General features: G+C 42.9%; 2 protein-coding genes, 1 long non-coding RNA gene and 1 pseudogene across 10 annotated transcripts; 2 read left to right on the top strand and 2 right to left on the bottom strand.

The window, feature by feature from the left end:
• Positions 1 to 2,971: 2,971 nt before the first annotated feature.
• On the bottom strand, positions 2,972 to 39,000 carry LOC109024546 (uncharacterized). 5 transcript variants are annotated; one of them, XR_010133122.1, is made up of 5 exons: positions 38,768 to 39,000; positions 25,467 to 25,571; positions 25,083 to 25,139; positions 22,359 to 22,521; positions 2,972 to 3,000 (listed from the first exon to the last, which is right to left on the bottom strand). It is a non-coding gene; the product is annotated as an uncharacterized lncRNA (long non-coding RNA). The 5 variants fall into 5 exon arrangements; XR_008675143.2 differs by having other exon boundaries at positions 25,467 to 25,550; XR_010133123.1 differs by lacking the exon at positions 2,972 to 3,000 and adding an exon at positions 20,060 to 20,128.
• ZNF280A (zinc finger protein 280A) lies at positions 25,795 to 32,364 on the top strand. The gene is made up of 2 exons (XM_004063122.5): positions 25,795 to 25,988; positions 30,399 to 32,364. The coding sequence occupies exon 2, from the start codon at positions 30,470 to 30,472 to the stop codon at positions 32,096 to 32,098; it is 1,629 nt and encodes a 542-aa protein (XP_004063170.2). The 5' UTR covers positions 25,795 to 25,988; positions 30,399 to 30,469; the 3' UTR covers positions 32,099 to 32,364.
• Positions 28,222 to 28,317, bottom strand: LOC115932026 (uncharacterized; annotated as a pseudogene).
• ZNF280B (zinc finger protein 280B) lies at positions 37,213 to 62,004 on the top strand. 4 transcript variants are annotated; one of them, XR_008675139.2, is made up of 4 exons: positions 37,214 to 37,395; positions 51,848 to 51,965; positions 56,549 to 59,140; positions 60,025 to 62,004. XR_008675139.2 is itself a non-coding variant. In XM_055375076.2 (4 exons), exon 4 carries the CDS (start codon positions 56,617 to 56,619, stop codon positions 58,246 to 58,248), a length of 1,632 nt encoding a protein of 543 aa, XP_055231051.1. In that variant the 5' UTR covers positions 37,214 to 37,395; positions 38,185 to 38,245; positions 51,848 to 51,965; positions 56,549 to 56,616; the 3' UTR covers positions 58,249 to 62,004. The 4 variants fall into 4 exon arrangements, 3 of the variants coding, with proteins under 3 accessions (XP_055231052.1, XP_055231051.1, XP_018873600.3); XM_055375076.2 differs by adding an exon at positions 38,185 to 38,245 and having other exon boundaries at positions 56,549 to 62,004; XM_019018055.4 differs by having other exon boundaries at positions 56,549 to 62,004.
• Positions 62,005 to 62,470: the final 466 nt, after the last annotated feature.

The raw sequence follows: 62,470 nt of genomic DNA, 5'->3' as shown, positions 1-62,470 counted from the left end.
GGCTGGAGTGTAGTGGCATGATCATGGCTCACTGCAGCGTCAACCTCCCAGGCTCAAGTGATCCTCCTTTCTCAGCCTCCCAAGTAGCTGGGACCACAGGCACATGCCACCATGCATGGCTATGTTTTTATTTTTTCTAGAGATGGGGGTCTTCCTATGTTGCCCAGGCTAGTCTGGAAGTCCTGGGTTCAAGGGATCTTCCCAACTCAACCTCTCAACGTGCTGGGATTACAGGCATGAGCCATTGTACTCCAGCCTTGGTGACAAAGTGAGACCCCACCTCAAAAAAAAAAAAAAAAAAAGATTAATAATACGTACCGTGTAGTGTCACAGTGAGGGTCACTAGGGCTAATTTTTTATGTAAAGCACATGTTAGAATGCGTAGAACATGGATGGTCCAGCACAGGATAACAGTTATTAGCTGCCTGCTGCAAGTAAAGGAAGAAAAATGCTACATCTTGCTTCTAAAGCAGGATGCCTGACAGCAGGGACATTATTTGACCTGGAGATGAATCTGAAAAACTTTTTTCAGACTTTGGAATCAAAACATTCATAAAGTAGCTGGGCGTGGTGGCACACACCTGTAGTCCTAGCAACTTGGGAGACTGAAGCAGGAGGATCACTTAAACTCAGGAATTCAAGGCTGCAGTGAGCTATGATCACACCAATGCACTCCAGCCTCGGCAACAGAGCAAGACCCTGTCTAAAAATCAAAAGCCAGGCACAGTAGCTCACACCTGTAATCCTAGCATTCTGGGAAGCCAAGGCGAGAGGATCGCTTGAGTCCAGGAGTTCAAGACCAGGCTGGGCAGCATAGCAAGACCCCCCGCCCATCTCTTATGAAAACATTTTTGAATGAGCTGAGCATGTCAGTGTGCACCTATAGTCCCAGCTACTCAGGAGGCTGAGGCATGAGGATCACTTGAATCCAGGAGTTCAAGGTTGCAGTGAGTTGTGATCATGCTACTACACTCCAGCCTGGGTAACAGAGTGAGCTCCTGTCTCAAAAAAAGAAAAATAAATGGCTCATGCTTGTAATCCCAGCATTTTGGGAGGCTGAGGCAGCCAGAACACTTGAGGCCAGGAGTAAAAGTTTTATTAACTTTTTTTTTTTTTTTTGAGACGGAGTCTCACTCTGTCACCCAGGCTGGAGTGCAGTGCTGAGATCTCGGCTCACTGCAACCTCCGCCTCCCAGGTTCAAGCAATTCTCCTGCCTCAGCCTCCCAAGTAGCTGGGATTACATGCATGGGCCACCATGCCTGGCTAATTTTTGTATTTTCAGTAGAGATGGGGGTTTCACCACATTGGCCAGGCTGGTCTCAAACTCCTGACCTCAGGTGATCTCCCTGCCTCAGCCTCCCAAAGTACTGGGATTACAGGCATGAGCCACCAAACCTGGCCAGTTTATTAACATTTTATACGGTCAGATGCAGTGGCTTATGCCTGAAATTCCCAAATTTTGGGAGGCTGAGGCTGGAGGATCACTTGAGGCTAGGAGTTTGAGACCAGCCTATACTGCATAGCAAGAATCTGTCTCTACAAAAAAAATTAAAAATTTAACCAGTGCTCACCTATAGTCCTGGCTACTCAGAAGGCTGTGGTGGGAGGATTTCTTGGGCCCAGGAGTTCAAGGCTGCAGTGAGCTGATTGTGCCACTGCACTCCAGCCTAGCTGACAGAGCAAGACCCTATCTCTTAAAAAACAAACAAAACAGAAAACAAGGCCGGGCGCAGTGGCTCGTGCCTGTAATCCCAGCACTTTGGTAGGCTAAGGTGGGCGGATCACCTGAAGTCAAGAGTTTGAGACTAGCTTGGCCAACATGGCAAAACCACGTCTTCACTAAAAATACAAAAATTAGCTGGGTGTGGTGGCGGGCACCTGTAATCCTAGCTACTGTGGAGGCTGAGACAGGAGAATCACTTGAACCCGGGAGGCAGATGTTGCAGTGAGCCGAGATTGTACCATTGCACTCCAGCCTGGGCAACAGAGCGAGACCCTGTCTCAAAAAAAAAAGTCAGAAAACAGAAAACAGCTGGGTGCAGTGGCTCACGACTGTAATCCCAACACTTTGGGAGGCCAAGGTAGGTAAATTGCCTGAGCTCAGCAGTTCAAGACCAGCCTGGGCAACATGGCGAAACCCGGTCTCTACCAAAAATCCAGAAAACTAGCCAGGTGTGGTGGTGTGTGCCTGTGGTCCCAGCTACTCAGGAGGCTGAGACAGGAGAATCTCTTGAACCTGGGAGGCAGAGGTTGCAGTGAGTGTAGATCACGCCATTGAATTCCAGCGTGGGTGACAGAGCAACTCCGTCTCAAAAAAAAAAAAAAAAAAAAAAAAAAAAAGAATAGATTATAGCAAGGGTGGACCATGTTGTTGTATGATTATGATCCTCCATAGACTGACTCCCCGACATGAGGTTACCTCATATCCATTTCATTTCCTGAGAACTTCCTATGGGAACTTCTGGAAATACAATTCGTGCAGCAGAGCCTAGGGAATCAGAAGACAGCCTGATATTATACCTTCTTTAATTTGCTTTTGCTGCTATAACAAAATACTTGAGACTGGGTAATTTACAAAGAACAGAAACATCTCAGCTGGGAGCGGTGGCTTGTGCCTGCAATTCCAGCGCTTTGGGAGGCCGAGGTGGGCAGATCGCCTGAGGTCAGGAGTTTGAGACCAGCCTGGCCAACATGGTGAGGCCCCATCTCTGCTAAAAGTACAAAAATTGGCCAAGCGTGGTGGCACGTGCCTGTAATCCCAGCTACTCAGGAGGCTGAGGCAGGAGAGTCCCTTGAACCTGGGAGGCGGAGGTTGCAGTGAGCCAAGATCACACCATTGCACTCCAGCCTGGGCAACAAGAGCGAGACTTCGTCTCGGAAAAAACAACAACAAAACAGAAACATTTCTCACCGTTCTAGAGGCTAGGAAGTTCAATATCAAGGCACCAACAGATTCAGATTTGGTGAGGGCTGCTCTCTGCTTCCAAAATGGAGACTTGCTGCTTTGTCCTCACATGGCAGAAGGGTGGAAGAGCAAAAAGGATAAGTGCTGTGTGGAACCTCATTTGTGTTTGTTTGTTTGTTTGTTTTCTGCCCTCAGCATAGTGGAAATGGAATCTCTTTGATAAGGACATTAATTCATTCATCATAAGGGTGGGCCTCTAATAGCCTAGTCATCTCGTAAAAGCCCCGCCTCTTAATACTATCACATTGGGTCATAAGTTCCAACATGAACTTTGGAGGGATACGTTCAGATCATAGCACTCCCCTATTCCAGAACTTTTAATGTAAAATAACAGATACCATTTCTTCTCTCTCTCTCTCCCTCTCTCTCTTTGCAGTGGGGTCTTGCCCAGTCACCCAGGCTGGAGTGCAGTGGCACCATCGCAGCTCACTGCAGCCTCAAGCTCCCAGTCTCAAGCAATACTCCTCCTGCCCTAGCCTCCAGGGTAGCTAGGACAACGGCATGCACCCCTATGCCTGGCTAATATCATTTCTTGAGCATAAACTCATTTAATCACAAGAGTACATCTGTTAAGTACAAGTATATGAAGGCTCTATCAGATAATTTTGGCCATTCAAATTGAATATACCCTTGTGATGGTTAATTTTAGGTGTCATCTTGACTGGATTAAAGAATACCTAAAAACCTGGTAAAGTACTATCTTTGGGTGTGTCTGTGTTTCCAGAAGAGATTAACACATGAGTGTGAGTGGACTAGGTGGGGAAGATCTGCCCTCCATGTAGGTGGGTACCATCCAAAGGCCAGGACTGAAAATAACAAAAACAGAGGAAAGGTGAATGTGTTGATCTACCTCTTGGAGCTGAGATACACTCTTCCTCTCCTGTACTTAGATGTCACAACTCAAGGCTCTCTGGTCTTTGGACTCCACAACTTGCACTAGCAGCGCACCCTCACTCCCTAGCTTCTCAGGCCTTCAGCACTGGACTGAGAATTACACCACTAGTTCTGAGGCTTTTGGACTCAGAGTGAGCCATGCTGTCAGCATCCCAGGATCTCCAGCTTGCAGATGGCCTGCTGTGGAACTTCTCAGCCTTCATAATTGCATGAGACAGCTCCCCTAACAAATCCCCTCACATACTCACATATCTATCTATCAATCTATCTTTCTTTTTTTTCTCTTTTTCTTTTTTTTGAGACGGAGTCTCGCTCTGTCGCCCAGGCTGGAGTGCAGTGGTGCATTCTCGGCTCACTGCAAGCTCTGCCTCCCAGGTTCACACCATTCTCCCGCCTCAGCCTCCTGAGTAGCTGGGACTACAGGTGCCCGCCACCACGTCTGGTTAGTTTTTTGTATTTTTAGTAGAGACGGGGTTTCACCACATTAGCCAGGATGGTCTGGATCTCCTGACCTCGTGATCTGCCTGCCTTGGCCTCCCAAAGTGGTGGGATTACAGGTGTGAGCCACCGCGCCCGGCCCTATCAATCTATCTTTCTATCTATCTATCCATCTATCTATTCATCCATTCTATTGGTTCTGTCTTTCTGGAGAACCCTAATATACTCCTCCAGATAATTATTATACTTAGACTAAGTGCTCACTCAGATACCAAGGCAACAAGTATTATAGCACCACCCAGAATCTCAAATATTGAGTGTCCCACTTGGATGATAGTGATCCTGACTGGACAATAATGGTTTACCATCCATTCTTTAGCTGTATTCAGTATTAGAAAATATTTTCTTGACTGGGTGCAGTGGCTGGTGCCTATAATCCCAACACTTTGGGAGGCTGAGGCAGGAGGATTGCTTAAGCCCAGGAGTTTGATTCCAGCCTGGGCAACATAGCAAGACCCCATCTCTACTAAAAATACAATAAAATCATTGGCCTGGAGTGGCCGGATGTGGTGGCTCACGCCTGTAATCCCAGCACTTTGGGAGGCCGAGGAAGGTGGATCACGAGGTCAGGAGACTGAGACCATCCTGGCTAACATGGTGAAACCCCATCTCTATTAAAAAAAATACAAAAAAATACCAAAAAAATACAAAAAATTAGCCAGGTGTGGTGGTGGGCGCCTATAGTCCCAGCTACTTGGGAGGCTGAGGCAGGAGAATGGCATGAACGCGGGAGACGGAGCTTGCAGTGAGCAGAGATGGCGCCACTGCACTGTAGCCTGGGCAACAGAGCGAGACTCCGTCTCAAAAATAATAATAATAATAATTAACCTGGAGTGGTAGCACATGCCTATAGTCCCAGCTACTCAAGAGGCTGAGGTGGGAGGATTACTTGAACCCAAGAAATGGAAGCTACAGCGAGTTATGTCATGCCAGTGCACTCCAAAAACTGCAGCCTGAGCTACAGAGCAAGATCCTGTCTCAAAAAAAAAAGTACTTTTCTTATTCATTGTGACATGAAGATTTTGTATAGAATATACTCAATATTTCAACATTGATTTCATTCTCTGAGAATGAAAAAAATCAAGCATTTGAAGCAGCCAGACTCCTGTTGATCGAGCCAGATGCACATTCAGCCTTCTTAATAGAACTTGGTTTATTTTGATAAAAGAGATGTTTAGACCTTCAAATGAGAAATTAGGGCAGTTTCTCCAGTTGAATGCTCCACGTATGATGCTGGCAATGATGTGTTATGGGCTGATTTGCGTCCTCCCAAAATTCATTTGTTGCAATTCTATCCCCCAGTAACCTCAGAATGGGACTTTATTTCCAGATAGGGCTTTTAAAGAAGCAGTTAAGATTAAAATGAAGTCATATGAAAGAGCCCTAATCCAAAATGACTGGTGTCCTTATAAGAAGAAAAAATTAGGACACGAACACGCACAGAAGAATGATCATGTGAAGATATAGCAAGAAGGTGGCCATCTTGCAAGCCAAGGCCTCAGAAGAAACCAACCCTGCCAACACCTTGATCTTGGACTTCCAGCCTCCAGAATTGTGGGAAGATAAATTTCTGTTGGTTAAGCCACCCAATCTATGGTATTTTATTATGGTAGCTGGCAAACAAATACATGATGTTTACTGCAATCATTCAGATAATTTTGTGTATGTTCATTGCAGCACTAGTCACAGTAGCAAAGACATGCAATCAACCCAAATTTCCATCAATGATAGGCTGGTTAAAGAAAATGTGGTACTGACCAGGCGCAGTGACTCACGCCTGTAATCCCAACAGTTTGGGAGGCTGAGGCGGGCAGATCACCTGAGGTAAGGAGATTGAGACCATCCTGGCTAATACGGTGAAACCCTGTCTCTACTAAAAATACAAAAAACTAGCCAGGCGTGGTGGTATGCACCTGTAATCCCAGCTACTCGGGAGGCTGAGGCAGGGGAATCGCTTGAACCCAGGAGGAGGAGGTTGCAGTGAGCAGAGATCATGCCACTGTACTCCAGCTGGGCGACAGAGTGAGACTCCGTCTCAAAAAAAAAAAAAAAAGAAAAAAGAAAATCTAGTACATACACACCATGGAATACTATACATCCATAAGCTGGAAGCCATTATCCTCAGCAAACTAATGCAGGAACAGAAAACCAGACACCAGATGCTCTCGCTTATAAGTGGAGAGCTTAACAATGAGAACACATGGATACAGGGAGGGGAACAACACACACTGGGGCCTTTTGGGAGAGGGTAGGAGGGAGGTAGAGCATTAGGAAAAAGAGCTAATGCATATTGGGCTTAATACTTAGGTGATGAGTTGATAGTTGCAGCAAACCATCATGGCACATGTTTACTTACATAACAAACCTGCACATCCTGAACATGTACCCTGGAACTTAAAAAATAAAGTAGAATAGAATAAAATTTTAAAAACTTGATTACATAAAAAAGAAAAAAACTCTGGTGGGCACCTTTCCCCTTGTGAGCCCAGCTTAATCCAGAGGGGAAACAAAACAGTTTAATACATAGAATTTGTTTTCTACAATGCACTGATGTGGTGGTGCTTATTACGAGTACCAAACGTAATAAGCACAACTGTATTAGCTATCTATTACTACATAACAAATTATCCCAAAACTTAGTGGCTTAACAACAATAAATCATTATTACTTCAAAGTTACTGCAGCTTAGCTGTGTGGTTCTGGCTCAGAGACTCTCATGAGGTTATACTCAAAATGTTGGCTTGGCCAACTTGGGAGGCGGATCCTCTTCCAAGATGGCTCTTTCACTTGGCTGTTGGCAGGAAGCCTCAGTTCCTTACCACATGGACCTCTCCATAGGGCCGCTTGAATGCTATGACATAACAGTTGTCTGGTTTCCACCAGAGCAGGTGATTCAAGAGGGCAAGGCAAAATGTTTTGTGTGACCTAGTCTTGGAAATCACACGTCATTATTTCCCAGTATCCTGGCGGTGCCCTGCTCATTGTGACAGCACAAAATAAAAGTGTGGGGACACCAGGAGGAAGGGATCATTGGGGGCACAAAATGTTTTGCATGCTTTATTTTTACAACAATCCAGGGAGGTAGTTACCATTTGCCTTTGTGCCCTAGAAATTGGCATTATATCTGGCAAATACTAAGTGTGTAAGAATTTTTGTTGTTGTTGTACAGATGGGGTCTCTTTATGTTGCACAGGCTGGTCTTGAACTCCTGGCCTCAAGGGATCCTCCTGCCTTGCCCTCCCAAAGTGCTGGGATTACTGGGATGCAGTCACTGCACTGCTGCAGCTTTGGCCACCGGGCTCAAGCAATCCTCCCATCTCAGCCTGTCAAGTAGCTGAGTCCACAGGTGTGCACCGCTATTCCCCCCTCATTTTTTATGTATTTTTTGTACAGATGGGGTCTCACAATGTTGCCCAGGCTGGCCTCAAACTCCTGGCACTGTTCTAGGAGTTCTATATATTTTATTCCATTTAATCAAATCCTGAGAGGGTGTGCATTTATTATTATATTCCTAGTATAGATTTTTTAAAAATGGAGGTGTTAATAAACTTGCCCAAAGTCATACAGTTAATAACATCCAGGATTTGGACCCAGGCAGAGTGAATATAGATCCTAAACTCTTTTTTTTTTTTTTTTTTTTGAGACAGAGTTTTACTCTTGTTGCCTGTTGCCCGGGCTGGAGTGCAATGGCACGATCTTGGCTCACCGCAACCTCTCCCTTGCGGGTTCAAGTGATTCTCCTGCCTCAGACTTCCCAAGTAGCTGGGATTACAGGCATGCGCCACCACACCTGGCAAATTTTGTATTTTTAGTAGAGATGGGTTTTCTCCATGTTGTTCAGGCTGGTCTTGAACTCCTGACCTCAGGATCTGCCTGCCTTGGCCTCCCAAAGTGCTGGGATTATAGGCATGAGCCACCGTGCCCAGCCAATCCTAAACTCTTAATCACCCAGGTACATGTCTGAAAAAATTTTTGGTGGGCTGGGTGTGGTGGCTCACACCTGCAATGCCAGCATTTTGGGAGGCTGAGGCAAGAGGATCTTTTGAGGCCAGGAGTTTGAGACCAGCCTGGGCAACATTAAAAAAAAAAAAATAGTAGCCAGTCATGGTGGCGCACACCTGTAGTAGTCCCAGCTACTTGAAAAACTAAGGTGGGAGGATCGTTTGAGCCAGGGAGTTCGAGGCAGCAGTGAGCCATGAGAGCAGCACTGCACTCCAGTCTGGGTGACAGAGTGAGACTTTATGTCAAAAAAAATTTTTCTGACAAGAGGCTAAATAAATAAATAGTAAAACAAGAATCACATAATTAGATAACACAGTGTCTTAGTCCGTTGTCTGTTGCTTACAACAAAATATCCGAAACTGGGTAGTTTATAAAGAAAATGAATTTCTCACAGTTATGGAGGCTGGGAAGCCCAAAGTGGAGGGGGCATGTCTGGTAAAAGCCTTCTTACCTGGTTGGGGGTCTCTGCAGCATCCTGATGCCGCACAGGGCATCTCATGAAGGAGGCTGAGCATGTTGGCTCAGGTCTCTCTTCTCTTCTTATAAAGCCACCAGCTCCCCTTCCATGATGAGCCATTAACCCATCAACCCATTAATCCACGAATGGATTAATTCATTCATAAAGGCAGAGCCCTCATGATTCAATCACCTCTTAAAGGCCCCACCTTTCAATAGTCCCACATTGGAAATTAAGTTTCCCACACATGAGATTTGGAGTCTGCATTCAAACCATAGCACACAGATATGTCAGAATAGCATCCTTTGGCATTTATTGATAAGCTGCTTTGACTTTTGGGTTTGGAGCACTCAAGGCTTTGTGTTAATGAAACATCTCATGCTTGCCTTTGCAGTTTCAACCCACATCCTACTCAGAAGTTAAGATGCATTACTGTTTGCTTCCGAATATTTAAACATAAAATCTTAATCATCAATCCCCTTTATAAATTTATCTCCATTCAAATTAAAATAAGTCAGTAAAATTATGTTAATAAATCACAATTTTAATACAGAGTATGTGAATAATAAACACCCATTTACATAAAAAGGTAGGGGAAGGTAAGTGTATGTAGATGCAGAGAATATATATTGAAGGACACATCAGAAATTCTACACAGCCATTTATTTTGGGAATAGAGACAGGTAACTGTGATCTGGGGCAGAAGGGAAATTTACTTTACAATTAATGGATGAATTTTGGCTGGGTGCGGTGTCTCATACCTGTAATCACAGCACCTCGGGAGGCTGAGGCAGGGCATCACTTGAAGTCAGGAGTTCAAGACCAACCTGGCCAACATGGTGAAACCCTGTCTCTACTAAAAATACAAAAATGAGCTGAGTGTGCTGGCACGTGACTGTAGTCCCAGCTACTTGGGAGGCAGAGGTGAGAGAATTGCTTGAACCCGCGGGGTGAAGGCTGCAGTGAGCCGAGATGGCACCATTGCACTCCAGCCTGGGTGGGCAACAGAGCAAGACTTCATATAAAAAAAATTTTTAAATGGATAATTTTTTTGTGTGTTTGATTTTATTGTTAGCTCTATTTAAGTATTACTTTTAATTAAAAGGTAGTTTTTTGTTTGCTTGTTTATTGCAACCCAGAAAAAACACTTCCAAACTAAGTTTGGAGAGATGCTCCCAAAGGTAGTTTTTAAGAAACAATGGAATAACCCTGAATACATTGTAAAAATATGCTTTTAGACCACTAATCTCTCCTGAGTGTTTTAGTTTGTTTTGTTTTTATTATTATTATTATTATTTTGAGGCTGGGTCTCACTCTGTCACCCAGGTTGGAGCGCTATGGTGCGACCTTGGCTCACTGCAACCTCTGCCTCCCAGGCTGAAGCAATCCTCCTACCTCAGCCTCCTGAGTAGTTGGGACCACAGGCACATGCCACCACATCTGGCTAGTTTTTCTATTTTTTGTAGACATGGGATTTTTATCATGTCGCCCAGGCTGGTCTGGAACTCCTGAGCTCAGGCAATCCACCCGCCTCAGCCTCCCAAAGTGCTTGGATTGCAGGTGTGAGCCACCATGCCTGGCCTTGTTTATTATTATTATTATTATTATACTTTAGGTTCTGGGATACATGTGCAGAACGTGCAGGTTTGTTACATAGGTATACACGTGCCATGGTGGTTTGCTGCAGCCTTGTTTTTAAATTAATAAAAACTTGTACGAAATAAGGTATTTATTCATTAGCTGATAGTAATGCATTCCTGATCACTGAAGAGACACATGCAATTTCAGGATTTCAGTGTTAGATATAACTTGGAGTTTTTCTCCTCTACTCCGATGATTCATTACTGTTACTTGGAGTTTTTTCCTTAATCCACCTGGTAGTGACTGAGCATTTACCCAAAGCCTCAGTCTCCTCCAGCCTTGCAGCGGTAAAACTCAGCTAAATCACTTGACCCAGCAGAGTACATTTCTGTCACCGGTTCTCCAGTCTTCTTCCTTGCAGTACCCATTAAAGTTGGAGGCTGCCTCTGACCACCCCTTTTTTTTCTTGACAGAAGGAGCTAGGGATAACATGGGTCGCCATAATTTGTCATCTAAGAATGTCCTAGGCAGCCACAAAAAAGAATGAAGTCATGTCCTTCGCAGCAACATGGATAGAGCTTGAGGCCGCTATCCTAAGTGAACCAACTCAGCAACAGAAAATCAAATACTGCATGTTCTCACCTACAAGTTGGAGGTAAACAACGGGTACACATGGGACTCCCGGAGGAAGAAGGAAGAGAGCACGTAGCTTCCTGAGCCCAGCCTGCTGCCTGGGAGTATCCCCATATTGACTGGTAAGAGGTGGCTCCAAGACCCCAATCCCAATTTTGGCTTTCCTAAAGTCAGAACTAGACATTCCTCTCCCTGGCTTCAGGGAGCCCACATGTCCAAGGTTCATAGTGTAGACCTTCTAGAAGTGGAGAAAACTGAATAATAATAGACTCCCCTTTTTAAATTCTCCCTCTACTCACATTACTGGCTACAGGCCCAAAGCCTACCTGAAAAGTTTGTCTTCTCTCCACTCAGTCTGCAGAAAGCATCTTGTCCTTCTCCATGGAAACCACCTTGGGTAAGTAGCAATCTCGCCCCAGCAGACCTGCCCAGCATCTGTAGACCATGTTGAACTTACGCCCTCTGTTTTTTCATAACTTCACATTGTACGGTCTTTTTTTATATTAGGCCATTAGCTTTCAGACCATTCTAATATACAGTTATCATTTGTTTTTATTATTTTCTTACCTATACCAGACAGAACACAGATATTTCCCTAGCTTTTGAAACAGTGTGAAAATTGATCTCTCTCTGTCCTCAAGGTTTTGTCCCTCACAGTTTAGGAGAGAAATCAAGGGAGTTGGGGCCAGAAAGAAAATTGAGAGGGAGTCTCTACCAGCACTGGTCTCTAGGAAATACCCCAAAGTGGGAGAAAGCTGTTTCTTGGAAAACCAGAGTAGATTGGTACAATAAAAAAAAAAAAAAACCCTTGGACAAGTGTTGGGGCCTCACACCTATAATCCCAGTACTTTCAGAGGCAGAGACAGGAAAATCAACTGACGCCAGGAGTTTGGGAACAGCCAAGGCAAAAGAGTGAGACTCCCATCTCTGAAAAAAAAAAAAAAGAAAAAAAAATAAAAAAATCTTTGCCAGGCATAGTGGCACGTTCCTATAGTCCACCTACTTGGGAGGCTGAGGTGGGAGGATTGTTTGAGCTCAGAGATTGAGGCTGCAGTGAACTGTGATCACACCACGGCACTACAGCCTAGGCAACAGAGCAATACCCCAACTCTGAAAAAAAAAAAAAAGAAAGAAAGAAAAAGAAACCCCCACTAAGGGCATTTGTTTGTGTCCCGGAGTAACCTGAGAGCTGAGCTATCACTACACACCCCCTACCTATGCATGAGGTGGCTCTCATTTTGCAGAGTGTATTAGTTTGATATTGCTGCCATAACATACAGAATGGGCAGCTTAAACAACAGATGTCTATTTTCTCACCATTCTGGAGGCTGGAAGTCAGAGATCAAGGTGTTGGCAGGTTTGGTTTCTTGCAAGGCCTCCTCTCTGTTGCTTGCAACTGACCTTTCCTTTATGTGTTTGCATCCCTGGTGTCTGCCTGTGTCTCCATGTTTCCTCCTCTTATAAGGGTATCGTCAGATAGAATCAGAGCCAACCATAATGGCCTCATGACCTCTTTAAAGGCCTTATCTCCAAATATGGTTGCATTCTGAGGTACCAGGGGTTAGCATTTCAACATAGGAATTGAGGGGAGCACAATTCAGCCCATCATAGAGATTGATGGTGAGGGCTTCATTCACACCGGGTGCTTTATGTGGTGACAGCTGAGCAGGGGCCAGGGCCATCAAGAGCAGTGGTTTTCCAGCCAGGCTGCTCATTAGACATCTGGGATCTTTCATAATACATACTCCTGGGTCCCACCTCTGGAAATACCGATTTAATTTGTCTGGGTTAAGAATCAAATGAATAGCCAGGTGTGGTGGTCCACTTTTGTGGTTCCCACTACTTGGGACCCTGAGGTGGGAGGATCGCTTGAGTCCGGGAGGTTGAGGCTACAGTGAGCTGTCATTGCACCCTAGAGCCTGGCAGTAGAGCAAGAGCCTGTCTTAAAAGAACAAAACACGGCCGGGTGTGGTGGCTCACACCTGTAATCCCAGCACTTTGGGAGGCCGAGGCAGGCTGATCATGACGTCAGGAGATTGAGACCATCCTGGCTAACACCGCGAAACCCCGTCTCTACTAAAAATACCAAAAAAAAAAAAAAAAAAAATTAGCTGGGCATGGTGGCAGGCGCCTGTAGTCCCAGCTACTCGGGAGGCTGAGGCAGGAGAATATGGTGAACCCGGGAGGCGGAGCTTGCAGTCAGCCGAGATCTTGCCACTGCCCTCCAGTCTGGGGGACAGAGCAAGACTCCATCGCAAAACACACACACACACACACACACAGACACACACACACACACAGTTTGGGAGGCCAAGGCAGGAGGATTGCTTGAGCCCAGGAGTTGGAGATCAGCCCGGGTAACATGGTGAAATCCCATCTCTACAAAAGATACAAAAATTAGCCGGGCGTGGTGGCACATGCCTGCAGGTCCCAGCTACTGGGGAGCCCTGGAAGATTGAGGCTGCAGTGAGCTGTGATCATGCCACTGCATGGTGATAGAGTGAGACCCTGTCTCAAAAAATAAAATATAAATAAATAAAAATAATCTGAAAACAGTGAAAGAAAAGCCTTCTCCTGTGAAGAGGGAGGTGGAAAAAGGTACTTCCCCTCAACCCTCACCACTAGCCTTTTGTCAGGTGGAGGGCACATGGATCCATTCAGGATCTGAAAAGGGACTACTCTAAGTTTTAATCTAACTGACCTGGGGTAGGGTTGGGCAATTTGAATCTGTAGCACGATGAGAACCACAAGCTTAAAAGTCTTAGATTAGTTGACTTGCTAAACAATATACAGCCGGCCCTCCACACCTCATGAGTTCCTCATCTGAGGATTCAACCAACTGTGGATTGAAAATATTTCAAAAAATAATAATAACAATTCAACAATTAAAAATAATACAAATTTAAAAACAATACAATATGACAACTATTTACATAGCATTTACATTGTTGTAGGTATTGCCGGGCTCAGTGGCTAGCACCTGTAATCCCAGCACTTTGGGAGGCTGAGGCCAGAGGATTGCTTGAGCCTAGGAGTTCAAGACCAGCCTGGACAATACAGTGAGAACTCGTCTCTTCCAAAAAAGAGAGAAAAAAAAAAAAAAAAGGCTAGCCGGGCATGGTGGCTTATGCTTGTAGTCCTAGATACTCAGGAGGCTGAGGTGGGAGGATCACTTGAGCTCAAGAGGTCAAGGCTGGAATGAGCCATGATCGTGCCACTGCACTCCTGCCTAAGGGACAGAGTGAGTCTCTGTCTCAAAACAACAACTATAATACATTGTCCTAAGTATTATAAGTAATCTAGGGATGATCTAAAGTATATGGGAGGGTGGCAGGGCATGGTGGCTCATGATTATAGTCCCAGCTACTTGGGAGGTTGAGGTAGGAGAATTGCTTGAACTCAGGAGGTGGAGGTTGCATTGAGCTGAAATTATGCCATTGCACTCCAGCCTGGGTGACAGAGAGAGACTCCATCTCCAAAAATAAATAAATAAATAAATAAAAATAAAGTATATGGGAGGATGTGTGTTCGTTATATGCAAATCCTAGGCCATTTTATTTATTTATTTATTTACTTTGAGATGGAGTCTCACTCTGTCGCCCAGGCTGGAGTGCAGTGGCACAATCTCAGCTCACTGCAAGCTCTGCCTCCCAGGTTCACGCCATTCTCCTGCCTTAGCCTCCCGAGTAGCTAGGACTACAGGTGCCCGCCACCACATCCAGCTAATTTTTTCTATTTTTTAGTAGAGATGGGGTTTCACTATGTTAGCCAGGATGGTCTCGATCTCCTGACCTCGTGATCTGCCCGCCTCAGCCTCCCAAAGTGCTGGGATTACAGGCGTTTGAGCCACGGCACCTGGCCATCCTAGGCCATTTTATATAAGAGGTTCGAGTATCCGAGGATGCTGGTATTCAATCCCCTTCAGATAGTGAGGGATGTCTATACTAAAATACTATACTAAAATATTTGGGATGAAGATGACAGTTGGGATAACTCTTAGATTAAGCTGCTGCAATCACTAGAGACACTTCTGTGGGCAGTTAGGGACCACGTCATTCTGCCTGTGCCCCTCGCCTTAAGTTCTGCATGTGCCACTCACCTTAAGTTCAGAAACTAGTGAAGTGTAAAATACACATCTCATTAAGCCAGATTGGGGTACAGGCAATTCACAGTTCAAATCAACACACAGATGTGCTTTATTTGGCTTCATTATGCTTTAAAACTTAAAAAAATATACTTTTTGGCACTTTGAGAGACAACATAAAAATTTAAATTTCCAGTGTTGCTTGGAAAATAGATCAGCAACACCAGCATTGCCATCAGGCAGAAATCAGATAAAGTTGAGTAGTACCATTAACATCCTTGGAAGACTGTTGCATGCTTCTATTTTCCAAGGGCTCATTTCTCTTTTACCCTATGCTGCAAATGTGTTTGATGCTCGGCCCTTATAAACATTTGACTTTAAGAATTCTGTTCCTAGTTTTTTAAAATCCAGTATAAAAAGAAAAAAAAAAAAGCTGGGCCTGGTGGCTCACCCCTATAATTGCAGCACTTTAGGGGCCCAAGGCGAGTGGATCACCTGAGGTCAGGAGTTCCAGACCAGCCTGGACAACATGGCAAACCCTGTCTTTACTAAAAATACGAAAATTAGCCAGGCATGGGGGCGGGCGCCTGTAATCCCAGCTACTCGGCAGGCTGAGGCAGGAGAATCACTTGAACACGGGAGGTGGAGCTTGCAGTGAGCTGAGATCGTGCCACTGCACTCCAGCCTGGGTGACAGAGTGAGACTTCATCTCATAAAAAAAAAAAAAAAAAAAAGAAAGAAAGAAAAAAGAGAAATTAAAATACATTTTTAGGAAAAAAAAGTAAGAGTATTTTCTTTTCTTTTTTTTTTTTTTTTGAGACGGAGTCTCACTCTTTTGCCTAGGCTAGAGTGCAGTGGTGCGATCTCAGCTCACTGCAAGCTCCACCTCCCGGGTTCACGCCATTCTCCTGCCTCACCCTCCCAAGTAGCCGGGACTACAGGTGCCCACCATCATGCCCGGCTAATTTTTTTTTTGTATTTGTAGTAGAGACGGGGTTTCACCATGTTAGCCAGGATGGTCTTGATCTCCTGACCTCGTGATCCGCCTGCCTTGGCCTTTCAAAGTGCTGGGATTACAGGCGTGAGCCACCACGCCCGGCCAGTAACAGAATATTTTCTAAACTCTAACTTAGAAGTGTGAAAGTTGTCAGAGTCAAAATGGAGCCACTAATGTTAAAACAACAACAACAACAAAGCAAAACTTGACAAACAGAGCCTGGGAAGGCCATGAAGAGAGGGTTTTCACGCTTGCATACCTGATAACAAAAACAATGACAAAACACTCTACAGAAACAACCTTGTACAAAGGACATCGCAATCTTAAGCAAAAAATACTTCCATAAGGGCATCTGCCCAGCAACTGCCTATCCAACCTTGGACTAGCATCACCCTTGCTATTGATCTTTGTAGTCAAGGATAATTATCTCAAAACAATGATGTAATCCTTCTTATCCTTCCTTTAAAAACCTTTGTCTTCCTTTACCTCCCCAAATGCACACATAGGGGCATACATATTTTCATTGCAATGCTCTATTGCCAAACACACATAATTTTCTTTTAAAGAGCTTCTCTCTGTTATTAGGTTGACGTAAGAATGTGCACGCATTTTGGCTGGGCATAGTGGCTCACGCCTGTAAACCCAGCACTGTGGAAGGTGGGAGGATCTATTGAGCCCAGAAGTTCAAGCCTGCAGTGAGCCATGATTATGCCACTGCACTCCAGGGTGGAAGACAGAGGAAGACCCTCTCTCGAAAAACAAACAAACAAAATGTTAGCCTCACAAAGAACCTCTACTGGGGCAGTGTGGAGGGGAAATGTGGGGTTGGAGCTGCCACACAGAGTCCCCACTGGGGCACTACCTAGTGGAGCTGTAGTGGATCCACCCATAGCTTGCACCCTGTGCCTGGAAAAGCCTCAGGCACTCAATGCCAGCCCATGAGAGTAGTGGCAGGGGCTGAACCACGCATAGCCACAGGGGTGGGGCTGAACCCCGCAAAGCCACAGGGGTGGAGCTGCCTAGGGCCTTGGGAGCCCACCCTTTGCATCAGTGTGTCCTGGATGTGGGACATGGAGTCAAAGGAGATTATTATGGAGCTTTAAGATTTAACAACTGCCCTGCTGGGTTTCAGAATTGCATGGGGCCTGTAGCCCCTTTCTTTTAGCTGATTTCTCCCTTGGGAATGGGAATGTTTACCTAATGGTTGTATCCCCGTTGTATCTTGGAAGTAACTAACTTATTTTTTATTTTATAGGCTCATATGTGGAAGATTCTTGCCTTGTCTCAGATAAGGCTTTGAAATTTTGAGTTAATGCTAGAATAAGTTAAGACTTCGGGGGATTATTGGGAAGGCATGATTGTATTTTGACATATGAGAAGGACATGAGATTTGGGTGGGTCCAGGGGCAGAATAATATAGTTTGGATGTGTTTGCCCACGGAAATCTCATATTGAAATGTAATTCCCACTGTTGGAGGTGGGGCCTGGCGAGAGGCCATTGGATCATGGGTGTGATTTCTCATGAATGGTTTAGCACCATTCCCCTGGGTACTATCCTCCCGATAGTGAGTGAGTTCTCAGTGATCTGGTTTTTTAAAAGTGTGTAGCACCTCCCCTCTTGCTCTGTTGTTCCTGTTTTCACCATGTGACATGACTGCTCCCCTTCACCCTCTGTCATGATTGTAAGCCGCCTGCGGCCTCCCCACAAGTAGATGCCACTATGCTTCCTGTACAGCCCACAGAACCGTAAGCCAATTAAACATCTTGATAAATTACCCAGACTCAGGTATTTCTTTATAACAATGCAAGAATGGCCTAATACAGTTAGACTTAGGAGAGATTCTTGTACTTGTTTTAAAATAAGAAAGATGTGATTTAAAAATATAAATAGGCCAGGCACAGTGGCTCACGCCTGTAATCCAAGCACTTGGGAGGTCAAGGCAGGAGGATCACTTGAATCCAGGAACTGGTGACCAGCTTGGGCAATACAGTGAGACCCCATCTGTACAAAAAATTTAATTTAAAAAAATTAAAATAAGTGAGACACTGTGTATTTGTCTCTCTATGGCTGGCTTATTTCACTTAACATAATGCCAACTGGGTTTATCTACATTGTTGCAAATAACAGAATTTCCTTTGATTCTAAGGCTGAATAGTCACCAGGTATGGTGGCTCTTGCCTGTAAGCCTAGCAGTTTGGGAGGCTGTATTAGTCCATTTTCACACTGCTGATAAAGACATACCTGAGCCTGGGTAATTTATAAAGAAAAATAAATTTGATGGACTTGGAGTTCCACGTAGCTGGGGAGGCCTCACAATCATGGTGGAAGGCAAAAGACACATCTTATATGGCAGCAGGCAAGAGAGAATGAGAGCCAAGTGAAGGGGGGAAACCCCTTAGAAAACCATCAGATCTCATGAGACTTACTCACTGTCATGAGAACAGTATGGGGGAAACCTCCCTCATGATTCAGCTATCTCCCACTGGGTCCCTCCTACAACACGTGGGAATTACAGGAGCTACAATTCAAAATGAGCTTTGGGTGGGGACACAGCCAAACCATATCAGAGGCCAAGGCAGGAGGATCACTTGAGTATAGTATATATAAAAATATAAAATGAAAGAAGGGGCCGGGCACAAGGGCTCACACCTGTAATCCTAGCACTTTGGGTGGCCGAGATGGGCAGATCACCTGAGGTCAGGAGTTCAAGATCAGCCTGGCCAACATGGTGAAACCCCATCTCTACTAAAAATACAAAAAATTAGCCGAGCATGGTGGTATGCGCCTATAATTCCAGCTACTGGGGAGGTTGAGGCAGGAGAATCACTTGAACCTGGGAGGCAGAGGTTGCAGTGAGCCGAGATTGCACCACCGCACTCCAGCCTAGAAGACAGAGTGAGACCCTGTCTCAAAAAATAAAAATAAAAATAAAAATAAATAAAATTAAATGAAAGAAGAATCCCTGGCATGGCACTAAATTTAAATGGAAATATGAGTACACTGTATTTTCTAGGTCTGTCTACTGAAGCAATAACAATTGAGCATACTTAGTGCCCAGATCTTGAATTTTTTTTAAAATTTTGATTGACAGATGACAATTTGTATATATTTTATGATGTACATGATAAATATATGTGCACACATTGTGTAATGATTAAATCACGCCAATTAACATATCAATCAAGCCAATTAATATAGCAATCACCTCATATTTATAATTTTGTGATGAGAACATTCAAAATCTACTCACTCAGCAATTTTAAAATATACTATACATTATTATTAATTATAGTCACCATGCTGTAATACTATACATTAGGTCTCCAAAACTAATAATTCCTCCTGTTTAACCGAACCTTTGTACCTTTTAGCCTATTCTCCCCATCCTCTACCCGTCCTGACCCTAATAACTACCATTTTACTCTCTGCTTCTGTGAGTTTAACTTTTTTAGATTCCACCTATAAGTGAGACACTGTGTATTGGTCTCTCTATGTCTGACTTATTTCACTTAACATAATGTCATTCAGGTTTATCCATGTTGTTGCAAATAACAGAACTTCCTTTGATTTTAAGGCTGAATTTTAAGGCTGAATAATGGTAAGGCATGGTGGCTTTTGCCTGTCATCCTAGCACTTTGGGAGGCCAAGATGGGAGGATCACTTGAGTACAGGCATTTGTGACCAGCCTGGGCAACAAAGTGAGACCTTGTCCCTACAGAAATTCGTTTTTTAATTAGCCAGGTGTTGGTGGCATGCACTTGTGGTCCCAGTTACTTGGGAGGCTGAGGTGGGAGGATTGCTTGAATTCAGGAGTTCAAGGCGGCAGTGAGTTATGATCGTCGTGCCACTGCACTCCAGCCTGGGTGACAGAGGAAGATATTGTTTCAAAAAAAAAAAAAAGAAAGAAAGAAAGAAAGGCTGAATACCATTTTATTGTGTATACATACCACACTATCTTTATCCATTCATCATGAACACTTAGGTTGATTCCACATCTTGACTGTGGTGAATAGTCCTGCAATGTACATGAGAGTAAAGATACCTCTTTAACATATAGATTTCATTTCCTTCGGATATATACCCAGAAATGGAATTGCTGAATCATATGGTAGCTCTATTTTTAATATTTTGAGGAACCACCGTACTGCTTTCCATAATAGCTATATCATGGCCAGAGCAGGAGAGAGGCGGGAGGTGCCACACACTTTAAAACAATTAGGTCTCAGGAGAACCCACTCACTATCATGAGGACAGTACCAAGAGGATGGTACTAAACCATTCATGAGAAATCCACCTCCATGATCCAATCACCTCTCACCAGACTTCATGTCCAACATCAGGGGTTACATTTTGACATGAGATTTGGTTGATTACAACATCCAAACTATATCAGGGGGCATGTCAAAAAAGACATGGAGAGCAAGACTGCCAAAAGCAGAGAGCAGAAACACATTTCCACCTTCGGGCACCTTCTGACGCTCTTGGATTCCATTTGGGCAGAGTAAGTACTAGCTCTCTGCAGACCCTGGACTAGGGCCTGTGGCTGCAATGAAAAGAACCTTAGGAGGAAACTCAGGAATAAAAACAGAGAAAGTGGGACTTGCGACTGAAATTATGAAACCAAGGAACCAGAAAACCCTGAGAACAGTTGATTAAAACACGGAATGACCGGGAGATCCAGAGTTTCATCAAAGAACGGGAATTATTTTCCTTTTTTTTTTTGAGACAGTCTTACTCTGTTGTCGAGGCTGCAGTGCAGTGGTGTGATCTCGGCAAACTGCAACCTCTGCCTCCCAGGTTCCAGGTGATCCTCCTACCTCAGCCTCCCAAGTAGCTGGGACTATAGGCACCCACCACCACGCTCAGCTAATTTTTCTATTTTTTTGTAGAGACAGGGTTTCGCCATGTTGCCCAGGCTGGTCTCCAACTTCTGGCCTCCCAAAGTGCTGGGATTACAGGCATGAGCCACCATACCTGGCTAGGAATTTCTTTAATGTGAAGAGTTGAGGAAGAAGAATCATGAATAGTCTAAAGCAATCGACTAGCATCTCAAGCAGTGGGGCAAAAAGAAGAGTTGGCAGCACTGTCTCCAGATGGTGGTAAGTTTGCAGGACTCCTACTGGACTACTTATGAGGACAAACAGAGGCCAAGGAACCAACCCTGGCCCTGTCCTCATGGTTCTACATAGGATTCTGGGATACAGATGGAAGGACAGTGGTTTTTCAGTTTCTCCTTGTGCAAATATGGTTGTTTTTCCAATTCCCAAGTACCAGACCCAGGTTTGCCATCCCTATTTGCTTTGAGGAACTGCTGTCACACCCCTGTCCATGATCTCCGTGAAAGATCCTCAGGTACCAAGATCGGAGTTCTGGAGCATGAACCGTCCAGGATCAGCTCCATGCCTGTTTTCTGCTGTTCTCCCAGCAGCCCCCAGTCCCCAGCAGCAGCAGTCAACCTCTTTGGGCTCTGATTCAGATCCCTGAATTTAAAAATAACTAGAACCTAGATCCCAATACTGTCTGAAGGATAATAGAACAGCACAATTGTACGCGCTGGTGCGTGACTCCTTCCTCTCTCAGACTGATGTAATGAGAATCAGGTGTGAAATAAATGAATGATCATGACTCTCTCTCTCAAAAAAGGAAAAATAAAGATATGGGGAGCATAGTAAAGGGACTCCCACTTGACATTTGAAGCATCAAAAAAATAATGACAGTATCTGTTTATAACATTTTTAAATAACATAAATCTTCCTGGTGCCACACTGATAGACAAATCAACATTCTTCTTTACAAAAGAATTAATAAATATTGAAGGAATGATAGAATTTGAAAATGGCCATTCATAAAGTAGGAGATTAGACATACTGTCACTCATACGCATCTTTGCATCCTTCACGTCTATTTTTTTTTTGAGACGGAGTCTTGCTCTGTTGCCCAGGCTGGAGTGCAGTGGCGTGATCTCGGCTCACTGCAAGCTCCGCCTCCTGGGTTTGCACCATTCTCCTGCCTCAGCCTCCCAAGTAGCTGGGACAACAGGCGCCCGCCACCACGCCTGGCTAATTTTTTCGTATTTTTAGTAGAGACGGAGTTTCACTGTGTTAGCCAGGATGCTCTCGATCTCCTAACCTTGTGATTCACCCGCCTTGGCCTCCCAAAGTGCTGGGATTAACAGGCGTGAGCCACCACGCCCAGCCTTGACCAACAATATCTTAACTGCTATGTCCCCTACCCAAATCACTGACCTCATCTTTCATCTCCGCTGGTCCTTTAACTGGAGCCGCACTTGTCTCTGTGCTCTTCCTTTTTCAGGCCATGAAATGCCTGTGCCTCTGTGTCTTTCTTCTGGCTGGAAAATTCTCCTGATAGTCACCTTTCTTCTCTCCTTCTTTTCTTCCTTTGATGTAACTGTCTCACAAACAGCAATTCCAACTCTGAGTTCATCTGATTAGGCATCTCTTTGTGCATCCCCCAAATTTAACTTCTAGCACTCTGTTTCATAAACACAGCAAGGTGGCATGAGTGATGGTCTGTCCCTGACCTGCATCCATTCCCGACGCGCCATCCATTTCCTATTCTGTGCCTTAAAGCAATAAAGGATTCAAGATTTCAGCCATTTTTTCTTCTTCTTTTTTAATCTTAAGGTCTGCTTCTACCAGTCATTTGAAAAACATATTGTGACAAGCTTTAATCTCATCACTGGAATTCTTTGTTTGGAAAGTGGGGCTGGTCCGAAAGAGTCCTGGAGAGTGTTTCCCAGTGGAAACTTCCCAAAGGCAGACTGATAAAGAATCAGCTATGGCTGGGCGTGGTGGCTCACGCCTTTAATCCTAGCACTTTGGGAGGCCGAGGTGGGCAGATTACCTGAGATCAGGAGTTCAAGACCAGCCTGGCCAACATGGTGAAACCCTGTCTCTACTAAAAATACAAACATTAGCCGGGCGTGTTGGCTCATGCCTGTAATCCCAGCTACTTGGGAGGCTGAGGCACGAGAATTGCTTGAGCCTGGGAGACGGAGGTTGCAGTGAGCAGAGATCACGCCACTGTACTCCAGCCTGGCCAACAGAGTGAAGTCTGAAAAAAAAGAATCAGTTATGGAGGGCAGGGTGCGGGTAGTTCACGCCTGTAATCCCAGAACTTTGGGAGGCCGAGGTGGGAAGATGGCTTGAGCTCAGGAGCTTGAGACCAGTTCAGGCGACATAGTGAGACCTCATCTCTACTCAAAAATAAAAATAAATCAGTTAGACATGGTGGCATCTGCCTATTGTCCTGGCTACTTGGGAGGCTGAGGTGGGAGGATAGCTCGGGTCCAGGACATCAAGACTGCATGATCGTTCCACTGCACTCCAGCCTGGGCAACAGAGTGTGAGACCATGTCTCAAAAAACAAATAAATAAATAAATAAATAAATTTTTTAAAAATCAATGATGAGGATGTTTCACCACATTCTGTGACCTTTGGATACATTGCAGTTAGTTTTCTGCAGAAAAGGAGGATACATTTTATAAGGAAACATAAATGTTTCATAGGAAAGGCATGTATCCTGATGCAAATTTATATTCAGACCATGTGATTTTATTTTTACTAGATTAGTGGGTTAGAATAGCTTGGTTAGAACAGCTAGATGTGGTCTTATTTGGGACTTTTAAAACTGAGCAAAAGAAAATAAGATGCAACTCCGAGCTATTTCTAGACACTCCTCTCAATTTTCTCACCTCCCACAAGCATTGTTGCCACAACCTTCTGTCTCAGGGGAAGGGCCTGCTTTATACCTGAGCCAGCCCCTGACCACTGCCTAGGCTTCCTGGAATCTTCCTAGCAGGATTCTGCTTCTGGAAAAGAGGAAGGAGTGAATATCAGTTCTGCAGAATACACATTTCCTTTCCTTTCTTTCCTTCCTTTTTTTCTCTTTCTTTCCTTCTTTCTTTCTCTGTCTTCCTTTCTTTTTTCTTTTTTTATTTTTTTGAGACAGGGTTTCACTCTGTCACCCAGGCTAATTTTTTGTATTTTCTTGTGGAGACACGGTTTTGCCAGGTTGCCCAGGCTAGTCTCAAACTCCTGGGCTCAAGCCATCTGCCTGCCTCTGCCTAAGCGCTGGGATTACAGGTGTGAGCCACCATGCCCGGCCCCTGTTAGAACTTTACTGTCTAAGTCTTGCACTTCATTTCACTTTGCTTGCTTATTTATTTATGAATGAATGAATGAGACAAGGTCTCTCTCTTCCATCCAGGCTAAAGTATGTGATGCAATCATAGTTCACTGCAACCTCGATCTCCCTGGTTCAAGCAATCCTCCCACCTCAGCCTCCCGGGTAGCTGGGACTACAGGCACGTGCTACAATGCCTGGCTAATTAAAAAAATTTTTTTTTCTTTTGTAGAAACAGAGGTCTTGATATTTTGCCAAGGTTTGTCTGGATTTCCTGGGCTCAAAGATCTTTCACCTCAGCCTTTGATAGCTGGGACTACAGGTGTACCTCAGCAGCGGGCCTCATTTCACCTTCCTTTCCAGGGGCATGCTCTTGGCTACTTGCAATGCCCTCAAGCAGCCTTTCCCCAGTCCCTAGACAAGAATAAAGACCATGGGTCACACACTTTTATACCACCTTGGGCTCTGCCTACTGGGTTCAAGTGATTATTCTGCCTCAGCCTCTCGAGTACCTGGGATTACAGGCACGCACGGCCACGCCCAGGAAATTTTTGTATTTTACTTTATAAAGAATAGAGACAGGTTTTCACTATGTTGGCCAGGCTGGTCTCAAACTACTGGGCTCATGTGATCTGCTGCCTCAGCCTCCAAAAGTGCTGGGATTACAGATGTGAGTCACCACACCCGGCCTAGAAAGGTATTTTTAAAGTTTTATCAGGAGATGGTACTTTAGAACATTTTAATTTGCAAATGATTTTCGTTTTAATTTTGAGACTTGATTGCATTGCGTTGGAATGGGGGTGGAAATATAAATATTTCTTACCTGTCAAGGGACTCTTGAGGCTCCCCCTCCCCCGCTTTCTAATCTGTGTTGCAAAGCCTGTAAAGAGAGTGAAAGGGTGGGCCTGAAATTCAGCTGAGAAGGTTCCAGGGAGGGGGTAGTGAAGGAGGAGGGAGGAGGGAGAGACAGAGGGAAGGAAGTGAGAGGGGATGGGAGGGAACCAGGATAGACCTTTGACCCCTGGAAATGGATTAAGAAGGGAGTGGGCTGCTGCTTGGAGAAAGCTGTTGAAGACTCACAGTGAGAACTCTGTTTGGACACCTGGAAACTCCTACGGGAGCTCAGTCTTCAAGGGCTGTGAGAGTGAGACCCACCCTGTCCCCTGGGGCTCCTACTGGAAAGACATCTTTTTTTTAACTCGCTCACCTCTGAGCTCTGTTGGAACAGACATGTGGACTGCCTCCCACTCCGCATCCCTTCTCATCCCCAATAGCTGAGGGCCCAGGCACACTGCGGAGAAAGTGGTAGACTCTGAACAAGAGAGAGAGGAGGGAGGATGCCCATCACCAGCTGAATCAACCTGGAAGGCAGCCCTGAAGCCCCACCCTCATTCTTTCCTTTGAGTAGCAATTGGAGGAAAGCTTTTGGCAATCAAGCTGGACAACAACTGAAAATCCAATCAGGATAAACTGCTTCAGACACGTGACTGGAAAAATGATTGGGCTATAAGGGGCTTAAAAGGAGTGGGACCTTCTGATCTGGCCTCAGAAAGGACTTTGAAGAGCAAGCGGCGTTGTTCGCCCGCGGAAGCAGTGCTGCCGGTCTCTGGACAAATTTCTCCGGGAGGTGGAGACAAGGAAGCTCCAGCTTCGCTTTCCCTTGTGGCCCAGAGTGGAACATACTGAGCTGCACTGAATCATCTGGATGCATTCGCAACTTTAGGAACTGGTGAGCTGAGAAATTTGCTATCTTTCATTTTGCTCCTCTAAAACTAGAGCTGGCAAACTTGTTCTGTGAAAGACTAGATGGCAAATATTTTAGGCATTGCGATTCTCTGCTTCAACTACAGTAGTCTTCCCTTATCCAGGGTTTTCCTTTCTGTGCTTTCAGTCACCTGAGGTTCCAAAATATTAATTGGAAAATTCCAGAAATAGGCAATACATAAATTTTAAGTCGCCAGCCCTTCTGAGTAGTGTGATAAGCTCTTGAGTCAGCCCTGCCCTGGGATGGTAATCCTCCCTTTGTCCTGAGTCACCATGCCGTTGGCTGGCTGCGCTCTCTGTACCTTAGTCACTTAGGAGCGGTCGCAGTTATCAGAGTGACTGTCCTGGTGGTATCTCAGTGCTTGTGTTCGATTAACCCTTATGGTACTTAATAATGGCCCCAAAGTACAAGGGTAGCAATGCTGGCGATTCAAATATGCCAAAAAGAAGCTGTAAAGTGCTTGCTTCCTTTAAGTGAAAATGGGAAAGTTTTTAACATAATAAGGAAAGAAAACAAAATCATATGCTAAGGTTGCCAAGATCTACAGTACATAAAGATATTTTGTCAGCGAGAGATTGCATTCACATACCTTTAATTTAATGTATTAATTTATTTTTTTGAAACGGAGTTTCACTCTGGCCGCCCAGGCTGGAGTGCCACGGCGCGATCTCGGCTCACTGCAACCCATGCCTCCCGGGTTCAAGTGATTCTCCTGCCTCAGCCTCCCAAGTAGCTGAGATTACAGGTGCTCGCCACTATGCCCAGATAATTTTTGTATTTTTAGTAGAGATGGGTTTCACCATGTTGGCCAGGCTGGTCTCAAACTCCTGACCTCAGGTGATCCACCCGCCTCAGCCTCCCAAAGTGCTGAGGTTAGAGGCATGAGCCACCACGCCCTATCTCACATATCTTTTATTACAGTATACTGTTATAATTATTTTATTATTCTTAACCTCTTACTGTGCCTATTTATAAATTAAGCTTGATCATAGGTATGTACATATATGAAAAAATATAGTATATATTGAATTTGGTTCCATCTGCAGTTTCAAGCATCCACTTCGGGGGTCTTGGAACATATGCCCCAAAGATAAGGGGGTACTACTGTACTCAACTGTGTCATAGAAGTGTGAAAGCAGCCATGGACAACAGCACTAAAAAAATGATTATGGCTCTGTTCCACAACACTTTATGGTGAACACTGACATTTTGAATGTTATATAATTTTCACGGCACAAAATATTCCTTTTTCTTTTTTCTTTTTTTTTTTTTTGAGACAGTCTCGCTCTGTCACCCAGGCTGGAGTGCAGTGGTGCAATCTTCGTTCACTGCAACCTCCACCTCCCAGGTTCAAGAGATTCTCCTGCCTCAGCCTCCTGAGTAGCTGGGACTACAGGCATCTGCTACCATGCCTGGCTAATTTTTGTATTTTTAGTAGAGAAGGGGTTTCACCATGTTGGCCAGGCTGGTCTGGAACTCCTGAGCTCAAGTGATCCGCCCACCTCGGCCTCCCAAAAGTGCTGGGATTACAGGCGTGAGCCACCGCGCCCCACTTCCTTTTGTGTGTTTATTCCCCCAAATTTAAAAATGTACAAGTTTAAAAAAATCTTAATAATAAAAAAAAGGTAAGAAAACAATACCTTAAAAATGTAACACACATTCTTGGCTTCCTGACTGTACAAAAACAGGGGAAGGGCCAATTTTCCAATTTCTGTCTTAAACCATTGTTTGCCCAAATGTAGCTGATATCCATTAGAGAACTACAAAACAAGTTTAGTGGGCTGTCAGCTTACAAAAAGAAATAGGATTTTTCACTGACTATAAGATGCCATCAATTGGCCGGGCACAGTGGCTCATGCCTGTAATCCCAGCACTTTGGGAGGCCGAGGCAGGCGGATCACGAGGTCAGGAGATCGAGACCATCCTGGCTAACACGGTGAAACCCCGTCTCTACTAAAAATACAAAAAATTAGCCAGGCGAGGTGGCGGGCGCCTGTAATCCCACCTACGCGGGAGACTGAGGCAGGAGAATGGCGTGAACCCCGCGGGGTGGAGCCTGCAGTGAGCCGAGATCGCGCCACTGCACTCCAGCCTGGGCGACAGAGCGAGACTCCATCTCAAAAAAAAAAAAAAGAAAAGATGCCATCAATTATAAAAGATACATTACTCTCTCTTTTTTTTTTTTTTTTTTTTTTTACATCAGATGTTAAACATGCTGATATAACAAGGTTTGAGGGAGGCACATCTCACATGAGTGAAAACCCAAGCATCACGCTTATCCTCAAAAAAGGATCTGAGATATGTCATTTTTGATTCCACTATGAAATAAAAATATATACTGCAAAAACAAATTATGAAATGTATTTTATATTGATGAGCTGCTATGATGAGATGCAATCTGATTTAGAGATGTTAAAATGGAAATCTAAGCCTATACCTTAGAATCAATAAAATATGGCATAGAAGGTATCAGAGCCTATCCCTTGCGGTAAGGTGAAGGTATTAGAGTATTTGACAAAACTTTTGTTTCAATTTACACACACATACACACAGGTTTACCTTCTCCCTTGTACAACAGTATTAAATCATTTGGATTTGGATTTCATTAAATGCTTAGAGAATCTGGAATAATGGATTAGAGCCTCTGGTACACCTAAATGATCATATTAATAACAGCTACTATTTATTTAACAAAGATTTAGCACGCATAGTATGACAGACATTGCTCTATAAGCTGAGGAGTAAATGAAACACAACTCCCTGCCCTCATGTGGCATACAGTTTAGTGGGTAAACACAGAAAAGAAACAAGATATATTTTTAAATTTTTTGTAGAGATGGGTCTTGCTATGTTGCCCAGGCTGGTCTCGAGCTCCTGACCTCAAGCAATCCTCCTGCCTTGGCCTTACAAAGTGTTGGGATTACAGGTACGAGCCACTGCACCTGTCCCATTTTTTGTTGTTGTTTTAAGACACAGAGTCTTCCTTTCCTCTGTCACCCAGGCTGGATGCAGTGACATGATATAGCTCACTGTAATCTCAAACTCCTGGGCTTGCAAGATATATTTTACATATTGTGTGGTAGGCAGTGATAAATGCTAAGCTGAAAAATAACATTGAGGGTTTGAACATATGAGTTAAGGAGGTTGTGATTTTTGATATTGTGGTCAGGTAAGCCTTGCTGAAGAGGAACCATGGGACTGAGGCAGACCAGGAGCCCAGATGGGGTTAATCTGGGGAAAGAGGCATGCAACATCCGGGAACAACAAAAGTACTGAAAAAGAAAAAGGCCTGGTGTGTTCCAGATTCATGGAGCTCAGGATGGCTGCATCAGAGCAACAGAGGAGTTAGCAAGGGCTATGATGACCTAAGGTTCTATGGGGAAATTTAAAGTTTGCTGGTATTTCCTATGAATGAAATGGAAAGTCATTGAAGACTTAAGAGCAAAATATACTTGCTCCCCTGTATATTTTAACAGGGGCATTGGGGCCACCATGGGGAGATCTGACAAAACTTTTAAGACTGGCAACTTCTGCAGTGATCCAGGGAGAGAACATGGTACCTTCCATCAGGGAGGTGGCAGTAGATGTGGAAGAGAGTAGTCAGATTCTGGATATCTTTAAGAGACAGAGCAGACTAGGTTTGCTAATTGATTGGCTGTAGTGTATGAGAGAAAGTCTGGCAAAGGATGACTCTGAAGTTTGTAGACTGAGCAACTGAGTTTACTGAGAAAAGGAACATTACAGGAACAGCAAAGGGTGTGTGTGTGTGTGTGTGTTGTGATTTGTGTGTGTGTGTGTGTGTGTGTGTGATGGGGTCTCATTTGGTTGCCCAGGCTGGAGTGCAGTGGCATGAACATAGCTTTGAAGTCCTGGGCTCAAGTGTTCCTCTTGGCTCAGCCTCCCAAGTAGCTGGGACCACAGGTGTGTACCACCATGCCAAGCTAATTTTTTTAATTTTTAAATTTTTTTGTAGAGATGGGGTCTTGCTATGTTGCCCAGGCTAGGAGCAGAATGCTTTTGAGAGAAGTTTTGTTCAAGTTGGTTAGAAACCTTAGGTATCTGAGAGAGTACCTGTGGGATGAGGAGGAGGTGAGTGAGGCATCTAGAGTGCAAAATTTAGAGGCAAGCACTCTGAGATGTTCCATCTACACCTCCTGAAATCTTGCTTCCTTTGCTTCACAACTGCAGAAGACCAGGGGAGGAGAAACAGGTAAATTTGAAATTATTATGCCATTTAAAATGTTTCAAGCCTTATTTCTGACGTGTAAAATAGTGATGTTGATAGTTATCTCAGTGTTTTAAGGGAGGATACAATAAAGTAATGATTTTGTCTTTCGAAATAAATATTGACTATTGTCACATGGTTGCACTTAGGTGGCAATTTGTAAAAAGACAGCTCTGGAAGTTGAAGAGACCAGTGGCTTCAAGCAAAAAGTAAATTGAAAATGGGAGATTTCTTTTTGTGTAAGAAAGTGGAATCACCGAAGAAGAATTTGAGAGAATCCAAACAAAGGGAGGAGGATGATGAAGATCCAGATCTGATCTTTGTTGGGGTGGAGCATGTACATAAAGATGCTGAAATTCTCTTTGTCGGGATGATTTCAAATTCAAAACCAGTCGTTTCAAACATTTTGAACAGAGTCACCCCAGGCTCAAATTCAAGAAGAAAGAAAGGCCACTTCCGTCAATATCCTGCTCACGTGTCGCAGCCTGCAAATCATGTGACCTCTATGGCAAAAGCCATCATGCCAGTTTCTCTGTCTGAGGGGCGATCAACAGATAGTCCTGTCACTATGAAGTCTTCATTTGAACCTGGTTATAAAATGAGCTCACCACAGGTTGTTTCTCCCAATTCCTCAGATTCGCTCCCCCCAGGGACTCAGCGTCTAGTTGGAGCTATGGTCTCTGGAGGAGGCAGAAATGAGAGTTCTCCTGATTCAAAGCGACTTTCCACTTCAGATATAAACAGCGGAGATTCCAAAAGGGTTAAACTCAGGGATGGAATCCCAGGGGTACCTTCTTTAGCTGTGGTCCCTTCAGATATCTCTTCTATAGTAAGCACAAATACACCCTCACAGGGGGTCTGCAACTCATCAAACCATGTTCAGAATGGAGTAACATTTCCTTGGGCTGATGCTAATGGAAAGGCACATTTCAATCTTACAAATCCAGAGAGAGCAAATGAGTCTGGCCTGGCAATGACAGACATTTCAAGTCTAGCAAGTCAAAACAAGACCTTTGATCCCAAGAAAGAAAATCCCATCGTGTTACTTAGCAACTTTTACTATGGACAGCATAAAGGAGATGGGCAGCCGGAACAGAAGACTCACACCACCTTTAAATGCCTCAGCTGCGTGAAAGTTCTAAAAAATATTAAGTTTATGAATCACATGAAGCATCATTTGGAATTTGAGAAGCAAAGGAATGACAGCTGGGAAGACCACACCACCTGCCAGCACTGCCACCGGCAGTTTCCCACTCCCTTCCAGCTACAGTGTCACATTGATAGTGTACACATCACCATGGGGCCCTCTGCTGTCTGTAAAATCTGTGAATTGTCATTTGAAACAGATCAGGTCCTCTTACAACACATGAAGGACCATCATAAGCCTGGCGAAATGCCCTATGTGTGCCAGGTTTGCCATTACAGATCGTCGGTCTTTGCTGATGTGGAAACACATTTTAGAACATGCCATGAAAACACAAAGAATTTGCTTTGTCTGTTTTGTCTCAAACTTTTCAAAACTGCAATACCATACATGAATCATTGTTGGAGGCACAGCAGAAGGAGGGTCCTTCAGTGTTCTAAGTGCCGGCTACAGTTTTTGACGTTGAAGGAGGAAATAGAGCACAAAACCAAGGACCATCAAACCTTTAAAAAGCCAGAGCAACTGCAAGGGTTGCCTCGTGAAACAAAAGTTATTATTCAAACTTCAGTTCAGCCAGGATCAAGTGGTATGGCTTCCGTTATTGTTAGCAACACTTACCCTCAGCCTTCTCCTGTAAAAACTAAAAAGAAGACGGCTATGAACACTAGAGATTCCAGACTCCCTTGCAGCAAGGATTCTAGCTGAAAATATGTTCGACTGACTTCCAGGAGTTCCGAAAGGCAGAAGTGAGGCTAGGCCATATGTGCATTGTGGCTGTAGATGCTAGCAAGCAATGTCATCAACTGTCAGGCTGTTTTTTACAGTGACATCTCATCAGCTCCCTATTGTCAAGAAGCAGCTCCAAAGTCTTTGAGCCCTTTCCCAGTCAAATGCTCCCAACAGGGCATCCCTTATTCTGACCTCAGAGGTTTTTCTTGTTTATGAACTTTAAATAAATGGAATAACACAAAGATTCTTGTCTTTGGCTTTTTAATATAAGTGAGATGGCTGGGCGTGATGGCTCATGCCTGTAATCCCAGCACTGTGGGAGATTGAGGTGGGTGGATCACTTGGGGTCAGGAGTTTGAGACCAGGCTGGCCAACATAGTGAAACCCCTTCTCTGCATAAAATAGAAAAATTAGCCAAGCGTGGTGGTGGGCGCCTGTAGTCCCAGCTACTCGGGAGGCTGAGGCAGGAGAATTGCTTGAACCTTGGAGGGGGAGTTTGCACTGAGCTGAGATCGCGCCACTGCCCTCCAGCCTGGGTGACAGAGCATGACTCTGTCTCAAAATAAAGTGAAATAAAATAAGTGAGATGCATTTTTGCTGTGTGTAGCAGTAGCACATTCTTTTTCATTGCTGGGTAGAATTTTGTTGAGTGACTGTGGCAGTTTTGTATAAATTTATTTCACTGTTGATGGACTTTGAGGCTGATTCTTTGGCAATTTTGAATAAAGCTGCTATGAGCTTGTGCGTGTCTTTTGGTAAGCATGTAATCATTTCTCATGGGTATATATAGCTATGAGAAGTGCTGGAACTGCATATATTTAGCTGTCTAGCGTAGATACTGCCAAATACATTTCCAGAGTGATTGAAACGATTTACATTCCCACCACCGATACTGCGAATTCCATTGCTACTGATCCAGCACTTGGTACTGTCAGTCCTTTTAGTAAGTGCCCTTCTCTTGAAATTGTAGTGGTACCTTATTGTGGCTTTAATTTGCATTTCCCTGATGATTAATGGACCTTGAGATTATATAGTTATCGGCCACGTGAGTATTTCTTTTTATTAAATGTCTATTCAAGTTTTGCCCCCTCCTACCTTTTTAAAAACTGGGCTGTCGACTGGGAACGGTGCTGGGGCACTGGAAATGTCCCATATTTGGATCTAAATCGTGGTTTTATGGTTTATCTCTCATGAGTCTTATTTAAGAAATCGTCTACAAACGACATAAAGATATTCCTTCTATGTTCTAGAAGCTTTACTGTTTTGATGAGACATCTCAAACTGATTTTTTGTTAATGGTGTGATAAGGCACGAAGACTAATTTTTTCATATACATACCCAAAATCAGTCAGCACCACTTACTAAAAAGACCACTCCTTCCCTACTGTATTGCCGTGGAAACTGTGTGAATCAGGTATGATTGTATATATGTGTTTCTGGAATCTATTTCATTTCATTTGTCCTGTTCTCTATCCTTGTGCTAATGCTGCAGTATCTTAATTATTGTAGCTTTGCATAATCCTCCATGTGGTAGTTTCATTTCTCCAACTTTAGTGTTCAAAATTGCCTTGGCTATTCCAAATGCTTTGTGAATTGAAGTGGCTTTCATGGGTGTGCTTTTCTTGGTCTCAAACTCAGGTAGAATAGTTTACTTTGTGATGTTAGCTGTGGGGCTCTTTGTAGTTACCCACTGAGTACAGGGGAATTGAGTTACAAATCAGTAACAGAAAGATCACTGAAAAAAACCCCAAAGTTCCTAAATTAGGCAATACATTTCTAAACAGGGCTGGGACTAGGGTGAGGCAAGCAGGGAACCTAAGGTGACAACATGCCATACCTGAAGCTGGGCGTGGGTCTCTCCTTAATGTGCCCCAGCCTCCTTGCTTATCTCACCCCAGTCCTGGTCCTCATTCTGAATAACCCATAGCTCCTCTAAGAAATTGCAGTGAAAAAAGGAAAATGTTGAACTGAAAGATATTGAAAACAACCACAAAATTTATGGGATGGAACTAAAACAGTTCATGGGAATTTATATTTCTAAATGCATGTATTTGGGAAGAAGAAAGGTTGACTAATGATGTAAGTCAGTGCTGTCCGTAGATCTTTCTGCAATGATGAAAATGCTCTACTTCTGCTCTGTCCAATATGCTACAGGTGACTATTGATCTGTTGAAATGTGGCAAGTGTGACTGAGGTACTAAATTTTTTATTTTATTTTTGATTAATTTAAAACTAAAAAGCTATTTTTGATTAATTTAAAACTAAAGGAAGAAGAGACAAATCTTCCTTAAAGAAGAATTGCAAAGTAATTTGTGTAGATAATTTTCCTTCAATGAGACCTCACGGCCTTCCTGCATGTTGACAAGATTTACAATAAGGTATGAAGGGGGGGGGGGGGAAGTAATTTACAGCGGAGAAGCCAGTAGGAAGTCTTATTGATAGCATGGATCGCTGATGAGAAATTATGAGAAAGACACATCATGTCTGTGATAGTCTTCTAAAAACCATAACCCCAGTGTAACCATGAGAAAAACATCAAACCTAAATTGAGAGACACTCTGAAAAATACCTGACCTTCACTTCTTAAAATTGTCAAGGTCATGAAAAGCAAGAAAAGTTTAAGAAACTGTCACAGACCACAGAAGGCTAAGAACACAAAATGACTAAGTACAATTCAGTGTCCTGGATGGGAATCTGGAACAAAAAGGATGATGGGAAAAACTAGTGACATTTGAATAAAGCCTGGAGCTTAGTTGATACTAATTTACTGATGGACATTGGAATTATTATGAAGCCAAAAGAAGATCATTTCTCATATATTTAGTTTTCATTTTATTATTTTTTGAGACGGAGTCTCGCTCTGTTGCCCAGGCTGGAGTACAGTGGTGCAATCTCAGCTCACTGCAACCTCTGCCTCCCAGGTTCAAACAGTTCTCATGCCTCAGCCTCCCGAGTAGCTAGGACTACAGGCGCGTGCCACCACACCCAGCTAATTTTTGTATTTTTTGTACAAAAATGGGGTTTCACCATGTTGGCCAGGCTGGTCTTGAACTCCTGACCTCAAGTGATCTGCCTGCCTTGGTCTCCGAAAATGCTGGGATTACAGGTGTGAGCCACCGTGCCAGGCCTCTTACGTACATTTTAGATATTGCAAATATCTTCTTTACATATCAGCCTCATATATACATTTTAGATACTGCAAATATCTTCTTTACATCTATGATCTCTTCATTTTGACTATGGTACACTTCACTGAACAGAAATCTTCAAATGCAAGGGTGAGTAATATTTAGGCCATGTGATTTGATTATAATACAATTAAAAATCTTTTAAAAATCTCATAGATTTCAAAAATAAATAACATATACTATATAACCCTTGTGTTAGAAAGAATCACTACGTACAAAATAAAGTAGAGGTTCCTGTTCAAAGACTTTCCTCCCTGTCTAATTACGAATAAATAGTAACTTCTCTTAGAAGTAAAATTTATTCAAAGACCTGTGCTAACATTCTTAGATATCTGCTAGCCATAATAAAGAAATTAATATACTTTGTGTTCTTAGCTCCCACAATTTAGCCTAAATATTTGCCCTCGCATGCTTATACTGGTCCAAGCAAGCATTAGGTCATAGCCTGTTCCTCTTCCTATTTGGAGGTGTTTTTACCTTTCTCAGCATTCCACAAGTTACATCCTCCTTCCTTTGTTCTCCTCTGCCTTTGCCTCTTTTAGAAAGTTCTAAGTTGTTAGCCAATCGGGACAAACACAGAATGTGAGGTCCTGTTCCAGCCAATGGAAACCGGACACAGCAGTAGGGTGGATGCGTCAGGTTATAAATAACCCTGTATCCTTTGTTTGGGGTACTCTCCTGGCAAAACTGCTGGTGAGTGTACCCTTTCTGCAGAAAGTAAAAATGGCCTTGCTGAGAAAATTAAATTTATGTTCAAGTGCTATTTCTTTGCGGCACCAGGGAACAAGCATTTCTAACAACTAGGAAAATTAGGACATATCTAATCGAAGGATAATGAACATATTACCAAGCGGACTGGTGGGACACAGTTAAACTGGTACTTAAAGGTAAATTTATAGCATTAAATACAAGAGAAACAAAAAAGTTTACAAGCAAACGAGGTAGGCATTTTTCTCCAAAAGTTGTAATGAGAAGTAACAGAGCAAGCCTATGAAGTCACGAAGGAAGAAAATAATAGAATGGAAGAAATAGATAAAATAGATAAGAAAATAACATTATAGATTAAACCAAAAGCGATTTACCCGCCCCCCAAAAAGATTGCTAAAATAGACTTTTGGCAGAATTGGTTAATTAAAAAAAAAAAAATCAAAGCTGCAAGTAAACTGAGTGGGCAAACTTTCTGTAAAGGGCCAGACAGTAAATATTTTAAGCTTTTCATACATGGTCTCTGGCAATTAATCAACTTTGCTGTTGAAGCAGGAAAACAGGCATAAATAATACCTAAAGGAATGGGCATGTTTGTTGTTCCAATAAAACTTTATTTATGGACACTGAATTTCGAATTTCATATAATTTTCACATGCCACAAAATATTCTCTTTTTAGCCATTAAAAAAACGTGAAATCGGTTCTTAGCTTGCTGCCAGCTGTACAAAAACAGGTGGCAGGCTGGATTCAACTGGCCCCAGATGTAACTAGAAGAGGACAGATGTTAGGTTCAGTTGTTTCCTCACAATCCCTTCAGTATGGATAGTCAACAAAGGGACCACACCTGAGAATTATAACAGCTGGCCTTCTGGTGGGCAAACCATCCCCTGATGGACTGGAAGCCTACCCCCCACCCCAAGCCCTGGCTGCGACAGCTCTGGAACCCTGACTGCCTGGGTGCCCCTCAGCTCTGGAACCCTGACTGCCTGGATGCTCCTCAGCTCTGGAACCCTGACTGCTTGGATGCCCCATCAGCTCTGGAACCCTGACTGCCTGGAACCGTGATCCGGAACCCAAGATCCTTTCAAGGCCTCAGGGGCATTGCTGCTGCCCTCCTCCTTCTCAATCTAACCCCGCGTCCAGCCGTCGCCACCAGGGGCGCCAGAGCGCGCGCATGCTCCTAGCTCGGAGCCGCGCCGATCTCGCGCCGGCACCTGGCAGCCAATCGCAGGTCTCCACTGGACGCGCGAGTGTGGAGGCGTGCGCGTCGGCGGCGCCGGGGGCCTGAGGAGGCGTAGTCGCCGCCGGCTTTGCCCCGGGAGCGCCTCCGGGGCTGGTGCGTGGCCGGCAGCTCGCGAACAGCAGCTGATCCGGACTGGTAAGGACGGGGGCGTGGCGCGGTTTCAGCGTTCCCTGAGGGGAGACTTGAGGGATTTCATGGCGAGCCGCAGCCCTGCGGGTCGCGACACCGCGCTTGGCTGTGCGCTGCCGGAGCGGCCTTTGCAATACAGCCGCTTTCTGTGGGGAGTGCAGGGCAGAAGCAGGTCCCACGATCCCCTCACGCACACCCCCTTCTCTGATCTCAGCGGGCGCCACTTTTACATCAGCCTCCACTCCCTCACGCAGACGCCCCCACCCCCGGGCTGGGCCCGGGCCTCCTGGAGAAGGGGCCTTTCCTGGCTCCCAGTGCGCTCCCCTCCCCCATCGCCCCCGCGGGGTCTCTTTTGGCGCTCAATGCATTTAAAAATCTGAAAACTGCTTTGTAACCCCAGGCCCTCCCCAGTTCTGGAGACCTGTAGGCCCAGACCCTTAAGGCATTTGAATGTATCGGTCTCTCTCCCCTACCGCAGTGTCTTGTCTCATTTACTGCGTCGCTGTCGGGACTCTTAATGCAGCCCCTGGGACCCTAATGGAGTCCCTCCCGTGAGAGCCAGGACCTCGGGTGATTTGGAGGCTTTTGATTTGGGCAGTTGGCGGGTGGGACGTTTTCCTTTGCTAAGGTAGGGTAGATTGGAGGAACAGATCTGGGGGAAAGGAGTTCAGTTCACTTATCTGGTTAAGTGTGAGATGATTGATAAGTGTGACCTAAATGGCAATGTCAGGCAGTGGGATCGAAAATATTCTTGTGACATGTAAGTAACTAATGCTTCTCTCTGGTTACCTCAAGGATGTGACCTTCTGCCTGGAATAGCTCAAGTTCTTAAAAGTTGCGTTGTAATAAACCTGAGGTGAGAAAAGAGAAGTCTCCCTCATAAGGACCAAAGTTGTATTTTCTTCCTTCAGTTTCGCTCCCTTGCCCTTTCCTTTGCTGAAACATAGCTGTTTCGTATTTAATATTTTACTGAGGGAATCAGAATGATGCGTTTGATTAGTTCAGGCCAATTGTTGATGTAGGTCATTCGGGAACCCTCTAAATTGCTTTCTTGAGAAAGGAGAGGGTGGTAGTGGCATTCTTTTACCACATCTCTTGAAAAAAAAAAAAAAGAGCATCAGGGATGTTAAGTTATATAAAGCTGACTCCTTTTATCCTACCCTCTTTCTCGGCGACTGTATTTCATGAGGTAATTGCATGCAGCAGGACAGGGGAGGTCATCTGAAGTCATTGCATGCCAGTAGGTGAGATTATAGTGAATTCTGTGCCCAGCAATTTGTGATTACAGCTCAGTGAGACCCATTGTATTAGTTATCTATTGCCGTGTAACAAATTGTCTCAAAACTTAGTAGTTTAAAATAAAAAAAAAATTTATTACCTCATAGTTTTTGAAGGTCTGGAATCCAAGAGTGGCTTAGCTGGCTGTTTCTGGCTCAAGGTCATTCATGAGGTTTCAGTGAAACCTTTGGCTGGATTGTCAGTCTCTGCGGAATTGACTTGGTTTGGATCATCTGCCTCTAAGCTCACTCACTGGGCTGTTGGCAAGAGGCCTCAGTTCCTTTCTCTGTGGGTCTCTCCATGGGGCTGTTCATGTCACAGCAGCTGGCTTACTTCAGAGCAAATGATTCAAGAGACCTTGTACCCAAGATGAAGGGCAGAGTCTTTATGACCTAATTTCTGAAGTGGCATACCATCACTTCCTGCTGTATGTGCTTGATCCCACAGGCCAACCCTGTTAGTGGCAGAGGGCTACAACTATGTGAATTCCAGGAAGTGGGATTCATTTAGGGCCATCTTGGAGGATGGCCACCGCAGCCATTTATCCACCATTTAACCCTTTTCCATAGGATCTCAAAGCATTGTCCTGTTACTCTGGGTGAATAATTTGACTTCTTGCTAAGGCCAGAACCTCTACATGTGCACTTGTTTATTTAAGGATATTATTCTAGCAAGACTTCTCTTTGTCTAGGGTTAAGTTTTCTATCTCTCCAGATCATTAATATAGCAAACATACTGATTGTACCGTCACCTCACCTTAAAGATCTCGTTTTTGATGCCACATCTCCCATCTGCTTGTTTTAATTTGTATTTGCTTGTCCTTACAGGAAAATTTCTCCAGAGTTGTCCATATTTGCTATCTCCTGTTCTCGTTCTTCCTTAAGCCCACTGCTGTCAAGGTCATCAATGAATTCCACTTTGCTTAATCCATTGGTCAGTTTTAGTTGATTTTCGTGATTTTATTTGATCTATTGGCAGCATATATTATAGTTCCTTTTCTCCTCCCCATTGGATTCTGGGATGCTTCTCTTTCTCGATTCTCCTCCCGCCTGAATGGCTGTGAATAATTGTTTTTTTTTTTAATTTCCTTTACCAGCTCCTTCTCATCTCCATGACCTCTAATCAATGGAATGCCCCAGAGCTTAGATCTCAGACCTCTTTTCCCTGAGTGATCTCATCCAGTCTTGTGTTTTAAATAATGCTACATACTGAAGACTTCAAAATTTAAGTACCTACCTCAGAACTTTCCTTGGGCTCTGATCTCATAGATTTACCTGCTCAGCATTACCTCTTGTGTGTCCTCCTCCTCTCCTTCACATCCCAAACCCAATCCATCAATGAACCTTGTGGGCCTTCTAGATTTTTATCTAGAGTCCGACTTCTTAGTATCTCTATTTCTCCATCCTGTCTGATACTACCATCATCTTTTGTTTATAATATTTCAGTAGCTTCTTGTCTTCTGCTTCCACTATTACTCTCTAAAGTCTATTCTCCACACAGTAGCCACAACAATCCTAATGAAATGAGTGAGATCATATTACTTCTCACTCAGAGCCTTCCAGTAATCTCTCATCACACTCAGGGTAAAAGCTGAAGAATTTATTTTTATTTTTTGTCTATTTATGTACTTATTTTTTGAGATGGAGTTTCGCTCTGTCACCCAGGCTGGAGTGCAATGGCGCAGTCTTGGCTCACTGAACCTCTGCTTCCTGGGTTCAAGTGATTCTCCTCCTCAGCCTCCCAAGTAGCTGGGATTACAGGTGCCCGCCACCACACCCAGCTAATTTTTGTATTATTATTATTTTATTTTTATTTTTATTTTTATTTTTTTTTTGAGATGGAGTCTTGCTCTGCCACCGAGGCTGGAGTGCAGTGGCACGATCTCAGCACACTGCAGCCTCTGTCTTCTGGGTTCAAGATATTCTCCTGCCTCAGCCTCCCGAGTAGCTGGGACTACAGGCACGCACCAGCACACCTGGCTACGTTTTGTATTTTTAGTAGAGACGGGGTTTCACCATGTTGGCCAGGTTGATCTCGAACTTCTGACCTCAGGTGATCTACCCACCTCGGCCTCCCAAAGTGTTGGGATTACAGATGTGAGCCACCGCACCCGGCCAAAGCTGAAGAATTTAGAATGGCCTACATGATCTTGGCTTTCCTTTGCCACAAACAGCTCATTTTTTATCTCATTTCTAACTTGTCACCCTTTTCATTGGTCCACCTATGTTAGCCTATTGATCAGTCCTTGCATGTGTTAAGTGCTCCAGTCTCAGGCTTTGTGTTTGCTGTTCCCTTTGTTGGAGTATTCTTCCCCAGATAGCCATATTCATGTTATATGAGTATCAACCTGCCTCCATTTCCTACTTTATTTTTCTCCCTAGTGTTTATATAACCATCTTACTTTTGTTAAAAAAATTATTTTCTGACTACCCCTTCTGGAATGTCAGCTCCCTGAAGTGAAAGACTTTGGATCACTGCTATATCACCAGACCAATATATGGCACCTTGTTGCCCCACCAAACTTTTATTGAATGAGTGGTCTTCTTAAAGTTGTCTCAAATACTACCTTGATGCTTCCCCTTCTCCTTTTCTCTGTAGTCATGAGATTATGAGAACTGTGCAGATTCTTGATCATTCCTGTATAATTTCTCTCTTAGTTTTTTGTGGACTGGGATATGTTTTAATTCTACTGATTGAATACATTTTATAGCTATAGCTCCACTAAAATAGCAAACATCAGAACATCAAATGTGTATGTTTGGCTACACACAGAACCTTATATGATGGTCTTTCTGTAGATTAACAATTTCTCCCTAATTTCTTAACATCCCTCCCACCAGCTCAGTTCTAATGCAGCAATATTACTTTAGGGTCAATTTGATATGTGAAAAGAGAATAGTGACTTTCACCTTTTGGCTTTCAACACTTAGTTAATGTGGGCACAAGTTTTTTTTTGTTTGTTTTTTGTTTTTTTTTTTCAGACAGAGTCTTGCTGTGTTGTCCAGGCTGGAGTGCAGTGGCACAATCTCAGCTCACTGCAACCTCCGCCTCCCGGGTTCAAGCAATTCTTCTGCCTCCTGAGTAGCTGGGATTACAGGCGTGCGCCACCACGCTCAGCTAAGTTTTTGTATTTTTAGTAGAGATGGGGTTTCACCATGTTGTTCAGGCCGGTCTCAAACTCCTGGCCTCGTGAGCCACCTGCCTCGGCCTCCCAAAGTGCTGGGATTACAGGTGTGAGCCACCACACCCGGCCTGGCACAAGTTATTTTAATCTTATTCTTTGTTAGCTTCTTATACTTGTAAACTACAAGTGTGTATAGGTCCATTCCTTGTTCTTTCCCTTCAGTGTGTAAATTAATCAGTTATTTGGATAATACTGAATAATACAATTCTGAGAGTTGAGCTTAAGCATTAGTGTTGTATAAGTTTGAAACAAAATGTGAATGCTCTGCAGAAGTCTTAACTGGGTTTTTTTCCCTGGGAGCTTCCCAGTCGCAGAGACCCAAGTTACATAGGGAGTCATGATAGGACCTATGTGGTCTACATAGAATATGCTCTCACAGCTTTTCACAACCTCTAGATTCCTTATAACTAGGTTGACTATGTAATTTATCATCTCAACTGAAGGACTTATTAAAGATTGAAGAGTGGTACTATCCATAATTCCACAGAGATAGAAGTTTAAACTACAACTGTCTTGGTCATACCAGCATATTTGGTAATCCTACGTATAAGTTATTTGGTCTTCCAAGTCCTTGGTATCGGAGAAGAGTTCACTCTGCAAGGAGATATAACTGTTCCATCCTTGGGAATGTATGACTCCCACTACAGTTTGTAAATTGACCACCTGATACTAGCTTAATTCTTTTTGTTGGCTAGATGAGCTTGCATTGTTCCATTATCCTTGCTACGAATTGAGTCTGCTTAATGGTGCTTTGAAAATTTAGCAGCGGTTGTTGGGAGATGGAGGGTTATACCAGCCTGTTGCTAGGCATTTTTTTTTCTTTGAAATATAGTTCATATGCCATAAAATTCACCCTTCGCAGTGTGAAATTGAATGGTTTTTAGTATTATATACTTACAAAATTGTACAACCATCAGCAATATCTAATTCCAAGACATTTCATCAACTCTAAAGAAACCTTGTATCCATTAGCAGTCACTCCCTATATTACTTTTCCATAGCTGCTATAACAAATTATCACAAACTTGGTGGCATAAAACAACAAAAATTTATTCTCCCTTAGTTCGGGAGGTCAGAAGTCTAAAATAAGTTTCACAAGACCTAAATCAAGATGTTGGCAGGGCTGTCCTCCACTGGGAAACTCTAGCGGAGAATCCATTCTTTGCATCTTCTAGTTTGTGGATGTGATGTTCTTTGGCTTGTGACCATGTCACTCTAATCTTTGCTTCTGTCTTCACATCACCTTTTCCTAGAGTATGTGTGAAATCTCCCTCTGCTTCTCTTACAAGGACATTTGTGGTGGCATTTAGGGCCCACCTGTATAGTCCAGGATAATTTTCCCATCTGCAAAGATCCTTTTTCCAAATAAGGTATCATTTACAGGCTTAAGGGATTAGGACCTGATATTTTGGGGGCCATTTTTCAAACCTACTATATTCCTTTCATTCCTCTTCATCTAGCCCATGGCAGCTGCTACTTTATTTCTGTCTGTATGAATTTGCCTTATTCTGGACATTTTGTATAAGTAAAATAATAAAATATGTGGCCTTTTGTGTCTGGTGTTATTCACTTAGTGTATTTTCAAGGTACACCGTATTGTATGCCTGTTTGTACTTCAATTTTTTTATGACTGAATAGTATTTCATTGTACGGATATACCACAGTTCGTTTATTCATTTATCAATTAATTTACATTCGGTTGTTTGCACTTTGTAGCAGCATTATGGCTATATTCCAGCTAGCTTATATATGTGTTATATTTTCAGTTCTCTTGGGTATATACCTAGGAGTGATATTGTTGGGCCATATGGTAACTCTATATTTAAATTTTGAGCAATTGCCAAACTTTTCCAAAGTACCAGTTTATATTACCACCAGTAGTATATGAGGGTTCAGATAGCTGCACATCCTCTGCAACACTTGAGATTGTTTTTGCTTATAACTAACCTAGTGGATGTGAAGTAATAGCTCATTGTGATTTTGATTTGCATTTCCTTAATGACTAATTATATTGAGCAGCATTTCATGTGCTGCTTGGCCATTTGTATATCTTTGGAGAAGCGTTCAAATCCTTTGCCCATTTTTTTATTGTTTGTTTTTGAGACAGGGTCTCGCTCTGTTGCCCAGGCTGCAGTACAGTGACACAATTATGGCCCACTGCAACATCGACCTCCCAGGCTCCAGTGATCCTCCCATCTCAGCTGCCACCCTGCCTCATTCCACCCCTGAGTAGCTGGGACTACAGGCGTGTGCCATGATGCCCAGCTAAATTTAAATTTTTTTTTTTTCTTGAGACAGTCTTGCTCTGGCACCAAGGTTGTAGTGCAGTGATGTGATCACGGGCATACTCTACCACGCCCGGTTAATTTTTTAATTTTTTGTAGAGGTAGGGTCTCACTATGTTGTACGAGCTGGTCTGGAATTCCTGAGCTGACTAAGTCCTCCTGCCTCAGCCTCCCAAAATACTGCGATTACAGGTATGAGCCACTGTGCCTGTGTTTTTAAATTTTTTGTAGAGAAGGGGTCTCACTACATTGCTTGGACTGATCTTCAACTCTTGGGCTCAAGCGATCCTCCCATCTCAGCCTTCCAAAGTGTTGGGATTACAGGCGTGAGCCACTGTGTCTGGCTTATTTTTTATTTTATTTTATTTTTTTAACAGAGTCTCACTCTGTCACCCAGGCTGGAGTGCGGTGACATGATCTCGGCTCACTGTAACCTCTGCCTCCTGGGTTCAAGTGATTCTTCCTGCCTCAGCCTCTCGAGTAGCTGCGATTACAGGCGCATGCCACCATGCCGGCTAATTTTTGTATTTTTAGTAGAGGCAGGGTTTTGCCATGTTGGCCAGGCTGGTCTCAAACTCCTGACTGTAAGTGATTCTCCCACCTTGGCCTCCCAGAGTGCTGGGATTATAGACGTGAGCCACCATGCCCGATTGGGGCCTGTTTTTAAAATGAATTGTTTTATTGTGGTAAAAACGCATATAATTTACCACCTTAACCATTTTTAAATTAATAGTTCAGTAGTTTCAAGCATTGATGTGAAACAGATCTCTAGAACTTTTTCATCTTGCAGAACTGAAACAGTGCCCATTAAACAGCAGACTCACCCTTTTCCTCTGCCCCTAGCCCTTGGTAGCCATTACTCTACCTTCTGTTTTTTGTTTTTTTGGTTTGTTTTTGTTTTTGTTTTTGTTTTTTGAGACGGAGTCTTGGTGTGTTGCCCAGGCTGGAGTGCAGTGGTGCAATCTCCACTCACTGCAACTTCTGCCTCCCAGATTCAGGGGATTCTTCTGCCTCAGCTTCCCGAGTAGCTGGGACTACAGGTGTGTGCCACCGCCACGCCCAGCTAATTTTTTTTGAAACAGTTTCTCTCTTGTCGCCTAGGCTGGAGTGCAGTGGCGTGATCTTAGCTCACTGCAACCTCTGCCTCCTGGGTTCAAGCAATTCTCCTGCCTCAGCCTCCCAAGTAGCTGGGTTTACAGATGCCTGCCACCACATCCGGCTAATTTTTGTATTTTTTTTAGTAGAGACAGGGTTTTGCCATGTTGGCCAAGCTGATCTCGAACTCCTGACCTCAGGTGATCTGCCCACCTCAGCCTCCCAAAGTGCTGGGATTACAGGTGTGAGCCACTGCTTCCGGCCTCTACTTTCTGTTTCTATGAATTTGACTATTTTAGTTACCTCATATAGGTGGAATTATACAAATACAAAAGTATTTGTCTTTTTGTGACTGGTTTATTTTATTTGGCATAATATCCTCAAGGTTCAAACATGTAGCATGTGACAGATTTTTTTCCTTTTTGAGGTTGAATAATATTCTATTGTGTGTATATATATATATATATCATATTTTGTTTATTCATTTTTGGGTAGACATTTGGGTTGCTTCTACCCCTTGGCTATTTTAATAGTCCTTCTGTGAACATGGGTGTGCCAGTATCTCTTCGAGACCCTGCTTTCAATTATTTTAGATTGCTAGAACATATAGTAGTTCTGTTTTTAATTTTATGAGGAATTTCTGTACTGTTTTCCATAGTAGTTATACCATTTTACAATCCAGTAACTGTTTGTGAGGATTCTAATTTCTTTCCAACAATGTTTGTTTTTTAATAGTAGTCATCCTACTAGGTGTGAGGTGGTATCTCAAGGTGGTTTTAATGTGCATTGCTTTTATGATTAATGACACTGAATATATTTACTTGGTCTTTTGTGTATCATCTTTGGAGAAATGTCTATTCAAGTTCTTTGGCCTTTTAAAAAATTGAGTTATTTGTATTTGTCATCTCCATTATGGTTTTACTTCTTGCTTTCTAATCTGAATGCTTTTTGCTTCCTTTTCTTGCCTAATTACCTTGGCTGTAGAACCTCTAGTACAGTGTTAAGTTGAAGTGGTTAAAGTGGACATCTGTCTTGTTCCTGATCTTAGGGGCAGGGGTACTTTCAGTGTCACCATTAAGTATGATACTATAATAGCTGTGAGTCTCATACAGATGCGTTTGTCTGGTGGAGAAAGTTTCCTTCTATTCCTGATCGTTTTGTTGTTTCAAATCATAAAAGGATGTTAGCTTTTTTCAAGTGTTTTTTCTGCAGGCAGGTGTAGTTTTTGTCCTTTAGTAAAATGGTATAGGCTGGGCACGGTGGCTCACGCCTGTAATCCCAGCACTTTGGGAGGCCGAGGCAGGCAGATCACTTGAGGTCGGGAGTTCAAGACCAGCCTGACCAACATGGAGAAACCATGTCTCTACTAAAAATACAAACGAATTAGCTGGGCGTGGTGACGCATGCCTGTAATCCCAGCTACTCGGGAGGCAGAGGCAGGAGAATTGCTTGAACCCAGGAGGCGGAGGTTGTGGTCAGCCAAGATCGTGCCATTTCACTCCAGCCTGGGCAACAAGAATGAAACTCCGACTCAAAAAAAAAATTAAAATTAAAAAAAATAAAAATAAAATTATTTTTGGTTGATTTTCATAGAATGAACCATCCTTGTATTTTTTAAATAAATCCCACTTGGTCATGGTATATAATCGTTATATATGTTGTTAGATTTTGTTTGCTAACATTTTGTTGAGGATTTTTGCCTCTGTAAGGGATATTGGCTGGGCACAGTGGCTCACGCCTGTAATCCCAGCACTTTGGGAGGCTGAGGCGAGCGGATCACGAGGTCAGGAGATTGAGACCATCCTGGCTAAAAGAGTGAAACCCCGTCTCCACTAAAAAATACAAAAAAATTAGCTGGGCATGATGGCGGGCTCCTGTAGTTCCAGCTACTCGGGAGGCTGAGGCAGGAGAATGGCCTGAACCTGGGAGGCGGAGCTTGTAGTGAGCCGAGATCACGCCGCTGCACTCCAGCCTGGGCAACAGAGTGAGACTCCGTCTCAAAAAGTAAAAATAAAAAAATAAAAAGGATATTGGCCTGTAGTTTTCTTTTTTTATATGATTTCTTGGTTTGATTTTGGTATAAGAGTAATAACTAGCCTCATAGAAAGATGTGCAAAGTTTTCTCTCCTCTTCTAATTTTTGGGAAAGTTAATGAAGGATTGGTGTTAATTCTTTTAAAAACGTTAAGAATTTACTAGCATAGCTGTCTGATTTTGGGCTTTTATTTGGGGAAGTTTTTTGATTACTAATTCTATTGCTTGTTTTGGATCCATTCATATTTTCTGTTTGTTCTTGAGTCAGTTCATTAGTTCGTGTCTTTCTAGGAATTTGTTTCATCTAGGTTATCTAATTTGTTGACAGATAATTTTTCATAGTATTCCTTTATAATTCTCTTTATTTCTGTGTGGTTGGTAGTAATATACCCTCTTTATTTTTAAAAAATAATTCATTGAGGTGAAAGTCACATAACATCAGTCATTTTAAAATAAACAATTTAGTGATATTTAGTGCATTTGTAATATTGTACGTGTGCTGCCTCTATCTAGTTCTGATACATTTCCATCATTCCATAGTAAAACCCCTTTACCCATTAAGCAGTTTCTCACCATTTTCCCTTTCCTATCTTCTGGCAACCACAAATCTTGGTTTAATATCTATGGATTTATCTATTTCTGATATTTCCTGTAAATGAAATCATACAATATATGAGCTTTTGTCCCTGACTTCTTTTACATGGTATATTTTCAGGGTTTACCCTGTTGTAGCATGTATCAGTATGTCGTTTCTTTTATGGCTGAATAAACATTCTGTTGTATGTATATACCATGATTTGTTTATCCATTCATCCATTGATGGACATTTAGGTTGTTTCCACCTTTTAATTATTATGAGTTGTTGCTATAAACATGTATACATGTACTTGAGTACCTTTATTTCTTTGAGTGTATACTTAGATTTGTGGGATCATAAGTCTATGTTTAACATTTTGAGGAACTGCCAAACCATTTTGTAATACAATCTTTTGAGTTTTACAAGCTTTTGTTAATTTCCAGGATCTGAAAAACGTGATTTTTGTAGTTTTTGCTAGTGTTCTCTTTGCTTTTATGAAGCAGCAGCTATTTGTAGGTCTTTATTCCACCATTCCCCTTAACTTCACCCTGTTGCTGGGCATTTAACAAATTGACTTTGTTACGCCTTTTTTTAGTTGTCTTTTTTTGTGGTCCTCCACAACCGCTCTTTACATCATTCTTCAAGCCCTTTAAAAACTCAGCTTTAGTGAAGAAACTTGACTCTGAACTATCAGACCACTTTTGGTTTGAACTGCCACCCTGTCAAATCTCCTTTGTAACCTCCGCCTCCCGGGTTCAATTGATTCTCTTGCCTCAGCCTACCAAGTAGCTGGGATTACAGGCGCCTACCACCACTCCCGGCGAATTTTTGTGTTTTTAGTAGAGATGGAGTTTCACCATGTTGGTCAGGCTGGTCTCGAACTCCTGACCTCAGGTTATCTGCCCACCTCAGCCTCCCAAAGTGCTGGGATTACAGGCGTGAGCCACTGCGCCTGGCCTTTTTTTTTTTTTTTTTTTTAAGATGGAGACCAAGATTCTGCTCATAGGAGGAAAGGAAGGAAAAGGGGAAAAATGACTGATTTTCTCTGTTGCTTAAGAGTAGATCCCAGGCTGGGCACGGTGCCTCACGCCTGTAATTCCAGCACTTTGGGAGCCTAAGGCGGGTCTATCACCTGAGGTTAGGAGTTTGAGAGCAGTCTGACCAATATGGTCAAACCCCATCACTACTAAAAATACAAAAATCAGATGGGCGTGGTAGCATGTGCCTGTAGTCCCAGCTACTTGGGAGGCCAAGACAGGAGAATTGCTTGAACCCAGGAGGTGGAGGTTGCAGTGAGCCGAGATCACGGCACTGCACTCCAGCCTGGGTGACAGAGCGAGACTCCCATCTCAAAAAAAAAAAAAAAAAAGAGTAGATCCCACTCACTGTTATAGCCACACACAAATTTTTTTCAGGCATCAGTCCCACTTGAGTAACTTCTGTGATTAGATTTTAGGCCACCAGGACTCCTATGGTACCTATCCCCACCATCTTCCCTTGCCTGTCACTTTCTTCACCCCACTGCTTCTTTCTCAAACTTGTCCCCCCCACCCACACAAATAACTCTACACATTTGCTATCTTAGAATTGAATGCCCATTAAACAGAGATCCTTGCAGTACATGGGAGTTTTATAGGATCCTTAAAACTACAGCAAACATTTGTATTCCATCCCAGGGCAACTAAATAAAACAAAAATAACTTTTTCATAAATATTTTTTAATAAATACTTTTTCAAAAGTAAGCTGAGGATGGTAGAGGAGTGTAAAATAGGGTTGAAACTAGCCTGAGAGGCCAGGTGCAGTGGCTCACGCCTGTAATCCCGGCACTTTTGGAGGCCAAGGTGGGTGGATCACTTGAGGTCAGGAGTTCGAGACCAGTGTGGACAACATGGGGAAACCCCATCTCTAATAAAAATACAAAACATTAACCAGGCATGGTGGCGCACACCTATAGTCCCAGCTGCTCAGGAGGCTGAGGCACAAGCATCTCAGGAGAAGTTGCAGTAAGTTGAGATTGTGCCACTGCACTCCATCCTGGGTGACACAGCGAGACTCCATCTTAAAAAAAAAAGGCCAGGCGCAGTGGCTCACGCCTGTAATCCCAGCACTTTGGGAGGCCAAGGTGGGTGGATAACCTGAGGTCAGGGGTTTGAGACCAGCCTGGCCAACATGGTGAAACTCCATCTCTACTAAAAATACAAAAATTCGCCGGGCATGGTGGTGGGCGCCTGTAATCCCAGCTACTTGGTAGGCTGAGGCAAGAGAATCAATTGAACCTGGGAGGCAGAGTTTGCAGTGAGCTAAGACTGTGCACAAGACTGTGCCACTGCACTCCAGCCTGGGCAACAAGAGCAAGACTCCGTCTCAATTAAAAAAAAAAAAATCTAGCCTGAGAGTCTAGGAGGGGAGTAACTATTAAACCAAGGTCGTTCCTTATCAAAAGACATGACAATTTCCACAGACTAAACTGAGAGAAAAATGAAGAATTTACAGATCCTTACTACTATTTCCACTCTTGCTACCTCTCTGACCTTTTATCCCCTTCAAGTGTATATCCAAATTTACCTTCTCCATGAGACTTACTCTGACTACACTATGTAAAATTATAATTCTCTTATACCTCCTCAACTTCTAAGCCTGCTCTATTATTTTTTTCCCAATTCTATAACATCATCTTCCATTTCACCAGAGAATTTGCATTTTTATTATACTTACTATCTTTCTTCCTCCACTGGACTGTTTGTTAGTTCCTTCTGTTGAAATAGTTTGTTTTGTTTTTGTTGTTCATTTCTGTCTGTTATGTTTACTGATTTCTGTCAAGTGCCTAAAGCAGTGCCTGGCACACAATAAGCACTCAATATTCATTAATGGAAAAAGGTTATCTAGAAGTAGTCAGAAATCAATTCAAAAAGGTAGACTGAGGGAAAAAGTGGAAAATGTTCAAATGTGGGAAACAGCCAATTTTCTTCAAGTCTGGGAGCTCCTAAGGTGTACTGTTAGAGGAAATGTGACAGCCCCACAATCCTGGGGTTCAGAAGAAAAATATATATGGCCAGATCTCATCATAAGGACCAATAGTTTGGGGAAGCCTTTCCTCAGAAGAGTATGTGTGTGGTTAAAAACTCGTGTGTGGTTATAACAATGGTTTACTAGAGGCTGGGCACGGTGGCTCACGCCTGTAATCCCAGCACTTTGGGAGGCCGACGCAGGCAGATCACAAGGTCAGGAGTTTGAGACCAGCCTGGCCAACATGGTGAAACCCCATCTCTACTAAAAATACAAAAATTAGCCAGGCGTGGTGGCACGCACCTGTAATCCCAGCTCCTCAGGCAGGAAAACTGCTTGAACCCGGGAGGCAGAGATTGCAGTGGGCCAAGATTGCACCACTGCACTCCAGCCTGGGTGACAGAGCAAGACTCCATCTCAAAAAAAAAACAAAGAAAAAACAATGATCTACTAGAAGGGCCATTGTTTGAATGCATAGAAATAATCTGGAAGGTGGGTTATCATCCACTGATCTCTCAGCTTTCTTTGGAATTGAAGCCCTCCTATTGGCTTCTCCCATCATGGGAGGTGAGAATTGATTTTTGAGGACAAACCTGTTAGATCTGATATGTCTTTGCATGTCTAACCTCCCTACCCCAGTATCTCAAGATTCTGGCAAATTGGAAAATAAGCATTCATTCATCCATTGGTGGACATTTGTAGAGAAGGGTCTCTGGACATCTAGAGGAGAAGAAAACTCTCATGGTCTAATGCTACTCTTGTTCTTAATGAACTTGTTCATTAACTTATTAGCTTTGTTCCTGATCCTTGCTCTATTCCTCTTTTTCATCTTGATTGATGGTTGGATGGAGGGTTAATCAGTATGGACAACAGCCAAAAATCTAACGAAGAGCAACTGGTTAGGAAGTCCAGCAGTGTTATTAGAACCCAGTTTAAGTTTTTCTTCTTTACTTGTTTGATGGTTTATTAACAACAGGAATTCATTTCTCACATTTTTAGGCTGGGAAGTTCAAGATCAAGATGCTGGACGATTTGGTTCCTTAGTGAAGGCTCTCTTCCTGGCTGGTGGATGACAGCCTTCTTGCTGTGTTCTCACATGACAGAAAGAGGAAGCAAGGTCTGTGGTATCTCCTCTTATAAGGGCGCCAATCACATCATGAGGGCCCTATCCTCATGAATACATCTTAACCTGATTATCACCCAAAGCCCCCATCTCTGTATACCATCACATTGGGGGTTATAGCTTCAGTATACAAATTTGGAGGTGGGGGGAACACAGTTCAGCCCATAGCATAACACAAATTATTTATACCTAAAATATTCTCTAGAATTGGAGGAATCATTTAACGCTTAGGGATAGAAGAGTGATATAATTACAGTTGTGTTTTAAGATCCATCTTGTGGTGTGTTATATAATTTGAAGGACAGAGAAAAGAGACAGAACAATTTAGGGTCTAGTACAAGTGTACAAAAATGAAGTAACCAGTGGACCTAAATCTAGAAGTTGCGGCCTGGGCTGGGGGCCATTAATAGGAATGGACATGAAAGGTAGAATGAGCGATGCTCTAAAAGTTATTTAAAATGGCTTATAAGGTACTTTGACATCTTCTGGGAGGTAGAGGAGGTTTGAACAGGTTTACAAAATAGTGAAAAAATGAATCCAGTGAGACACTTTAATTCTTAAAGACTAAGCAGTTAACAGCAATATCATCAGAAATAGGTGTGCACTAAGTCAGTTTTAGCAGAAAGAGCACAAAACCAGAATTCAGGAATTAGGCATCTTAGTGCTAACTCTGTCTACAAACCCTCTATATAACTTTAGTAAATCATAAACTTCTGGGGGCTTTAAAAATTAATCTTCAGATTGGCCGGGCATGGTGGCTTACGCCTGTCATCCCAGCACTTTGGGAGGCCAAGGCAGGCAGATCATGAGGTCAGGAGATGAAGACCATCCCAGCCATCATGGTGAAACCCCATCTCTACTAAAAATACAAAAATTAGCTGGGTGTGGTGGCGCACCTGTAATCCCAGCTACTCGGGAGGCTGAGGCAGGAGAATAACTTGAACCTGGGAAGCAGAGGTTGCAGTGAGCCGAGATCGTGCCACTGCACTTCAGCCTGGGTGACAGAGCAAGACTCCGTCTTGAAAAAGAAAAAATAATAACAATAATAAACTAATTAATCTTCAGATAAATCTAATGGCCATGTTGTCAGATTATAGTCTGATTTTTTAGGATATTGGAGAATATTAATGATTGTGAATTAGAATATTTTCTTTTTTTTTTTTGAGATGCAGTCTTGCACTGTCACCCGGGCTGGAGTGCAGTGATGTGGTCTTGGCTTACTGCAACCTCCGCCTCCTGGGTTCAAGCGATTCTCCTGCCTCAGCCTCCCGAGTAGCTGGGATTACAGGTGTCCACCACCAGGCCCAGCCAATTTTTTGTATTTTTAGTAGAGACAGGGTTTCACAATGTTGGCCAGGCTGGTCTCCAACTCCTAACCTTGTGATCCACCTGCCTTGGCCTCCCAAAGTGCTGGGATTACAGGCATGAGCCACCGTGCCCGGCCAGATATTTTCTTTAGAGAGGATGTTAGAAAATACATTTAGAATTACCTAGAAGGTAGTTACTGGAAATGTGGAAGTGATCCTGAGAAGAAGATTGGATTTGGGCAGGAGTTTTCCCACAGGACATTTGGTAATTCCTGGAGCCATTTTTAGTTGCCACCCTGGGGGACTACTGCTGGTTTCTAGTGGGTAGAGATCACAGATGCTGCTAAACATCCTACAGTGCTCTCAACAGCCCCCAGCAAAGAATTATCTAGTCCCAAATGTCAGTAATGCTTAGGAAACACTGGGCTAGGTGACATCATCCTGGAGTTAGGCGATTGAAGTTGTGTATAGACAGACTAAACCAATTTTAGTTGACTCCAGAGAGCAGTGTATTCATATCTGCCTTATATTCTTTCTGGCATTATATATCTACTAATTAAGTTGTAAATCACTATTCATGATACACCAGTTTGTATATAGTTGACAATGCTTAATATTGTATTCCTTTTTAAATTCACTTCCAAGGTGATACACATATTTATAGGAATAAATATTGTCTGTATGTTCCAAAATTAGATACTGATATCCTAATTAAAATTAAAACAAATGTGCATGGCATTTATTAGATGTCAATTTAATTTTTATGCTTTGGATTATGCTGATTTGAAGGGTCCACATTGGGATACAGTGAATCTTGATGTGTTTTTAGAAATTGGTGAGTTATGAACCTTGGTTTCTAGTGCCTACATTTTGCTAGCATTAGACCAGTTTTTGAAACAACTAGTAGTGACCTAGTGATGAGGCTTAACTGATTTTGTGGGTCTGTGGTTAGTTTAAGAAAAATGAGGCTGGGCGCAGCTCAGGCTTGTAATCCATGGCTCATGCTTGTAATCCCAGCACTTTGGGAGGCCGAGGCTGGTGAATCACAAGGTCAGGAGTTCAAGACCAGCCTGGCCAACACAGTGAAACCCCGTCTCTACTAAAAAATACAAAAATTAGCTGGGTGTGGTGGCATGTGCCTGTAATCCCAGCTACCCTGGAGGCTGAGTCAGGAGACTTGCTTGAACCCGAGAGGCAGAGGTTGCCGTGAGCTGAGATTGCGCCACTGTACTCCAGCCTGGGCGACAGAGCTAGACTCCGTCTCAAAAAAAAAAAAAAGAAAAGAAAAAGACAAGAAAAATGAAATAGAAAATTTTAGACTGCAGCCTGTGTAGTAAAGGTAGTTATTATTTATGTGTATGTGCTTGTGTAATTGGACTCCATATAACTTTTTTTTTTTAAACTATTGGTTGTGGTCAAATATTTGTAAAAAGCTAGCTTTAAGTCCTTTATTGGCCTATGTAATTTCCAATGGATAAAGTTCTCAGAGTAAATTCATAGAAAATGTGGAATTAATGGAGCATAATCTTCTTTAAAAATAAAGGATCTTATGAAGGAGAGTCGATATTTATTGATTCATTTAACAAATTCTGTATTTGTTGAGCACCTGTCCTGTGCCAGACACTGTTCTTTGTGCTGGGCATACAACAGTCAACAAAAGATAGAATACCTGCCCTTTTGAGTTTTATGTTCCACTGGATGGACAATAGAAAATAATCAAGATAAATAGGATCGTAATATGTTAAATGGTGATAGGGCTTTGGGGATGAAAGAAAAGGGAAAAGAGATTAGGAATGTGGGTTAGAGGTTGGTTGGAATATTTGAGAACCTCACCGAGAGGGATGCTTGGAATAGAGCCCTAAGGGCAGTGAGGAGCTAGCCATGCAGATACCCAAATGATCATTCATATTGGAAGGAACAAGGGCTTTGAGCAAGGAAAAGAGCTTAGTATGTTCAAGAAATAGCAGGGAGGGCCAGGTGCAGTTGCTCACGCCTATAATCCTAGCACTTTGGGAGGCCAAGGCACGTGCATCACCTGAGATAAGGAATTCAAGACCAGCGTGGTCAACGTGGTGAAACCCGATCTCTACTGAAAATACAAAAATTAGCTGGGTGTGGTGGTGCATGCCTGTAGTCCCAGCTACTCAGGAGGCTGAGGCACAAGAATCACTTGAACCTGGAAGGTGGAGATTGCAGTGAGCTGAAATATATACCTGGGTGATAGAGCGGGACTCCATCTCAAAAAAATAAAATTTAATTTAAAAAATTAAAATAAATAGCAAGGAGGTTAGTGTGGCTACAGTGAAGTGGATAGTGGGGAGTAGTATGAGATAACTGCAGGAGCAGTATGTGGGGTTGGTAGTGTAGTCTTCTAGGCATTGGTAATACTTGGTCTTTTACTCTCAGTTAATCAGAAAGCCATTGGAGGGTTTTGAGCTGAACAATGATACAGTCTGACTTTGTTTAACACAATCAATCTGCTTGCTATGTGGAGAAGAGATTGAGGAGGAAGCACTGTTGTGTTTAAGTTCAGTGGGTAAGTCAGAACTGGAGGGAAAAATTTAGGAGGCATTACTGAATGGATTATAATTAAGGCCATGAGTTGGGATGAGATTATCTGCCTGGCAATTGACATTGTGCTATGCTGTTTGTTGGTTATGTGTAGGTACTCTAACTATAAATTTAATACCTCTTTTCTATATTAATGTTTATGAGATTACTATATATGAATCAATTGAGATATGTACACTTATTGTAATTTTCTTCCAATTCCACTACAAATCAAGCTGCCATTGAATAGGTGGTGCTTTTAAAAAACCAGCTATTACTGTAAGTCTAAGAAATAAGAATTTTTGCCTTTAAGATAGCAAAATACATTTAAAAGTAAAAAACTTGCTAAAGAGGAAGCATCTGGTGTGTGGCAGACTAAGGATTCCAGCTTACTCTTCAACTCCAAAGCCCATGTTTCTAAACACTGCACAATGATGCCGTCGTAAAAATGTGTCTTTTCCATATAATTTTGCCTAGTGATTAGCTGCTGGTAGGCTTTTTTTTTTTTTAAATGGCATAGAGCACAATCAGTACAGCAAAGTTATGATTCTAGATTCATAGGAACCTGATCTTTTATCATAGGTTTTAAGCTGTTATTTATCCTCTTTCAGTCTCAGTGTCCTTGTCGGTAAAATAGTGGTTTATAAAAACAATGTTTTGGAGGAAAATTAAATAAGGTAATGCATTTTCCTGTACTTACTGATGTATGTTTGTACTTAGGTGGCAGTTTATATAAAGGAAGCATTGGGACTTGTGGCCCCACCATTCAAGAATAAAAAAATTAGAAAATGGAACAATCATGTGAGGAAGAGAAAGAGCCTGAACCACAGAAGAACATACAAGAAACCAAACAAGTAGATGACGAAGATGCTGAGCTCATCTTTGTTGGTGTGGAACATGTAAATGAAGATGCTGAGCTAATCTTTGTTGGGGTGACTTCAAATTCAAAACCAGTTGTTTCAAACATTTTGAACAGAGTCACCCCGGGTTCATGGTCAAGGAGAAAAAAGTATGGTCACCTTAGAAAAGATACTGCTCGCAAATTGCAGCCTAAAAGTCATGAGACCCTTACATCAGAAGCAGTGACCGTCCTGCCAGCTTCCCAACTTGAATCGAGATCAACAGATAGTCCTATTATTATTGAGCCTTTGTCTAAACCTGATTATAGAAATAGTTCACCACAAGTTGTGCCTAATAACTTTTCAGAATTACCTTCTCCTTTGATTACATTCACAGGTTCATTGCATCATCCAGTAAGTACAGCACTTTCAGTAGGAGGTATAAATGAAAGTCCTCGTGTATCAAAGCAACTTTCCACTTTCGAAGTAAACAGCATAAATCCCAAAAGGGCTAAACTCAGGGATGGAATTATAGAAGGAAATTCTTCAGCTTCGTCCCCTTCAGATACCTTTCATACAATGAATACTCAGCAAAGTACACCCTCAAACAATGTTCATACCTCATTAAGCCATGTTCAGAATGGAGCACCTTTTCCAGCAGCTTTTCCAAAGGACAATATCCATTTCAAGCCTATAAATACAAATCTTGATAGGGAAAATGAATTGGCAAAAACAGACATTTTGAGTCTAACAAGTCAAAACAAGACCTTTGATCCCAAGAAACAAAATCCCATTGTGTTACTTAGTGACTTTTACTATGGACAGCATAAAGGAGAAGGGCAGCCGGAACAGAAGACTCACACCACCTTTAAATGCCTCAGCTGCGTGAAAGTTCTAAAAAATGTTAAGTTTATGAATCACGTGAAGCATCATTTGGAATTTGAGAAGCAAAGGAACGACAGCTGGGAAAACCACACCACCTGCCAGCACTGCCACCGGCAGTTTCCCACTCCCTTCCAGCTACAGTGTCACATCGAAAATGTCCACACTGCCCAGGAGCCCTCTGCTGTCTGTAAAATCTGTGAATTGTCATTTGAAACAGATCAGGTCCTCTTACAACACATGAAGGACCATCATAAGCCTGGCGAAATGCCCTATGTGTGCCAGGTTTGCCATTATAGATCGTCGGTCTTTGCTGATGTAGAAACACATTTTAGAACGTGCCATGAGAACACAAAGAATTTGCTTTGTCCCTTTTGTCTCAAAATTTTCAAAACAGCAACACCATACATGTGTCATTATAGGGGCCACTGGGGAAAGAGTGCACACCAGTGTTCCAAGTGCCGGCTACAGTTTTTAACTTTCAAGGAGAAAATGGAGCACAAGACCCAATGTCATCAAATGTTTAAGAAGCCTAAGCAACTAGAAGGATTACCTCCTGAAACAAAAGTTACTATTCAAGTGTCACTGGAACCTCTTCAGCCAGGATCAGTGGATGTAGCATCCATAACTGTGAGCACATCTGACTCTGAACCGTCACTCCCCAGGTCTAAAAGCAAAATTTCAAAAAAGTCCCATTAATTCTAGTTTCAGTAAATCTAAAGCAAGTATTTCAAACCAAATTTAAAAACCTCATAAAACAAAAAATACAAACCATACATTATTCAGTAGCACCAAAAATAGTGAAACTAGTGGATTATATATGACTTTTTAAACAAGATTCAGGATATATATTATTTGATCTGAATTTTGAGGTATTATTTTAAAACATCTGGTTTTCATGTTAACTGTATCTGGCTTAACACATAAAAGGTGTTTGTGTGTGTATGTGTGAGAGAGAAAAAGGTATTAATTTATTTTTTTAATTTTAATTTTTTTTTTTTTTTACTTTAGAGACAGGGTCTCACTGTTACCCAGGCTGGAGTGCAGTGGCGTGATCCTAGCTCACTGCAGCCTTGAACTTCCAGGCTCAAGCATTCCTCCGCCTCAGCCTTTGGAGAGTAGCTAGGACTACAGGTGCAGCCACCACACCCAGCTAATTTTTTATTTTAATTTTTTGTAGCAATGGAATCTTGTTATGTTGCCCAGGGTGGTCTCGAACTCCTGACCTTAGGGGAGCCTCCTGCCTCAGCCTCCCCAAGTGCTGGGTTGTGTGAGCCACTGCCCCTGGCACCTATTTATTGTTTTGGTATTTCATGTTACTCCTAAGCTTGAAAGCTCTTTTTTCTATATACAGAATTCATAGAATTTTTGAAATACTTAGTTTTCTTTACAGCTTTTTCCATGCATTCAGCATTTCATGGTTAACTCTAGTCAGACTGGAATGGCTTTGTTATGCCCTGGCCTACTTGCTGCCGAATTCCCAGAAGTGCCTCTGCTGTGCTGGCATAAAATAACCTGAAAAGATTCTGAAAAGCCAGGATGTGGAATTGAAAGAGAAGCTGCTGCGTGAGCAGAGACCAAGAAGGCGGAGGTTAGTTGAGGGAGAGCAGTGGTTCTTTGTTCTAGTTGAAGGATAGGCACACATTCATTCTAGTCTTGGGGCCAGGTCAAAAGGAACACTGCTTCAGAGTGTCTTTACCTACCTGAAAACATCCAAGGAAGCCAAACCATTCAAAGTAAAATGCTTTTGTTGGTGAAGGGCACCTGCAGACATCAAACAGCCATCATGTATCATTGGTTTGAGGTGAAATAGCAATAAAATTAATAGAATGGTGCCTGGTACTAGCTGACTTCCTGTTCTGTGATCTAAAGATGAATTTGATTCATTCCCTCTCCTCTCCCTTCTGGCTAGCCGTTAGTGGAGAATGAACTGGCCATATTCTTCTCAGCCACAGCTGTAAAGCAAGTTTCCCAAGGGGAAGAAGCCCTAATGTCTATAATTTGAACTATACTGGACCCATAGTTTTAACTGAAAAGGGCCAAACAAGTGGTGTCTGTCCAGTTCCTGGACTGGGCTAAATTTAGTTTTCCCACTGTTAAGCTGGAATGAGGACTGTCCAAGAACAGTAGGTACAGTGGACAAAAATAGCCCAGGGTGACTGACTGAATTTAAACCCATAATGGCTTTATATTTTTCTGTGCATATATATCTTACCCTAATCGAACATGTGAAGCTTGCAACTTTATGTCTTGCTTTGGACATGAATGTATTACAGTTTGCAGCTATTCTGTTATATGTATAGTTTCCCAGTTTTTTTGACACTAATGCTGTTTGGGTCTTACCTGACACACACCAGTGTGCAAGAAATGTCTCTCTAATTCAATAAGTTTTAAGACTTAGAGTTAATGTCCTTCATCTGATCTATCCTATCTAATCTGTACTATGGGTGAATCTTTTTCCCTTGCTCTCTCCAGGGGCTGTTTCACAGTATTCTGGAGTACCTTTTGAGTATTGGTTCCTGAACATCAGCAGCCTTGGCTGCCTCTGTGGACTCCCGGAGTTGTCTCCCTGCTTGTGTTCTGGTGCCATCCTTTGTTCCTCCACCCCCGACCAAGGTGCCCAGCAGCCTGTCTTCACCAGTCAAGGAATCCGCCATCTTGGCTATAGACATAGGTCTGGAGAAATCTCTCCCTTTTTCCTTGATTTCTTTTTAAAGGTACCTTATCTCTCCCCACTCCTTTCTTCCCTCCTCAATCTAGTTAAATTTCCTAAGCTTTCACAAAAATCTGGGAAGAGATAATTAAGAGCTTAGCATCCCTCTTAGAGTAGAAGGCAGTACAGATAACAAAGAAGTTGTGAGTATATTATCTACATTTTAGAAAATTTTCTGACTGTAGATCTGTAGATTCTGTTGTATTTATTTGCTGGACACTCATTTGATTGATTTGCACCTTGAACACTATACTAGGTCTTTTCAGTTACGTTGCTTGGGTTAAGACACTTTGCTAAAATTACAGCCTGAATCCTTTCTTTAGTTGAAGAAAGGGTATGTGTGTGCAAGTGGGTGTGTGCGCGCCAGTTTTTCTTGTCTCAGGTAGATACTCCCACTGTGTATAAATAGATCTACAGACTTTTCATACTTACCTCCCGTATTCTGTTTCTGTGGTAAAAATATGAAGTGTTTTAGTTGTATGTTGAGTGATTGGTTGGTATTATCAACACTGTTGTTTGCAGTTTCATTAAAGCATGCTCTTAAGGAGTACATATGGTCATTAATTGCCAACTATAGATTCCAGTGATCTGGCCCCTGCCTACCTCCTTCCTCTCTTTTTCATTCTCTGTCATGCTTCTCCACTGTTTTCCCCAATGATGCACTATTTTGACACGCTGGCCTTGCTATTCCTTAAGCAAATCACATTCTTCCCAATCCAAAGACTTTGCACATGCTGTTGTCTTTCTTAGAATGCCCTTCCCCTAGGCCTGCATGGCTTGCTACCTCACTTAATTGTTTGACACTTCTTTGGTTCATTGAGCTTCAAGGCTCTTAAAATGCCACTGACAATGAGATCTCCCTTTAAAAAAAAAAACAAAAAACTTTTACTTTTCCTCTTAAAGGCACTTTACTCTCTCCCCACTCTTTTCTTCCTCTTCAAAGTATTTAAATTTCCTAGGTTTTCATGAAAAAGCTGTAAAGCGATCATCATCAAGGGCTTTGCTTCTGTCTTAGAATTGAGCTAGCTTGAGTCAATTTCTGTGCCTGCAACCAAATGAAAATTAATATAGTGAGTTCTTTCAGGAGCTTTCTCTGTTTTTCTATTGATACCTCTATATATTTTTAAGGCAATGTCACTTTGTTTTGTTTACAAATATATTGAATATGTCAAGATTACTATTTTGTTATTGCCCTTTGTGAATTTCCTTGTCTATTTTGCTCACTTGTTCTTTCAGGTGAAATTTATTATTTTATTAATGTTGCCAAAAATTATAAGTAAAATATCAATTATAGTAATAAAATGTTTTGTGAAAAAAATGCTGTTGCTGTATTGTTGCTGTATTGTCTTTCCACCATAAGTAAAATGGGACATTTATTTTGTTTTTTGAGACAGAGTCTCGCTCTGTGACCCAGGCTGGAGTATAGTGGCGCGATCCCAGGTCACTGCAGTGTCCACCCCCTGAGTTCAAGTGATTCTTCCGAGCAGCTGGTACTATGGGCATGTGCCACCATGCCCAGCTAATTTTTGTACTTTTCGTAGAGACGAGGTTTCATCGTGTTGGCCAGGCTGGTCTTGAACTCCTGGCCTCAAGTGATCCGCCCACGTTGGTCTCCCAAAGTGCCGGGATTACAGGAGTGAGCCACCATGCCTGGCCTAGTTTTAGTTTGTAATTTTTATTTAGTACCACTGTATAATCTTTGCCTTTTTGCCACTTGTGTTCATTTTTAGCCTTATTGCTACCGCCAGAACTTTTTTTTTTTTTTTTTTTGAGACAGAGTCTCGCTCTGTCGGCTAGGCTGGAGTGCAGTGGCCCCTGATCTCGGCTCACTGCAAACTCTGCCTCCCGGGTTCACGCCATTCTCCTGCCTCAGCCTCCCAAGTAGCTGGGACTACAGGCGCCCGCCACCACGCCCGGCTAATTTTTTGTATTTTTTTAGAAGAGACGGGGTTTCACCATGTTAGCCAGGATGGTCTCGATCTCCTGACCTCGTGATCCACCCGCCTCGGCCTCCCAAAGTGCTGAGATTACAGGCGTGCGCCACCGTGCCCGGCACTATAGCCAGAACTTCTAAACAATATTTAAGATGGAGTTAATGGGCTTCTTTTTTCTTGGTTTTAATAAGAAATGATTTGCCCTTAAAGGTAATAAGTATATTGCTTAAATAATTTCTATTTCCATTTTTGGGGCCAGGTCTGGTGGCGCATG

Source organism: Gorilla gorilla, chromosome 23, assembly GCF_029281585.2.
Source record: "Gorilla gorilla gorilla isolate KB3781 chromosome 23, NHGRI_mGorGor1-v2.1_pri, whole genome shotgun sequence".
In the NCBI taxonomy this organism is placed as follows: domain Eukaryota; kingdom Metazoa; phylum Chordata; class Mammalia; order Primates; family Hominidae; genus Gorilla; species Gorilla gorilla.
This window is presented reverse-complemented; position numbering and strand designations above follow the sequence as displayed.

Bases quoted from the DNA above. Each gene is read 5' to 3' on its own strand.
- ZNF280A (XM_004063122.5), top strand. From the start codon at position 30,470: ATGGGAGATTTCTTTTTGTGTAAGAAAGTGGAATCACCGAAGAAGAAT.
- ZNF280B (XM_055375077.2), top strand. From the start codon at position 56,617: ATGGAACAATCATGTGAGGAAGAGAAAGAGCCTGAACCACAGAAGAAC.